Here is a 72,089-nt window from a genome sequence, read left to right on the forward strand (position 1 = left end):
GAGAAAAGTCATAAATATTTTATTTATGTGCTTGGCAATTTTTTTGTTGCTTTACTGTGGGTTTTGTTGTCACTGTTTTTACAGAGGTACAGGCATACACTTATACAGATATACTGATGTGCACTTATATCCCAAACAGAAATTGAAAAGGATTGGATGGTAGGGAAGAAAAGAATGGTAGGTAAAATTCTGAGAAGGTAGGCAAGATTCCTAGGACTGCTGGACACACTATATATATTCCCCTCGCCTTTTTTGTTGTAGTTGTTGTTGTTGTTAAATATATATTTTTATTGATTTCAGAGAGGAAGGGAGAGGGAGAGATAGAAGCAGCAATGATGAGAGAGAATGATCAACTGGCTGCCTCCTGAAAGCCTCCTACTGGGGATCAAGCCTGCAACCTGGGCATGTGTCCTATGTGGGAATCGAACAGTGACCCCCTGGTTCATAGGTCAATGCTCAATCACTGAGCCACACCAGGTGGGCCCCCTCTCCTTGAGTATGGGTAGGATCCATCAATAGGATGGGATGTCAATTCCATAATTACATTTTCTTATAGGGAAATGTGAAGCAATTTTTGCAGATGTAATAAAGGTCCCTAATTAGTTGACTTTGAATTCATCAAAAGAGAGATTATCCTGTATTGCTTGACCTAATAAGATGAGCCCTTAAGAGCCTGGGCCCTTCCTAGAGTCAGATATTTGAAACATAAGAGAGATTTTCCTACTGGCCTTGAAGAAGAGGGGGCCTGTGAGAGGGTCATGAAGGAGGAATGGCGGGAGGCCTCTAGTTGTAGAGAATGACCTCAGCTCAGGGAAGCCTCAGTCCTACAAGGAAATGAATTCTTCCAGCAACACAGGAGTCTTAGGGAAGGACCCTCGGACTCACATCAGACCAAACCCCCAGTGGCACCTTGATTTCAGCCTGGGAGAACCCAGTCAATCTGTTTATGGCCTCCGGACCCCTGGAACTGTGAGATAATAAATGTCTGTTGTTTGCAGCCTCACAGTTTATGGTATTTGCTATGCAGCCCTGAACAACGAATACAGGAAGTAAGAGAGGAGAAAAAGGTCCTGGAGGAGAAGGGAGGGAAATTCAATCACTTCCCTCTTCCACTTTGCTTTAAAATTGCCCACTGCATGGCAGATTTAACGCAGTCCTGGTCAGAGGAACGCACCTGGGGGGCTGGAAACGTGTTAGTGTCTCCCTCCTTTTGTCCCCATGGCATTTTTTACAATGATGAATGTTGCTGTGGCAACATCACAGGATTCCAAATGATTGCTTCTAATTCATTGAAGTAGTCAAATAAGCCATACAGTGAGCAGTGCTTCGACTCAGTGAGAGCTCCGGTCACTGGCTGTGATAAATCTGCTCCCATTACTCCACCTGCCACCAGAAAACATCCCAATAGAAACTTCAAAATAGACTGAATGGTTGTAACATGTACAAAAGAACTGTATCTTTCCCAAGAAAAAATACAACTGTCCATAGTACAGACAGCTAATTCTAATTATGGAAATCGTTCTTTATTTCGCTATCATAAAACTAAACTCCAGTGAAACTGTTTCATTTCTCTTTAGTTAACTATCAACACAGCAAAAGCAAAAGTCAAGTGTTTAACCTTTAGCTAATTATTTCCATTACGAAATGAGCACTTTCATTAGAAGACTTATTTTAAGCAAAACTAATAAAGTTTTACCACATCCGAAGGTTTAAAAAGCCAAATGGAGAGCTCAAACAAGGGAGGTGTCATTTTGACAGGCATCTTACCACAATTTAATAATGGTTCAATTCTCAAAATGCCTCCAACAATCAGATTGAGAAGGAATAATGAAGCAGGAAAATCTCTAAGAACCTTCTTGTAAGCAGGTACTGCTGTGTTGCATACCAAATAGAAAATTAAATAACGAAGCCACTGATGCAGGTTGCTTACCCATCAGCCCCTACCCGCTCCTTTTTGCATAAACTAAATCCTGATCTTGTTTGGCATTTTGTGACTGTGCACTTCTGGGAAAGCTGGACTTAGCAACCCTGGAGAGTGAATTGCAGCCTAAGCCTACGGTTGTCCATCTTCTCCCTCATCAGCTTCACCCAGAGAGAGAGAGCTCACCGTTTGCTGGGCCCATCTCCATATCTGACTCAGTAGGTCTGGGATGGGGCTCAAGAAGGTGCATAGCTAGCAAGTTCCCAGGTGATACCAATGCTACTGCCCCGGGGACTCCAGTGTGAGGACAACCCAACCATTCGTCTCCCCAGCAAGTGATTTGATTAGATGGGGGCCTATGATACCATTCTGAGCACTAAGGTGAGAGGGAAAATCAGCTGAGGGCTTTGGAGAGATTATTCATGATTAATGATAATAATAATAATAATAATAACTGAGACAGATTAGCAGATTTCCTCCCTTCCCTGCTTCTGAACTGTGTTGATTTTGTTTGATGCCTAGAACTTGGGTGTTTATCTTAAGGGGAGACAGCCTAAAAGAAGAAGCCTATGTGACAGGTTGGAAAGTTAGAATGATCCTGGATCATGAAGCAGTTGAGCTACTGAGCTCAACAGCCTAGAATGCTCTGCCTCTGAATTTGTTATCGCCTGTGGTTTCCAGCTTTAAGCCAATGCTGGTTGGGTTTCCTCTTACTCAGAATCTAATCTCCTTAACAGAACCATAAAAAAGTGGAGCATTTTATTTGTTATTATGAGTTCTAGGTTAAATAAATTTTTTAACGTTATTAATAAAGAGGACCACGAAATGAGCACTTTCATTAGAAGACTTATGTGGCCCACATTTTATTTGTGTTCTGGATCCTATTGCCTTAGATATTGAAATAATCAGTCTTCTGTTATGAAAACTGATCCGATTCCAAATATTATTTTAATGGATATGAGCATTGGAGGAGAAACTGGGACAAAAATATTAAAATGTAAAAGTTAAACTTAAGAAATATGTTTCAAAATATTAGTATCCCAGGCATTTATGGGAAAATGCATTGTTGTTAAAATGGGTTAGCTGATTAAAATTAAGGGGTTGAATTGTTGGCTTCTAAAAGGGTTTTTGTTGTTCTTTCACTTTTGTTTTCCAGGTAATTGTCTGTTTTGTTCAGATTTGGGTGAGTCTAGAGGCCTGGACAGTCTGTTTTGCAGAACCTGGAACAAAGGTCATTGGCCAGGACGAGTGGGGCCACTGCAAGTGCAGAAATCCTGAAGGTTTAAATGGTAAGGCTCCACTTAAAATCCCCCAGACAAAGGAATTCTCTCTCTGGTTCCTCTCTTGTTCCTCTGATTTTGCTCTTGCAACCTTGCATTCCTAGAAGCTGCATGGCCCATGGCCCTGCAGACCCCACACGGGATAGCCTGATGAACTACAGCTGGGAACACAAGCTAAGCTAGCCTGATGTTGGCTTGGACTGTGCAAATATGGGCTGGAAACACTGGGCAACGGCTTTACTAGTAAACCTAGCTCTGCTAAGGACATAGAGACACTTCTTCCATAGTGAGACAGAGGGAGAGGGGAGCTTGGAAACTCTGGGGTTTAATTCCATGCAAATAAATGCCACTCATTCTCCCATGAGAGTCTCAGAAAATTTCTTTACTCATGGCACTGCAAGAAGCCCATTTCCACTGGCAACCTGTGGGGATATGGAGGGCTCCCCCCCTGAAAACATTACTGTATGATACAGAAATTACACTCCTCGGTACTTACTTAAATGACTTGAATACTTATGTTCACACAAAAAACAGAACATAAATGTTTATGGCAGCTTCCTTCATAATCATCAAAAACTGGAATAAAGCAAGATGTGCTTTAATAGGTGACTGGATAAACAAACTCTGGTACATCCATGTAATGGAGTATAATTCAGTACAATAAAGTATTATTCAGTAACAAAAATAAATGATCTATGAAATCATGAAAGATAAATGAATCTTAACTGCATATTGCTAAGTCTGAAAAGTCTATGCACTACTCTATGATTCCAATTATATGAAATTACACAAAAGGCAAAATTATAGGATGGAAAAAGATCAGTGGTTTCCAGAAACTTGAGGGGATGGTGGCAAGGTTGAATGGGTGAAGCATGGGAGAATTTTTAAGGTGGTAAAATGAGTATGTATAATCCTATATAATAAAAGCATAATATGCAAAAAGACCGAACAGTGGAACAACAGGTTGCTAAGACATGTACTGACCACCAGGGGGCAGAAAACTCGATGCAGGAGCTGCCCCCTGGTGGTCAGTGCGCTCCCACAAGGGGAGCGTGGCTCAACCAGAACCTGGCTCACAGCTGGCGAGCACAGAGGCGGTGGCAGGAGCCTCTCCTGCCTCAGCTGCATGTGGGTGGTAAGGAGCAAGGGGTCCCGGACTGTGAGAGCCCAGGACTGCAAGAGGGATGTCTGACTGCTGGTTTAGGCCTGATCCCCCTAAGCCAGCAGGCAGACATCCCCCGAGGGATCCCAAACTATGAGAGGGCGCAGGCCGAGCTAAGGGACCACCAACGCCCCCCCCCCACTCCCCCTGTGCATAAATTTCGTGCACCAGGCCTCTAGTCTTATAATAAGGAATCCATGGCTCTATGCATTTGTCCAAACCCATAGACCATAGCAGCACAAAGAGTGAACCTTAATTATATGCAAATGTTTAAAACATTATTTAGGAGGTTTGGGATCCCAGGAAGGAATACAGAATGTGACAAAATAATTGAACTGTTACAAATGCATAAAACAACATTACTGACTAGAGTAGATACAAAAGGTGCTGACCTAAGTAACATGGAAAAGAGTGGGGTCTAAAAAATCAAAGACAAAGGAAACTGCACATAAACATTAGTTGATAAAGTTTCCCATGGGTAGGGTACAGATTTACAATTATGATACTGCTGTACATGTATGCTAGAAATGAAAAATTAAATAAATGGATGGCATATAGTGGCAGCCAGGTTTCTCACTGTTGGAGTGGCAGGTTATAAATAAACAAGGGTCTAGGTAGCCAAGAGGCTAGAATAACCCAGATGGTAATGAATTAGAGTCAGAGACATTAGTGTAAACTCATGTTTAGCTTAATATAAATACAGATTGTTACACAAAGTATGTCTAGAGATGTATACATACACAGTTTAGTATGCACACATATATTTCTTTGTTCTCTTCAGCTGAAAAGGCCTAGAAGCAATGATACTCTAGCAGTAATTAGCACACTTAATGCCCACATCTTGGTTTCTAATTCCATTCTCCAATAAAGGAAGCAGGGCTCCTTAGAAAAATGGCTGATTCTGGTATGGAGTAGAAATATAGATGGTGAACCTGAAGCATCTTATAGTACTAGAAAGTAGGGCAGTGACAAAAAACAAACAAACAAAAAACAAACAAACAACCCACATGTATATAGGAGCATAGGAGCATAGGAGCCTAAATAAAAGCTTCCAATGAACAAAGCCTGAGTAATTTGAGCAAAACAATAAATAAAAATAGTATTAATTTATAACCCCCCAAATAAAGTAACTATCTGAGTCCATACTAATTTAAATAAATCATTAAATAAATTAATTAATTAAATGGAGAAAATAGACAAATGTCCCATGCAGAAAAAATTTTAAAAATTTATGGAGACATTTTACCCTCAAGGAAGTGTAACATAACTCCCCAATCCTTTAGTGTGGTCTTCACATGGTGACTTCCCTCCAAGGAATATATTATGGAAATGGGAGGAAAAATAACTTGATAGAGGAGAAACAAAAAACAAAAACAAAACAAAAAAACAACCACTACCTCAGATGATTAAAGTAAACATTACCACTGATAAATGATGTTGAGAGTACACCCTGCTGGTATGACAGTTCACCTCTGCCATCTTCTCCAAAAAATATACACATAACCCCAGTCTAATCATAAATAAAATAGCAGACAAATCCCAATAATGAAACACTCTACAAAATGCCTGCCCAGTACTTCTCAAAACTGCCCAGATCAGCAAGATCAAGTGAAGTCTGAGAAACTGTCACAGCCAAGAGGACTCTGGAGTCATGACAAGTAAACGTAATATATTTTGGGTGGAATCCTGGAATGGAAAATGGATACTGGGGTAAAAACTAAGGAAATATAAATGGAATAAGGACCTTAACCTGATAATCATGGATCTATTTTGGTCACTAATTGTAACAAACATATCATTCTAATATAAGATGTTAATAACAGAGGAAATTGGGTGAGTATATGGGAACTCTCCATATTCTCTTCAAACGTTTCTCTAAACAAAACTGTATCAAAACAGAAATTTTATTTAAAAAATATCAGCATTAAAAGGGATTAAAATTATCTTTACCCTCCATCTTACCCTAATATTTTTCAATTGTTTCAACTCAAGAGTTGTAATCACACATCCCTGCCCCCAATGCCATCAAACACCAACACTCATCTCTACAGGAGAATGTATTTTCGTCTTTGGCACCCACGAATGAGGTGAAGGTGATGTGGCTAAGGGCTAGTTTCTGAGGTACTACCATACCAGTGATGCTTCATAAGACTCAAGAAAGTGGACATGACTTCCTGGCTGAAAATCAGCCACAAACATAATTAAACAATCATTTCTCCACAGCATTTATTATACTATTTACATTCTCAACCAATTGGCCCATTAGCTCAACCAGCTTAACCATCAGGTCAACAGTTTCTGGTCAGAATAAAATGGAATGCATCGAAGAATAATTCAGGTCAATATAGGACATAAAAATCTGATTTCCCTGAAACATTTCAGTTCATTTTTTATGCCTGCATTTCATTTTAAGGGACTGTATAAAAAGCTTAAATTTTAATCAACAGTCAGTTTTGATCCAACACAAATATTTATGAGATGATATCTTATTTACTAGTTATCCAAGGTTTATAAAGAAATGCTTCAACAGGGGAGAAACAAGATGGCGGCATAGGTTAACGCCGGAGTTTGCTGCTTTGAACAACTACTTCAAAAGTGAAACCAAAAAACGGAAGGGACATCACCCAGAACCACAGGAACGCTGGCTGAGTGGAGGTCCTACAACTAGGAGGAAAGAGAAACGCATACGGACACTCAGAGGAGGCGCAGTGCTGAAGTCAAATTCTGAGGTGCGGAGTGCGCGCGCGGAGCGGGCTGGCGGCGGAGGGCGAGGTTGGCGTTTTCAATCGGGAGGGAGTCGCAGACTCTGAGCTCCAGATCCGGACGAGTCTTTAGGGACCCAGACTCAAACGGGAGAAGTGGGACTGCCTGGCTTCGGTCAGAGCGAGTGCAGCTTTCTCTCCGAGCTTTGCAGCGGGTGCTGGGACTCAGAGAGGCAGAGCCCCTGGGGACAGGACTGAGAGCTGCCATAACTGCTCTCTCCGGCCCACCCTGTTGATCCTGTGCAACCAGCCCCGCCCAAGCCCTGCACAGAGGCATTTGCCGGATAGCCTCAGGCAAAGACTAGATTAGCACCTCCCTAGAGGACAGAAGTTCTCTCACTGCAGACACAGCTGATTCTCATAGCCACTTGGCCTGGAGGTCAAACCCTCCCTGGTATTAACTACAAGACTGCACACAAAGACCACTAGGGGGTGCACCAAGGAAGCATAACAAAATGCGGAGACAAAGAAACAGGACAAAATTGTCAATGGAAGATCTAGAGTTCAGAACCACACTTTTAAGGTCTCTCAAGAACTGTTTAGAAGCCGCTGATAAACTTAATGAGATCTACAAGAAAACTAATGAGACCCTCGATGTTATATTGGGGAACCAACTAGAAATTAAGCATACACTGACTGAAATAAAGAATATTATACAGACTCCCGACAGCAGAACAGAGGAGCGCAAGAATCAAGTCAATGATTTGAAATGCGAGGAAGCAAAAAACACCCAACCGGAAAAGAAAAATGAAAAAAGAATCCAAAAATGTGAGGATAGTGTAAGGAGCCTCTGGGACAGCTTCAGGCGTACCAACATCAGAATTATAGGGGTGCCAGAAGATGAGAGAGAGCAAGATATTGAAAACCTATTTGAAGAAATAATGACAGAAAACTTCCCTCACCTGGTGAAAGAAATGGACTTACAGGTCCAAGAAGCGCGGAGAACCCCAAACAAAAGGAATCTAAAGAGGACCACACCAAGACACATCATAATTAAAATGCCAAGAGCAAAAGATAAAGAGAGAATCTTAAAAGCAGCAAGAGAAAGAAACTCAGTTACCTACAAGGGAATACCCATACGACTGTCAGCTGATTTCTCAAGAGAAACTTTGCAGGCCAGAAGGGAGTGGCAAGAAATATTCGAAGTGATGAATACCAAGAACCTACAACCAAGATTACTTTATCCAGCAAAGCTATCATTCAGAATTGAAGGTCAGATAAAGAGCTTCACAGATAAGGAAAAGCTAAAGGAGTTCATCACCACCAAACCAGGATTATATGAAATGCTGAAAGGTATCCTTTAAGAAGAGGAAGAGGAAGAAAAAGGTAAAGATACAAATTATGAACAACAAATATGCATCTATCAACAAGTGAATCTAAGAATCAAGTGAATAAATAATCTGATGAACAGAATGAACTGTTGATTATAATAGAATCAGGGACATAGAAAGGGAATGGACTGACTATTCTTGGGGGGGAAGGGGTGTGGGAGATGCGGGAAGAGACTGGACAAAAATCGTGCACCTATGGATGAGGACAGTGGGTGGGGAGTGAGGGCGGAGGGTGGGGCGGGAACTGGGAGGAGGGGAGTTATGGGGGGAAAAAGAGGAACAAATGTAATAATCTGAACAATAAAGATTTAATTAAAAAAAAAAAAAGTTAACAACAATGTACCTACCTATATAGTTTAAGTTTAAAAAATTTGGCTCTCAAAAGAAATAAATTTCAATCATTGTACTGTGAAAAAAAAAAAAAAAAAGAAATGCTTCAACAGATTTCTATTACCTAGTTCGTGTTAATATCTGAGATTTCTTGTATTTCATTAAAGTTGATGCGGTTGTGGGACTACTTCGTGTTTATGAATAATAATACATGCACAGTTGCAAAAATGGTGGAAGTCACTTGATGCTGAGTTTGTGGTTGACGGTTTGAGACTCTCAGATAATTATACCTTATATGAAAGATATTCCTCAGCCTCAATGGAGAGCAAATTCTGTAAAATTCTCCTGGGTATTTTTAAATGATATTATTAGACTTATCCTTTTTTTTATTAGAGTTCTGTTGTTATATCTGCCATGTATCTTCCTTGATTTGCTTGGCCTCTTTTTCAAAAGAAAGAAAATGTATTAAAACCACATTTAGATAATCTATTTTAAAGTAAAAAACTACATCATTATCTCTTGGATCGAGAGAATAACAGTTTATTTCTTGCTTCAAAAGGCTCTCTCATTTCTATGGACAGCCATGTATGTGTCAGTTAAAGTATTTCTCAGGAATCACTGATAAGGAATCATCTACAGAGGGATTACAACCCACTGGTGACTATTCAGCCATTTAATTTAACACCTGAGCATTTATGTCTGTGCCATGCATCTATAGGGGAATAGGAGTCAGTAAACTTCTGTAAAGGGCCAGAGAGCAAAGATTTCAGACTTTGTGAGCCTTAAAAAATCTGTCACATTTACTCAACTCTATTGTTGTTGTGGGAACACAGCTATAGAAAATATATAAATGAATGGGTGTGCCTGTGTTTCAATAAAACTTTATTTACCTACATGTATCAAGTGCATTGAGTCAGACCTGGCCTCAGGGCTGTAGTTTGTCAACCATTGTTATAAACAGGGAGAGTAGGAGAAAGGATGGAGATAGCAGAGACTGGTCACTCGATGAGGTCTAATATGTTCTCTGCTTCCTTGTCTGGCTGGGAAATCTCCTCTCCCTTTACACACTGGCTCACACATCCTTCCCTGAGGTCGTCCTCAGCTTCACCGCAGAGGGTTCGTTTTCTCTTTTTTGCACTGTGCCATTATGACGGCTAATTTTCAAATCTACCATCTGCCTAAACAATGATCTCCTTGGGATAGGGCGACCCCTGTCGTCCAACTAAATGCATACGGTGCACAATCTAGCTGTAACTTGGAGCTGAGCAACACAGCAGCTCTTCTTATGGACAGGAAACTACCTCACCAGCTCTACAGAGCAGAGTGACATTATTTAAAAAATACATAAAAACAAAACAACAAAAACAAAAAAGAAAGTAATGAGAAAAACATAGGTAGGACAACAGCATGTGACATGAACTCAGAGAAAGAAAAGAGTTTATTCAGATGGAGGGATGAGAGAAAGGTCTACGAGAGGCTGAGTATTGACACAGGAAGTGGGGAAGGGTAGGTATGTGAAGGAGGAAACAGTGCTTATTCCAGACCGTGTGTGTGATTGGCAGCCTCTAGCATGACCCACATTGTCCCCCCATCCTGAGATGAATGCCCTGTGCAATGCCCTCCTCTGGCTTGTTGGTGGGACATAATGACTCACTCCTAATGAATAAGATACTACAACTGTGATGGCATGTCTCTCCCAAGTTTAAGTTACAAGAATAACGCGGCTTCCATGTCACTCACTGTCTCCTGTGATGGCTCTGAGAGAAGCTGGCTGACGCTTTCTGAGCTGCTCTAGGCAAGGGCATCATGAGAGAACTGATGGCTCCAGCCAACACCCAGCAAGGACCTGAGCCACAGGAGGGGCTCCGAAGTGGATCCTTGCCCAGCCTGGCCTGAGAGAGCTCACACTTTGGTCCGCCTTGTGAGGGACCGTCAGCCAGAGGCACTCGGCCAAGTTGCAGCTGGATTTCTGGCTCCTAGAAACTGTGAGATAGTAAATGTGTATTGTGTTAAGCTGCTAAATTTCAAGTTAATTTGTTACATAGCCATAGATAACTAATATATGTCAGGCATTTTAGATACATTTCTCATTTAATCCTCACCAAAGAACTATAGAGTATACCAATTTTACTGGTAAGGAAAAAGTCTCAGGAGATTATGTAATCTATCCAAAAATTCAGGGTTGCTGAGTAACAGAAGCGACATTCAAATCTTTGCTCTTTCAGTCACTACAAAGCAGAAAAGGCAGGAACTACGAGACAGTGTGCTGTGGAGGCCACCGGGCAACCCCTATTCTCTTCCGGTAGATGCTGGGACCCACAGGTGACCCTAGTCGTTCGCCACACAGGCAGGGATCATGGTGTCTCATCATAAAGGCAACTTTTTTTCTTTCTCAGAGGGGTCTCTCTCCATCTCTTTAAATCTGTGACAGGCTGTCCCTCTGCCCTTGAATGAAAACTCCGCTGAGTGCCGTAACATTTTTGGCCACTCTTAGGTAACAGAAACAGCTGTTTTGTCAAGACACAACCTTAACTTAGTGATTAAATGTCTGGTTTAATACACTGATCAACTCTTCAACCTCCATTCACATGTAATGCTCTGTCCTCCTCTCCAGTGGCAGAGGGGCTGCCTGGAGCCAGGGGCCAGGATGCACCTGACCTTCCGCTCTATCCCATGGGCCTCTGCTAGAAATACCAGCTGATCTTTCTGACCCTCTCAGGGTGGAAGGAAGTGGGGTGGGAAGAAAGGCTTGGTGGCTGGAAGAACCCATCCTTGTCTGGTACTGGGGGGAGACAGCTCAGAATTTCTGGACCTAATAGCTACTTAAGGTTGACTTCTTTTCACAGCACTTTCTTCAGAGCCTCCCTTGTGCCACTCTGCCTGCAACATCTTTGATAGAAGCTGCAGATCATCTTCTGCTAGCCTTCCCTTTCCCCTGTCAACCTCCATTCCCGGCAATATACCTCACACCATTCTACATGAAACCCTCACCCCCTCAACATTACTCCCTTGGGCAAGATCCCCTTTCAAACCATGCCAGACTGACACTCCCACTCAGAGGGGCAGTGACATCAGATGCAGCCCTCTCTTGAGCTATGACAGGCTTGTCCTGTTGTGTTCTCCAACTGCAGGGGACACAGAGTGAGAGACCTGAGTAGCCCCCATTGAAACATCTCTCTTTAGTCTTGAAGATCTCCATTTCCTTACATCTCCCATTGTAAGAAAGTGAGACTCACACCACAGCTCTCTTCAATAATATCATCCTCAGAAATCACCTCTCAACTTCCATCTCTTCGCTCATCAAGACTTCCCTTATGGGTGCAAAATTTCAGAGTTGTGAAGCTGATTCTCTGATTTTCCTTCCTGTGGTCTGGCGCCTTGCTGAAACTTCAATTTTAACGTCATTACAGCACAGAGTTTTGCTTTAGGGGTTTTCATCTAGTGTTATGTAGGCAAGAATGTTGAAGGCACTGAAGGAGAGAGATTTGAGAAGCAGCTATCGAATAATCTAAGTTATAAACAAGTGATATCTGAACTAGGGCTATTGTGGTGGAAATAAAAATATGAACATTGTCTCAAGAGTCATGATAGAGGTAGATCAATAAGAACTGAATGAATGTAAATAGAAAAAGGGACATGAGAACTGGAAGGAAGTTTGGTCAACAAAGAAATCAGAATTTAGAAGGAGTGCCTTCAAGAGGAAATGGGATGATCAATCACGTGGCCCCGTAGGCACTGTTGACATACCAGGCAGAGATGAGCATCAGGGAATTAGAAAATGGGCCTCAGAGTTCAGAATTAAAGCTCAGCATTATCTGCACAGAGCAGTCACGCCACTAGCATTAGAAAGCACACAACTATAGAAAATGACTGAGAAAAGGAAGAAAACCTCCCAATAGACATGGCAAGAACTTTCCGAAAAGCAGAAACCCAGGAAGATACATGGCTTTAATGAGGAGTAGTCATTGGGTTCAAAGCTGAAGACAGGATAAGAAAAGAACTATTGAAGCCGAAACCAGTTTGGCTCAGTGAATAGAGCATCGGCCTGCGGACTGAAAGGTCCCAGGTTCGATTCCGGTCAAGGGCATGTACCTGGGTTGCGGGCACATCCCCAGTAGGAGATGTGCAGGAGGCAGCTGATCGGTGTTTCTCTCTCATCGATGTTTCTGACTCTCTATCTCTCTCCTTTCCTCTCTGTAAAAAATCAATAAAAAAAATATAAAAAAGAAAAGAACTATTGAATATAGCCTCAGAAAGATGCCCATCACCAGTGAGGTCTCAGTGGAGTTGCTGAAACCAATTCCAAGGATCTGGATTAAATGAACTGATAAGTGAAGGCAACAACTATAACATAATCTTGGGGAATTTGTTAGTGAACAAGAAGAGATCTCTTGAGAAGACAGCAGGGACTAAGGGACATTTTAAGATAGGTGTATTTGGGCATGTTTGTAAGCAAAGGGGAGAGAGCCGATGAACAGAAAGTGATTCAGAGAATCAAATAAAAAGGGAAACAGGACAAAAGGATAGACACAGGAAAGTTGCCTTAAAATGACGGACAGTAACTTCTAAACTGAAGGAAAGAAAGGAAAACATGGGGAGAAGACCTGAGATAGAGAAGTTGAGAGAGACCAGATTAGAGTGTTTTAAGCTTTCAATAAAGTAGAAAGGTCATTTTAGGGTGTGAGAAGGATAAGGGCCACTTTACTGCCAAAAAAAGTAAAAAGTTTTGAAGCCATCCATATGTGGGATGGAATTTTTAAAACAGAGAATCAGGTACTAATAAAGGATTGCTGATCCAAACCAATGGTTTGATTAAAACTAGCCTCTTCTCACTCACCACTCACTCCATTATTAATATCAGTTTTTCAAGACTAACTAGTTGACATTGGGTTTTGACCTTTTTCAGAAGTGCTTGCCAATTTAGGGAGAGTGGAGAAAGCAGATAGAGCTTTACCTTGGGCAGTCACTTAGCAAAGTAGCTACTGCAGATTAAGTCAGGGTGGAGAGAGAGGCCATGGAAAAGAGACAGTAATCTTTAAGTGTTGACCACTGGCCATGAAATAAAACAATAAGAAGTATCACCTTCTTATGAGTTCTTCATGGATCTGTCAGTGTAATAGTCAAGGTCTTTTTATTCTGTGTCCTTGAGCGCAAACACACAAGAATGAAGAAAGAGGATATTTTTAAAACTTATATTTATTGTTGAAAGTGTTGCAGATGTCTCCCTCTTTTCTCCATTGACCTCCTCCATCACATTCCCACCCCTTCCCCAGGCCTTCACCTCACTATTGTCTCTGTCCATAGGTTACACATATATGCATGGGGAGGGGGGATTAATCAAAGAGGATATTTTTAAATGCCAAAACCAGCAGCAAAATGGTGTGATTTTTTTATTGCTGAATTGGGGAGAAAAAATTGAGAGTGCTTATATATAGGCTTCTAACTCAGTGCTAGGGATGATTAAGTGCACAGAGATGCCAGGTGGAGGGGGAGAGGTGACAGATAAGAACCAGAAAGTAGAGTCCTAAAGGAAGGTGCCGAAGTCCCTCTTGTTGGTGGAATAGAGAAATGCAAAACAGAGCTTCAAACAATCACAGACCAAGCAGGCTTGTTCAGGAGACTGCTTCTGTCCAACTTCTGATATAGTATTCCCTCCAGTGCTATTCACTCTGTTCTGCTGGTGGTGATGTCACTTTCCTGATTGCTGAATTGGGGAGAAAAACCGGAGAGTGCTCATACAGGCTTCCACCTGCTCCCTCTAGAGTGCTGGCTCTTTCTGATATGTAAAACACCATTTCGGTGGCTGTTCCATGGATGGGGCATGGCGGGAATCAAGCACTCTCTGCAACTAGGCAAATAACTGAACCCAGTCCTGGGGTTCTGGTCCATTTGATTCTCACACTGAACTACATCCTCCAACTTGGTCATTATCAATCATTTTACCCTCCATCTGCCATTCCAGAGGGAGGAAAAAGAAGGGGGGTTGTTTTTTGTTTGTTTGTTTGTTTGTTTGTTTGTTTGTTTTACTGAAGCTTCTGGGAGATCATACAGTTTCCTGAAATTTCCTCATGTCTGCAATGCCTCTGGTTTGTTTCAGTTATAATCTGAATCTATAAAAGGATCTCACTGGAAAATCCTTGTTATTTCTTTCCATGACTCCTTCATATATGTCATGAGCTTAATCTGGGAGTCATAACTGTTGAGTTCTCTAATGAATAGCCAGCCATTGCAGACCATACAGAATAAGTTGGATCCAATTCTAAGAGCTAACTAAAGTTTGTCAGTGATAGAAAATTCTAATTCCAGACTAGCTCTTGAGAGGAAAAAACAACAACACATGTGTGAAGGAGGATTAAACTTAGTCACATTTTTAGATCAGAAAAGAATATTGAAGTCTGGACCCAAGAAATTTAAATGTAGTGTGATGATTAAAGAAGAAATTTTCACAATTTAATGGCAAATTCCTTGTGTAGGTCCCAATTAGGCCCTTACTCTGAACACATGGATTTATAAATATGTTCTCACATGTCACACTGGCCATGCCCCAGTTCCACATAAGGGAGTGACTTCTATGTGATAGTCTTTATTCCTAACTAGAAAGGTATAAATTCCAATCCAATGTTAAATTAAATTTATATTATATGTGTGAGTCTTTGGAACTCTCAGCCAGTGAAATTGTTGCTATAGTAACTAATGCACTTCCAAAGAAAGAAAAATGTGCACCAATATTTTTCCCCTCAAATGGTAAAATTAAACTAAATAACAACAGATCATGGTCATTTCATTAAACAGTTGCTCTCTCCCAAATGGTATTACAAATCTCACACACTTCTTTGAAATTGAGAAATAAAATCCTCTTCCCTCATTCCTGAGTGCTGTCACTCCAGGACAAAGTATAAGAAGAACTTGAATAGTACACAGAGATTCATGAAGAACTCACTAAGCAAACTTAGGTGATATAATAGATTGCATTGTATGCTATGTCTTTAATGGTCTTTTGTTTTATGAGATATCAAATTGAATAATAATGATAATGGTAATAGTGGTAGTAATAGTCATCTCACGAATTAGGGAAACACCTACACAGAATATTTAGGCACTAAAATTATCTTAAATTCTATTTAAGCTCTAAATTTCAGGAACCTAAATGAAATCATGGACCACAAAAACATTTCTATTCAGCATATACCAGTGAACATCCATAAATTAATTCATTTGCCCTTAATTTGTTTTGCTGCTGTTTTTGGAGTTTAAAAAGTTTTAAGTATACATTTCTTAACTGAGCTTATTAAATCATTTTTTTCTCTTTAGTCATGTTGAATCAGTGTGGTATGAAAGGCTAAAGTAAATTTATAAATTTCCATGTAATAACTTTTTATACTGTAAAGATTGATGAATTATATATGATAAAAGGAGGGAGCCAGGCAAATGTTAGAATTAGATTGTGATTAATTAAATATGTCCTTCTCTAAGAGTCTACAATAAACAAGTTTATGTCTAACCCTGAGATTTAATGAAAGCATAAAGTCTTTCTAAAGCTCAATAGTAATTCATTTGATCTCCTCACTGTTAATCTAGTGTCATCTTTTTTTTGCCACTTAGAAATATCTTCCAAAAATATTGGAAGCATTATGCTTTATTTTTTCTGTAAGCCACCAACTTTGAAATCTGTGGAATAAAGCTATATATATACTTCTTAGTAATCATTTTTGTTGGCATTAGTAACAGGAAAATAAACAATGTGAAGTAAACAGAAATAGTGGGAAATAAAATTGCATATCAAAGGGTGTGAAAATATCATCTTTCTTTTATTAACAACTCCAGAGCAAGAGATGAAGTTCTTTGAACCAAATATTATAGGTATAACTTCAGACACTAAAGCAGTGATAAAATAATATAACACAAAGAGAAGTTAGCTTTAGATACCAAACAGATGGATGATACACAGATGTTCCTAGAACAGCTGCTATAACAATAACAGTTGAACGGTCTTTGGAAAAATTTAGGCAATTGCTTTCTATTTATCGAATGAACTGTATTTAAGACTTAGATCTAATTAATATTGATATTGCATTCCTGCGTGTGCCTATTAGTCAATCCAAAATGCAATGAATTGGACATTCATTTCAAAATGTCTATGGCTTATAACAATAAAGATGTTCAACCTCATGGTCACTGCTGTCATTATCAGCTTATGTCCTTCACTGATCACAGCTGGCCACAGCTTTTCTGGGAATGAGTCTACCGCAAATGCTGTTGATTACTACATCCAGCATTCATTTGGCATGATGGATGGTTTCCAGTGCCATGTGAAAACCGTGTACCTAGGCTCCACTTTGGGGCAATCCAATCCATCAGAAATCCAGCCAAGCCCAGAAGACATTTTGGGTTTTGCCACACAGCCTGGAGAACTGACAGCTGATGGAGGACCAAGACTCCACTTTAATGAGTCTCCCTGGTCTTGAATCCATCACTGCCAGACTGACAAACATCAAAACTCGGCACCCTCCGTTAGAGGCTGTTGAACCTGTAAGTCTGCATGGGGTAAAGAACTCCAGCCTGGATGTTTGTAATAATGGAAACTTCCTGAGCTGAGCTGAAAGATCAGGTGCTATATCTGCCTGGCCAATAAGAACCCTGAGGATTAAGGCATTAAATACCGCCTTTTCCATACTTCAAGCAGATACAAGTAATTATTAAAATTGTGGTTTTTAAGAGTTTATCAAGATTTAAATACCAGGTACATAAAAAAAGCATAAAAATTCATACATGTAAATTATCTGTGTGGAAATTGATATCTATAGAAATTATTGCAAACACAGCACAGGCCTACTCAGGATGATCTGGACCCTAAACCAAAATTGACCCTTTACAGTAGAAACAACAATTGTGGATAGTCTAGTGATGGAATGAGACCACCACCCCATGGTCTGCCGTGGAGACAGACAAGCACTGGTCACCAATATCCATGTGCTTCTCATCATGTCTCTGTCCCTTTGCCAGTAGCAGGAGCTGTGGACATTCTGGAAAATGCACTATGTGCAGGGATGCAGTGAGCCACTTCCAGGCTGAGGCATGGAAGAGTGGGTGTGGGTTTTCCACCCTCTTTTCTCCTGCTGTAGTGATCCCCATTTTGAGATAATGGTGTCACAAAATGGTGATGCTTCTGGAACCTAGGTTTCTGACTACTACCAACAACCTGCATTGGATGTTGTATGGGCAAGAAAAAAAGTGTATGTATTGCCAACTAAAATATTTAAATTAATTTGCTACTCCAGTATAACCTAACATTACCCTGACAGAGATGTTAAGAGTAAAAAGTGACCCTTAAGCAAATAATTGACATCAGGAATGTTCTATAAAATGATGGTAGGTGATATCTGACTACTAGAGTATGATGATGGGCAATCCCGGCACTAATTATATTAAGAGCAGGATGCTGAGAAGTAGATGTAGGGCCTCAGTCATGGAACCTTTTAGAAGCAGAACTTCATGGATGGGTATATAAGATGTCATGACTAGAACAGGGAATTGCAATGAGGCAATATGGTCATAGAAACAAGAGAGTTGATTGTTTATTGGAATAGGGATATAATGTAAGAATAGAACCATCTAAGCTACTGAAATAAGGCTCTGAAAACACTTTATGACTAAGAATAAGCTTTTTACCAAAGCCTGAATGGGGATAAAAACACCTGTAAAAATCAAGAAATCCCAGCTATGAACAAAGGAGTTTATTCTGAGGCAGAGTCCTGGAAATTAATTGAAATTTTTAAATAAATAAGTTTAAACAATGCTCATATGATGATTGATTCAATGTTTATCATTAAAATGATCACATAATAAAATGATGGTGAGTCAGTCTTCTCATGCTGGGTTGATTCTCATAGCTAATGAAAAAGAGTTCCAGGTAGCAGAAGTTTGTTCAAAGCCAGCTTTGTGCCTATTAGAGTTACTCAATGAAAATCAATTCATAAAATTTCTTTGTTTCTATATATTTTTAAATGTGTTTTCAAAAACATCTGATTGTCTTTTGAGATGTGGCAATGTGTAAAAAAAAAGTCTTTACCTATTGGCTTGGGCAGCGGCAAATAGCAGCTTTCATCCTCGTGCAAAATGCATGAATTTTGCTTTAGACAATAATTCTGAACATGCCAAAAAACAAAATCAGAAGTAACAGAGTGATTGAGATTTAGACCTTGCCCAGATACAAAATGGTTTTGCTCAATTTGGAATCATGAATGGAATTCAGCAAAATACCCACTTTGGTCTTTAAAATATTAAATCTGCAATTTGACAGATGTGTTTTCTTTATGAATTAGGTCTGTCATGTTATTGATAGGACCATATCTAGTTTTATGAGCCACACTTTAGATGATTGATGAAAGCAGGAAAGGACTGCTAGTGAGAAAGGCACTCAGAAATTTAGAAAGAGGAGGTACACATGAAAAGAAACTGGAATTTCATATGGAAATAAGTCTTCTGGTCAGAAGATCAATTCTCTGGACATCTACTTTGACCATTATCTTGACCAACTAACCACCAAATTTTTGACCCAAACTGATGATTGAAGCAAATGTAAGAGGCTATCAATCAGTTAGTTAAAACAATAATCAACTTGCAAAAAATAAAGTGTTTAGTGTATTACCACATATAGTTTCACTAGGTCTGTGCCAAAAAAAAATTTTGTTTGATTTAATTTAATCAGTTGACTAGATATACAAAATCATTTAGAGTTCTTTCTTGTAGTATGTGTTCTTTTACTGATTTAGTAAAAAAAAGAGAAAAAAAAGAAAAAAAGAAGTTATTTTATTCTTTGTGAATAGGGGCAATATTTAATGCATCTGTCTTTCAAGCATAAACATTAAACTGTCACTTTTGTTGTTCAATAACCTGATGGTAAATATATACACATGGTCATACACATCATATACACATGAAGCTTTAATATGCCATACCACTTAAATCAAGAGTGCAGAATTTATTGATTTAATTCCATCTTGAAGCAAAGAAAAAATGAGCAGTAATGCTTTCTTACAATTTATCACTGTTTATACAGTTTCCAATTTGTTTATGATTATAATAAAATCCATCTATTTCATGTCAAACTGGTAAACAAGTAAGCCAAGAAATTGTTAAGAAAACCAGATCATTTTCAAAAAGCCTGTAGATGAAAACAACAGAAAGTATTTTGTGGTTAAAGAATTCAAGAACATTAAGCTCTTTTAAAGCCATATAGATTATTTTTTCTAATTATCACAGTATTAGAATACTTGGGATTTTATTTAAAGTATGGGGAAAATATATGTGTGTGCATATATGCTATGTGTAAGACACACACACTCAATTATACACATTCTCCTGACACACTCTATTATCACAAGTTTCCTAAGCACAGTGAAATCAATTTAGCAGATATGTTTTAGGATATCATCAAACTTTTATAAAATAATAATAATACAAAAATACAATTAACTATCAAGTAAAATACTGAAATACCTCCTAGTTCACAGGTCAATGCTCTACTACTGAGCCACCGTAGCTGGCCAAAAGCATATTCTTACAGAATATATATTTTTATAGAATTTCAAAGGTGAGACAAGATTTTTACCATTTCTTAAAGAAGGGCATTTAACTAAGAGCAGTGACTATATAGAGGTTTGTAATTATTCCCAGGAAATAATACTTTAAGACTTAAAATCAGTTGACAGTTTTGGGCACCTGTGCCATGAGGGCTACATCCTATCTAATAAAAGAGAAACATGGTAATTAGCATATGACCGCTACCCTTCCCATTGGTTAATCAGGGTGGTATGCAAATTAACTGCCAGCCAAGATGGCGGCCGGCAGCCAGGCAGCTTGAAACTAACATGAGGCTTCCTTGCTTCAGTGACGGAGGAAACCAACGTTCCCCGCCTGCCTTGCCGGCCTCTGAGCCTGCAGTTTGAAACATAGTTACAAATATAGAAGCTAAACAAAACCCCAGAAACCTGCTTTCAGCGAGCCGGGATCTCAGAGCTGGAGTTATACATTGTTTCAATTATAGAACCGAAACAAACCAGATACCTGCTTTCAGGAGCAGAGGCCTAAGAGCTGGAGCCTCAGAGCTAAAGCTGGCCCAGAATAAAAAAGAAAAAAAAGAAAAAATGGAGCGGTTGGGAGCTTCCGTCACCCACCAGCCTGAAAACAGCCCTCAGCCCCTCACCCAGGCTGGCCAGGCACCCCAGTGGGGACCCCCACCCTGATCCAGGACACCCTTCAGGGCAAACCAGCCGGCCCCGACACATGCACCAGGCCTCTATCCTACATAGTAAAAGGATAATATACCTCCCGGCACCGGGATCAGCATGACAGGGGGCAGCGCCCTAACCCCCTGATTGCCCTGCGGCTCTGTGTGTGACAGGGGGTGGGGCCACAACCTCCCTATCGGCCCTGCTCTGTTCGTGACAGGGGAAGGTGCCCCAACCCCCTGATCAGCCCTGCTCTGTGCCTGATAGGAGGGAGCTCCCTAACCCCCTGATCTCCCTGCGGCTCTGTGTGTGACAGGGTGCGACTCCCCAACCCCCTGATAGGCCCTGCTCTGTGTGTGACAGTGTGTGGCGCCCCCAACCCCCCCCCCCCACACACACACACACAGGCCCTGCTCTGTGTGTGATGGGGTAGAGCCATAACCTCCCCATCAGCCCTGCCCTGAGTGTGACAGGGTACGGCACCCCAACCTCCTGATCCGCCCTGTTCTGTGTGTGACAGGGGGCGGTGCCCCAACTCCCCTATCGGCCCTACTCTGTGAGTGACGGGGGAAGCTCCCCAAACCCCTGATGGGCCCTGCTCTGTGAGTGACAGGGGGCAGCGCCCCAACCCCCTGATTGGCCCTGCTCTGTGCGTGACAGGGGGTGGTGCCCCAACCTCCCCATCGACCATGCCTAGGTGTGACAGGGGGCGGTGCCCCAACCCCCCAATCAGCCCTACCCTGAGCGTGACTGAGGGTGGCATCGCAACCTCCCGATCCGCCCTGCTCTGTGCATGACAGGGGTGGCGCCCCAACTCCCCAATCAGTCCTGCTCTGAGCCCGACCAGGGGCTGCACCTAGGAATTGGGACTGCCCTCTGCCACCTGGGAGCAGGCCTAAGCCAGCAGGTCGTTATTTCCTGAGGGGTCCCAGACTGCGAGAGGGCACAGGCCAGGCTGAGGGACCCCCCCCCCTTCCCCCCGAGTGCACAAATTTTTGTGCACCGGGCCTCTAGCTTGATATAAAAGAAATGTGAAAAACAGGGGGGGCATAGGAAGAGATAACTTCATTCCTTTACCTTTCACCCAATTTTCTGTGTCTACCTCTAGGTGCTCCTGAATCCCTGGTAATATAAATATGAGTCCATATTCTTTCATTCAGTCATTGATTCTTTGATTCATTCAAGTAACCAGTATTTATTGCATGCTATTTTATGCCAGATCTCATCTGGGATCGACTCATTCAGAAGGTTACCAAGAGTCCTGTCCTCTTTTTCTAGTATTCTAGTGATAGAGGCATAAATAAACATGTGGACTGATAAATAAAAAGATAACTATAATTTATGATAAGTTCTAGGAAGAAAATATCTGAAATGGACAGTAAGCTAGGGACCTAGTTAACCAAGGTGATCAAAAATGCGTGCTCTGAGACCAGAATATTGGACATGAACAAGCCATGCAAGGAGGCTGGCAGAGAACTTTCATCCCCAGGGGTTGACCTTAGCCTTTCTTACCTATTTGTCTTAGAAGATAAATGAGGAATAATTCAGCACACCATCTCTAAGGATAGATTTTCAGAGTTGGACTGTTCCCTGAAAAAATGTTTAAGTATTTTCCCAATGTCACTCAAATGACACCACAAGCCAATTTTGCAGAAATTTTAGTCATCCTATATAATAAAACCCTAATATGCAAATTGACCGAACAACAGAACCACTCGCTATGATGCACAATGACCACCAGGGGACACACATTCAATGCAGGAGCTGCCCCCTGCTGGTCAGTGTGCTCCCACAGGGGGAGCACCGCTCAACCAGAAGCCTGGCTCACAGCTGGCAAGCTCAGTGGTCGTGGCCGGAGCCTCTCTCGCCTCCACTGCAGGTGGGTGGTAAGGAGCTAGGGATCCTGGACTGCAAGAGCGATGTCTGACTGCCAGCAGGAGGACATTCCCCGAGGGGTCCCAGACTGCAAGAGGACATAGGCTGGGCTGAGGGCTCCCACACTCTCCCAGTGCACAAATTTTACCAGGCCTCTAGTATGCATATAAACGCATACAGAAAAGTAGATGCCTTGATAGATTCACCATTAAACAGAAGAAAAAAAAATCCCCCACAAATCTCAATGATCTCTGCAGGATAGCCCAATACTGTCTATTTTTCCACTGGATGTACCAAAATTTTGTCTAAAATCTTTCCTCCCTATTCTAGACAAAAAGCTTTCTTATACCACTAGTATTTATTCAATAAATTGTGGTGACTAGCATCCCAAGGTTACCCTTCTGAGCTATGTAACCTTAAATACTCCTGTTCTGTGTCCTAGCAGGAGCCCTAGATTCCATGCATCTACCTCATGACTGGGTGCATGACTGGGTACAGGTAGAAAGACACAGAGGCACTGAGTTGCTCAGGGGACCCTTGATGGAGCCTACTCCACATAGCCCATTGTCAGCTGCACTTAGCTAAGCCAACCAGCTTTTCTTTCTTGGAAATAAACTGGGAAGAATCAAATAACAACAAGAGCTGAAGTTGAAATTAGCTGGGCAAGCCAAAGTAATAAAGAGCCTGTGAAGCCCCATGGTATTGGGGGGAAAATAGAGACAATGTTGACACCAAGTAGTGTCAGTAGGAAGATGAATATGCACAAGGAAGGGAAGACCAATAAAGCACATTCATTATGGAATGTTGGGTTGGAGATCAGTAAAGTCTAGCTCAGTGGTTCTCAACCTTCTGGCCCTTTAAATATAGTTCCTCATGTGGTGACCCCAACCGTAAAATTATTTTCGTTGCTACTTCATAACTGTAATGTTGCTACTGTTATGAATCGTAATGTAAATATCTGATATGCAGGATGGTCTTAGGAGACCCCTGTGAAAGGGTCGTTCGACCGCCAAAGGGGTCGCGACCCACAGGTTGAGAACCTCTGGTCTAGCTGCTTGTGTCTCCAGATGTGCCTCAGAGTCAGATCCAGCCGCTAATAGGTGAAGACACAAGGTCTCTGTACTTAGGTATCTAGAGCATCCCAGCTTCCCTTATGCACATGTATCCTCACAGCAAGCACCGCTTGGTCCTCCCCAGTTACTTAAGCAGGATTGACTAAGACTATTCTTTGGCACAAAGAATGACTAATGGAAATGTGCCCCACTGGGTCAACCTCTCCCCTCAGGAACAATGGGACAATGGGCATGGTACATACATAGTATCACTGCTGAATCTCCAGAGCCTAAGGGAGTGGCTGATACATAGCAAGCACTCAGTGAAAGTTTGTTTAATACAGAAATACCAACCAAAATATTCATTATTTTTAAAAAAAGTTTCTCTATTTTCAAACCAATGTCTCCACTTAAAAATGTTTAAAAGAAACACAGAAATATTAGTTTATATCACAATTTCTCCTAATAATATACCTCCAGAGAACAGAGAAATCAGTTCAATATTTTTAAGTATAAGCAGAGATAAAAATAGTATAACTGAGTCCCAGAGCAAAGTCTAATCTAGTCCATTCCTGTCATTGAACATCCAAAAGATGCCCCCTGCTTTCTCCTCCAGTAACAGGTGGCCTAGTTCCAGAAAGGAGGAAGGAAGGACGCAAGCAAGGGAGGGAGAGAGAAAGATAAGGAAGGAGTGAGGGAGGATAAAGGCTCTAAGCCCCCTTCCACTCCACACAGCTTATATTTTCCTCAAATCCTTTCCCCGTTACCACTTGTCTCTCTTCACCTCTCTCCTCTGAGAGCTTTGATTGCACAGAACAGAGAGATTGCACCATTGCCTTTTAATGGCAGCCACTTACTTGCCTAGGAGCAGAGGTATGTGGCCACGTCCCCTCTGAGCTCTCAGACCACTTCAATCAATTCCCCACTCTCTGACAATTAAGTCAGGTTGTACACTAACATAAGTTAGAAACAAATGGAATATGTAGTGTTTAGATTGGAACGGACACTAGTGTTCTTTCTTCCTTCCCTACTTTGTTTCTTGAATATTTTTTTGCACAGTTGGGGGAAAATGAGAAGGAAAGCTCACCATCTCACACTGAAACAACCCTGCTTTTAGAAGCTACCCCTACATGGAGTTGATTACACTAGGAAAGCGAATATTCATAGCTTCAATTTTTATGCTTATGAATTCTATTCGTTAAAGAGATTTTGGATTAATTAATTAAGCCTAAGGGTAGTATTTGATGGATAGAATTAAATATAACCACAAGGTGTTAAGTAGACCTTAAATGATCCCTACATAACTTGCGAAAAAAATGAAGAATGGCCTTGAGTTCATCTAAGCAATTTCTGCTAGAAGTTAAAAGGTATAGAAACAAGTTGGTAAATTAACATAAACAAAGGTGAATGGGGATATGAGTTGTCATTTTCTTAGGCAAATTCAGTCCTAGAGAACAAGGTCTTCCTGATAATGGTTAGCATGGTGATTCACTGCAGGTATTAAATAACTGTTAGTTATCCCTTAAACTCTCTGTGCCTTGCTCTAATTATTTCATCATGATAAAATCAGTGCTATCTAGCTATATCCAAATAAAATAATTTAGCTATCAACTATGGAAAAATTTCCTCCAAAGTATTTTATTTCAGAAAAGACAAAGTTGTTTGTTAAAAGAATGTCTTGTTTTTGTTCCCTACATAGATGTATAAATTATACCATAAACAATGCCATTCTTTACCGTTGCAAAATAACAGCAATAAAAAAAAAAAGTCCTCCACATTTATTTTTCCCTCTCGCAGCTTAAAAAAAAATGGTCACACTAATTTTTTTCTAAAAAAAATTGCTACTGGGCTTAATAGCTTGTACAATAAATTACATTTCAACCTAGGAGGAAAATTTGACAGAGTTATAAGCCTTAGAAAAACAATGCTATAATGGAGAGTTTGGTAAATTGTGTTAAAAAAAAATCCAACAGAATAAATTTGAAAATCTAATTGGCTTTATTAAGCAATACATGAATTAGGCAGCATCCTATTTAGCAACTAGAAGGGCAGTCGGAGGGTTGGACAAATGGAAGGTTTTTATGGGCAGAAGAGTGTGGCAAGGAATTTATTAGCAAAAGAAAAGGATTATTTTTAGACCATGGCATCTTCTTTTGGGGAAAACAGGTAAAAGGTGGCAATATTTTTATCAAGTAGCTTAACTCTTCTTCCATTGTGGGATAAGGGCCCATGTGACAGATGACCTTCCTGGAGCTTGACCAGAAAATCCCAAACTGGTTAATTAAGATTATATTTCTGGGAGAGGTGGAAAGTGAAATTAAATCAGTATTACGTCTAGGTTTGTTACATGGTCTTTAGCATAAGTGACACCATTTGGGTGGGGCCTGTCCTTTTCTCTTTAACAGCTGTTAGCTACAACTGTGCCATTGCATACAATTATGAGAACGAGGAATAAAAAAATGATGTGTGCATTTTCTCAGTTTATCTGGAAAAGTATGTACAAATTATAAATCTTCACAGAGCTCCTTTGGTTCTATGCGTGAATATATAATGCTATCCATGAGTCTAGCTCCTTAAATATATACCACAGGGAAGAATAGGAGAGTAGTAAAGCATGATACAGTATTTAATGTTTTCCAAATAATGACCTGTTGCTTTTGAATTGGATAAAGCAATGGTAAGACAGTAGATTAATGTAAAAACAAAAAACAAAATAATGACAACAAAACAAATCTCCTTTGGAAGGGCAAGTAGCTGGGATTAGTACTGATACTTCTCATTGGCAAACTAAATTTATATTTCTTGCTTAACCAAGAAGAATTTATCATACTGATTCCAAAGTCTTGTACAAAGTAAGCCACACACTACCCCACGATGGCCGACTGTAATAGACAAAGGAGGTTGGCCACAGGCAACCCAAGGCAGGGGTGGGTGCCATGAGTAAGAAACATTTCTGGCACTCCCTAAAAATTCCTAAATTAACTTTGAATCACAAATAGAGGTGTTTTCTCAGTAGTCCACAGGGCTGAGTAGAACAGTTTGTCCTGATCTTACCCTAGAGGCAAATTGCATAGGGTCCCCTGTGGCTACTCCATTCACTAACCCTATCACTTTGGGCACTATGCTTGAATAAGTCTTTTCATCTGGTTGCAATATGGCTATGATACAGCTTATTTTCCTGTGTATGTTACTTGCTGTTGAGTGGGCCCCAGTCCCTGGCGACTATGAATGAGTGATGTCCACAATATTCTGTCCTCAACAGCCCTACTCAGCTCTTACAGACTCATGCCTAGGCTTCCTTTATGGAGTCAATCCATCTCATATTTGGTCTTTCTCAGCTCCTGCTGAGTGGTAGGAGTCATGGGGAGGGAAAGAGAGGTCAGAGAGGCAGTGGACTTTTCACATGGGGAAGAGAAGTGAGCTTCTTATAGGAGAAAGGAAACAATGCAAACAAAGAAGTTCCTAGAGAGATAAAAATGATTTTGGTAACTAGCTAATATTGAAGTGCTTCAGGAAAGCCTGGAGGAGTAGGAGGAGAGGGGACAAAAAATTAGAAACATTACCCAATGTCAGGAGAGAATTGGGTAGATAAAGGATTGCAAGAAATTCCAGAATTTTGTTCTATTCTATGGTTACTGAATACTAAGAATGCATCCTCCTTTACCTCATCTTACCTACTCTTGGGTTTTGTTTGTGTATTTTTCCTCCCAATGACTATGGTGAAAAAATAAATTAATTATTTTGTATGCTGAGTTTCATGTTTCTTTAAGCCACACACCAATTCTCACTAAGCCTCCAAGTTATCTTCATTTTACATAAATCACATACCAAAACACACACACGTAAAAATGAATTTTTTATTTGTTGCATAAACAGGATCACCCTATACATATATCTATTTTTTTAACTTGATAATGTATCATGGATATCTTTCCATACCAGGATTAATAGACTTACCCCATTAAATGTATTTTTCCTCACTGCATAATATTACATAATGTATGTGGACCAGAATATATTTACATTGTTCCTTAATTTCTCTTATTACAGATAATACCAAAGTGCATGTCCTAGTAAATGTATCTTTGAGCTTATGTGAAAGTATAATGAAAAGTCTGACCCCCCCCCCCTTCTGATTGCTGAGAGCTTTCAGGCCTCATAAGCCCCTCTTCCCTCTGGTCTAATCTTAATCTTTTAACTTTTTAATTTTAATATTTTAACTTTTCCTGTAGGTCCATATTTTAATTTTATATAATTAAATTATTTAGCTCTTTCATTTCTTTTTTTCAATATTTAGTCATGTTTAGGAAGGAGATCCGCATCCTAAGATTATAAATTTATCCTCCTATATTTTCTTTTCAAATGTTTATAGTTTCATTTTTTACATTTATATATTCAATTTATTTGAGAGCAACACTTAAATATACTGTGATATAGTAATTTATTTTTCCTAATGAATGCCTAGTTATCTTAATACCTCTTACTAAATAATCTGAATTTTCTGTGCTAACTTGAAACATCAATATACAAAATTCCCTTATTCCAAACATAGAGACACACTGCATACCCATACTTATACAAACTCATGTTACTGTACTTTGTGTTTTTTTATTAATATATGTTACTTCTGCTTTTTTGAAAATTAAAATAAATCTACCTTTATAATATAATTATAATATGTTAGGGCATCTTATCTCACCAGGATTTTTTCCACATTTTCATATTTTCTTGACTTGTTTGCAATCAATTTTAGCATTCATTTTTCAAATCTATGCAAATTTCTTGTCTTTATTTCTATATCGTTGCTTTCTTAAGTTAACATTGAAAACTTTATATTATCATCATACTTAATCTTTTAATCCAGGATGTACAATAGTCCTGCACTTTTTTAGGTTTTCTACAATTTCTGCAATTAATTTACATGTCCTAGATTCTAATAAGTGCATATTTATACACTTTCCTGTTTCTGAATGCAGAATACATATCATAATGAATATGTTTATGGTCATATTTATATGTGTTTTTCCAAAGTAGCCTAATTGAATTGTATATAGAATTTTAGAGTCAGGAAAGTGTTGTGTGTCTGTGATAAAACAAAATAGGATTTCTTTACATAGTTTCAAAATATTATTACATATTTTATATATTTTGTTATTGTTTTTAGTCTATCTGTGGCTGCCTCCACAAGAGTGCAAGGTTAACTTATTGTTATAAATTATTTAAATTATATTTCTAATCTATTTGGTAATCATTATTTAAAATATCATTGATAATCTTATTATCATTTAGCAGTCACCTGTTTTATGAACTTGATGTGAATAGAAGAGATTTTCTTAAATAAAAATACCTCTTGTACTCTTCTGTTAATTGCACACAGGATTCACACAAATTGCACAGAAATCAATCTGTGTGAATCAATTGACTAATTTCAATGTTATTAACTCAATATTGCAATTAGTGGTATTTGTGTTACAGAACAACAAGTGTTTAAAGAAAGCAGATGCTATGACAAGAACATCAGGGATTTAATGATAAGAACCATCCTCATTAACAAGGCTACTTGTCCCAAGGTCAATGAAGTCAAGTAAATCAGAAGCCAGGATTCTATAATTAGAAGCAGATAAATCCAGTCATTATCAATAATGTGTTAATAATATTAATCTCTTCATAAGGCAGGTTTAACCTGCTGTTTAAGAGAAATGCCTTATATACCCTTTGAAAGTTTATCTTAATTGATGCCATACAGAGGTCTAGCACTTAGGAAGCAATTATGAAGTATCAAGACGTTTCCCCATATCTCACAGTCCATGAGTACAAAGGAATTGGGTTAATAGCAACAACCCAGATATCTGAGCCCCCTTAGAAGTTCACTCACCTCTAACAATTTCAGGAGCAGTTTTCCCACATAGAGACATGAGTAAACCCCCTCAGTTACATGTGACTTTCAATGTCTCTGCTATCTGCTTTTGTGGGACTTTGTCTATTGTCTCTCTCCAGGACTACCCTAGGTGCCTGAGAGTCCCTGCAAACAACACATATATATGCCTGAGGCTAAGCAGGGAGATTCTGTTACTCTTGGGTGTGGGGTTTGGAGGAGGAAGAAATTTTGTTCTATCCTCCTAGGGTCTCTGGCTTGTCTAATAATTAAATTCACATAAGACATTAATAAGAGAAAATAACTAACTTTAATTACATACATATATATGGAACTCCACCTACATGAAAGAGTCAGAGACCCCGCATACAGTTCCGAATCAGAACGGTAAAGTGAAGTATACGTGGCATTCTAATCTAAGGATGAGGTAAGGCATCTTGGAGCTTCAGGGGGGGAAAAGGTCATAGTAGGACAATAAGAACAGCCATTCAGTAATTAGAAGTTGCCGCTGCCCTGTAGATAACGCATAAAAAATTATCTCTGATAATAACTCATATTTTCGGCAAGAATCATTTTAGATACTTGTAGGTAGTTAAGGGAGGAGCAGAAGTTTCTCCTGAGTCCACAGCATCTCAACTGACTTCAGCTCAAAAGAATCCACATGCCAAAGTAGCACATTTTGGGGAGACCTATTCTTAACCCCCTCAAGAGGGTGAAATTATCTGTTCAGGGGATTGAGGTCTTATGTATGAACAAGGACACATTTTATGTCACTCAGTTCCATCTCCAGACTTCCTTTTCTATAGGATCGGGCATAAGTTCTATCTAATAACTATATTAAGTATACCCATACACCAGGGATTGTGCTAAAAACTACAGATGCAAAGAGATTAAGACCTAGTCCTAGGCTCTGACTTTCGAAAGCTTATTGTCTAGTAAAGTTTATGCTTATTAAAGAAAATAAATACAATACAGAAATAGACCAAAATTGCCTGATTGCTTCTTGACTATTTGAAGAAGTCACGTCATTTTTAATGATCACTGTCTCATATTGTCCTGAATGTGACATTGTTATTTCATCAATATCTGTCCTTAGGCCCCTTAGGAGGCATTACCAGTGATGGTACAATTCAACCTTCAGACTCAAACCTAGACTTGGGCTCTGATATGCAGAAAAGGAAAAGCAAGCTCATCCCATTTATAGGCTAACCATGAAATCAGGAGTTGCCCAGAGGGGGGAAAATTATAGTTTGATATTTCCAATATTTCTATATTTTGAAGTATGTTTCCATTCTAAAATAACCCCTTGATGTTCACACACATTATTTACCTGGGGTATAATGTTATTAAATAAAAAAAGTAATAATATCATGCACAAAATGTAAAGAACATAGTTTTTTGTAATCACTTATTTTCTCTCTTTTATGGATATTGTTAATAATGTAGTAGAGAAAAATCTCAGGGATAATCTGCTAGTATCCATTTCCACAGGTAAGGAGATAAGTAGCATGGCCTAGGACTCAATTTTTACCACTCCTCAAACCACTTGTAAGTACTGACTCCAAATCTGTAACATAAAAAAAACCTGGTCTTTGAGGTTTAGATTCTTGGCACAATGGCCTCATCCACATTCCCTAGACTCTAATTCCTAATCTACAATGCAATTTCTGAAGAACAATTTTCAAAGCTTCATACACATTGGAAGAAAGATTTTCTATTCACTGCCAAATGAAAAGTTAAATACCTTATTGAAATGCAGAGCAAAATCCTTTATCACCAGAGGGCAAGCGTTACTTTCAATACTTTACTTAAACGTATATGTGTTATTACTGTCTGGCACATAAAGTAGCTCAAATGCTCTCTAGATGTTTTCCTCCCTTTATAGGAAAAAAAAATGGTCTGTTAATTTTCTTTCTTTGTTCCACAACAGCACCAAACTCTAAGCATGCCAAATCTCATGCTATAACTAGGCAAAAGATTGGGGGTATTTACATATTTAAATGAAATTCATAATTCCCTCAAATTCTGACACAATTTTTTAAATGCTTCTTTACCTCATATTTCAAAGTCTCCCATGACATATGCTACCTATGAATAATATTTCTCAACCCACATGCGCCAAATATGCTGTTACTGTTCTTGCACTATTAGTCAAGTTCTTCACTAATTTGCATAACAAAATGTTCCCAACTTGAAGACACTTGCAAAATTTCACAATTTTTGAACTATTTTTTCCCTGAAAGCTTACAAAATTAATTCTTAGTTTTCTTGAGGAAACCAGGAAGCCAAAAGCTGATTTAAGTAGGAAAGTTTAATAAGGCCTTTCAACCTTAGCCAGAATTGACTGTTTTCACTCAACCTTTTGGTTGAATTCGACATTCAACTTCTAGTACAAGAAATGTTTTGCCTCTTCGTTGGGCCTTTTTTTCTTCTGGCCCCATATGGATAACACTCAACAGCTTTTATTCCAATTCATGTGGCTTTGGATTTGGATTTTAATGTTCAATTCAAACTCTAAATCATGGCCAGCCTAAGGCAAAATACAGAAAAAGGAAATGCCTTTGAATTACCTCCTTTTTCCGCCATCTTCTCTTCTAAAATGCCACTTCTACCACCCCTCTTTGCCATATTTGAATACTTCTCTCTGACAATCTCTCCTCCTTCTGTCACCCATCTTTCATCTCTTCACTCAATTCTTCTCTTCCTTTTTCTTGAAATGGACACGGACACACACACACACACACACACACACACACACACACACACAGGAGTTCAGATATAGGGTGTTTTTGGGGATGAGGGAAAGATAAGCTTGGGAAGGAAAATATGGGCCAGGTAATGAAAGGCCTTTCATGTCAAACTGAAGGATCTACTTTTTTTCTCAAAGACAATGGGGAATTACTGAATAATTTACAACAGAAAAATAGCAGGATCCTGTGTTAAAAAGTGTAACGGTCAGTGTTAGGTAGACTATAAAAACACTGTCTTTGAAGACATAGAGACCTAGGTGTGCATTCCAGCTCCCCTCTCTTACCTGTGTGACTTTGGACACATTTAAGGGGTCTGATCTCTACTTCCTCCACTATAAATGACAATAGAGACTGCCAGGTTGTAGTGGGGAATAAATGACAGAGGGAACCTAGTTAAAACATCTAATACATCACCCCATTGTTGCTTATTCTATACTGTCCTCCTCCTCCCACTCCTCTACCTCCCATCCACTCTCTACACTTTGCTCCCTGCCCTGTGCCCTAGAAGTTTCATCCTTAAAGACTGAATTGTCCTGAACCCCTTGCTCTCTGCTTCTTAGCCAATAGAAAGCACCAGCAAGAGATGGAGATGGAAAGAGAGAGGTGCTGGCGCCTTTCTTCTTCACTCTCTCCCTGCCCTGATGCTGTGGTTCATGCTGTGGTCCTGATGGTGGCTGCAACTTTTCAATACCAAGACTTTTCACAGCTCTCATTCTTACAGAGCTCCAGGAGCTTTCTCTCCTCCTGCTGCCCTTCGCATTCCCTGCTCTGCTAGTCCCTGGCTGCCTCAACATCCTCTTCCAGTTTCCTTAACCTTGCCACAACTCTGTAGTTTCTCATTCAATTTCTTCAGTTGATCCATCTGCATAGAATTCTGTTTCCTGACAGAATTCCATTTGGTGCATCTGGTTTATAAAGGGGCAGAGACAACAATGTTATAGAGAAACTGAAGCAGCAAAACGTGAGGAGGGAATGGCATTCTTCCTTGAGAGCATGCTCTAAAACATGCCATCCAAATCCAAAGCCACATGATTGCTTTTAGCAGTAGTTTTATATGGAGTGTTCATTCTTTTTCCTTAGCATTATAAGGAATGGTGAGTTGTTGCTAAGCAGGTGGCATGAGGTTTATTCTTCACAACCCATTACTTCCTTCAACCAGAATTCTAGAATTTTTTTCATGAGATAAGTAGAACGACTCTACATGTATGTGGGAGAGGAGAGAGTGCATCTGCCATCATAGTTCTTTTGGTGCCAAAGTCCCTTCAGTGGGAAGACAGAAATCTGGTGTTGCTATTAATATTACAAAAGGAAAAATGACAGAAGAAATTTGCAAACTCCCTAACATCAGAACATAATACAGTTATGAATTCTTCAGCCACAGTGGTGTTCTCATTCTTTGAGAGGGTCTAGGTTAAATATTAGCCTAGATTTTGATTATTTTCACCAGATTTTTATAACATACTATTTTGTGTGTGTGTGGGGGGGGGGGGTATGGTGGAGGCAAAACAATTCTAAGCCATGTAAGAACTTATAATTCATTAAAGATAAATTCTCTTCAAAATATTCTAGCCAAATATTAGAGTAATAGAACATTTCACAAACTCAAGTATTGTCACTAAAAAGGTGAAAAGATGAAGAGCAAGGCTTTCTTCTTTTACATGAAAAAGGTGGACAATATAAACTTGCACTGATATTTTTGAGGAAGTGTAGTGAAAAGAATTCTTAACAATATTGGAGGTTGTAAAAACCTCCAATTGGGCAACTGGATAATTGCTGGAGGTTAATTCCAGCAACTTAACCTGTAAAAGTAGAAAAGAACAGCTATAGGCCAAGAAGGAGATTCTTTTATCTGTATGTCTAGTTTTTATCTTATAAGTAGGAAACATTGTCTTAGTATCAAACAAATGGAACTTGTTTTAAAAACAAGCAAATAAACAAACAAGAAAGGGAGAAAAAGATAATTCCAGTTGATCAAAAGATTTATAAAACTATTAAACCAAGGGCTTGTTCTTCACAATGCAAAAGGATGTGCCACTTTCTAGAATGTGCTCCATTAGGGTACAAAAATGTTTTCTAGATCACTAATCACTTGACAGTTGAATTTGGGCCTTGAGATGAATGTTGACAAGACAGAAACTGAAAACTAAACTTTGGGGATTTGCAGCCAATAATAAGAAATTAGAATTAAGTGTAAACCTTTCTGGAATTTAAAATAAAAAGTTTGGTGAAAGTAGTGGTTCAAACAACACATAAGGAGAGAGTCTGCACAATGTTTGGCATCACCAGACACTGAAGGGAGTATTTGATTCAGGTGTGCATACCTCTGAATCCTAGGAACCCTGACTTAAGACACAGTGGTAAGCTTTGGAGGAAGGAGCATGGAGACGCATGCCCATGGCAAGGTGGGACATCACCTAATTAAAGAGCTGTCAAGAGGCTGTTAGCCAGAGGAGTAATGAAAGGTGATGAGCGGTTGGACCCTGGAAGGTGGTAAAGAAGAGAATAGGGATAAATTCTATTTGCTTCCCTTTCCTGAGCACTGTGATCTCAAAGGAGAGCCATGTTGCACAAAATGACAGGGACAGCCCAAGAAGTTGTGGAGCCAGATAAGGTGGCAGCCTTTGCAAACGCTGTCAGGAACAGCAGTCAGTGATGTACAGCCTGGGCCATGCCAGGGAATGTGCTTTGTCATTTCAGTTCCAAGCACGGTACATCTTGCTTCTATAGCATACCAAGGCTTTCTCCCCAGCTCATAATTCCATCTCCCAGAGAAATTGCGTGTGGCCCTCACCTCCCTAACAAACTCTTTTCTTTTTTGATGGATTGGCCCCTCTGGGAGCATAGTTACTGCTCAGAGAGTAGATTTGCTTTGCTTGCCATTCAAATCTGTACTTCCTATAAGTCTGAATCTCTTTTGCTCTCTCCTGTCCTCGCTAGAGAAATGGACCAGCTGGAGGACATGTCCCTGAAGCAGATCAATGATAGCATACCCGGTGGCTTTCTACTTCTCTGTCCCTGTCTTTGCTTTATCATGTTGGGAAGGCCAAGGGACAAGAGAAATTGAAAACTTGAACAAAACCCAAGAGCAATATATAGCTAGTAGAAGAGGTCTCTGAGTTGGACCCTTTCCTTTCAGAGTTTGAGCAGGGAAATTGTTTGACAAGGAAAACAAATGATTACTACGAAGGTTATTTAAAGTGGAATAACAATAATTTAAATGTGATCATCCCAAGGAACCATTCCTAGATTTTTCCTCAGAATTCCTTTCAAACACCTTGCATATAGTTTATTAACCTAGATACATCCATCTTTAAGAAAAAGAGACAGAGGGAGAGAGAAAGAAATGTGTTTTAGTTATGTGAGTGATCAAACTTTCTTTTAGCACTGGAAAATTGTTCCTGAATTAACTAAATCAAGAGGGCGATACTTCTGAAGTGGAAATAGACACGCCACTTTATAACTTATATAGGTCTATTTTCATCTATTATCTTGTTTTGTTTGTTCGGGTAATAAACACTTGAGTCCATAAGGCAGTCGGAGTTGAGACATTCCAACTTGGCTCATGTTTACTCTACTTTCTTGGTTTTACCACCCCCAATCCAGCCACATGTTGTTCTTCATTAAAAACATCGTTCTGTGGCTCTTCAACTTAAAAACCTTTTGGTGGCTTCCCACTGGTCACAGAACTGGGCTGGAGAGCACACAGGCACCTCCATAATCTTGCTTCCCCTCTTAATTCCTGCTTCAAGCTTCTCCTTTTCCCACCTCATTCCCCAAACACCTGGAAAACCCAAGATCATCAACTGTCCAGTCTCCCCTCAAACATCTCCCTTCCATACCTTTCCTAACCACTCCATCCTTCACACCAGGGCTGCTGTTATTCCAACTTATAGCACTGAAAATGCCTGCTCGTATACTCCAGCCCCTTCTAGACCTTAAGCTCCTTGAAAGGTGAATGAGTTTCTAAAATTGAATCCTTAGCACTTAATCACAGTGTCTGGTATTAGCGAGGTGTACAATAATCATTTGTGAAGTTAATGAATTTCATATTAAATTGCAAAATATCTCTGCTTCAGGGCATCAGCACCAATACAGGATTAAATTCTACTTAAGAGCAAAATTCAGAACGGCCAATTTTCTGCCACATAACCTTTCCATGTTAAAGCCAGAAGACCCAAATCTCTACCACAAAAGAAAAAAGTGAAAACTTGACATTCTGGAATGACCCCTTGTTTGATGTTCAATATCTTGCAGGGGAAAAGAAATCAATGCTGTTACATCAAAGCTTTAGCTCCTTAATTTCTAACAAATCACTGTGTTTTCATTACTTTGTCTTCATGGCAGTGTTGATCTAACGTAAATTGTATACTGTAGCTTTAAAGGCCAATTCTCATGTAGTTCAACCTAAAAGGAAAGTTAAAGAGAGTTCACTTTTAATACCAGGAAACAGCAGAGTTTGCTTGTGGTGTTTCCATCCTGTTTTAGGTCCTATCACTCTTTGCTGTTGGAACTGAGGTGGATTTTGCCCTGTGGTTTGGACTCAATAAATAATTGCTTTGGAAAGAATTTCATTGCATGCCTATATGCCCAATACAATATATTCTGACAAAAATGGGACCCAAGGAAAAAGAAAGCTGGACAATATGTTAAATATATTTTCAAGGATTACAATTCATTTCCATAGATACCATGAAATTCAGCTAATTCTGAGTTTTAAGCATTGCTTTTGAAGAGACTGAGGAGTCACATGCCAGTAGGCCTGCTTTGGAAGATTCAGGATGCTGAGAGGCTCAGATTCTAGCTGGGGGACCTTAGACTGAAGCATGTGAGTATGTTCCTCCATAAGCTAATTTCAGGCCTTTGATGAGCATGTGGGAATATAAAAACACACTTTGCACCAATACAATCAGTAACTATGACCGTATGGAGATAAGGGTTCCATGAATAACATTAGAACGATAGAAGCTTACAGCCACTGTACTGAGCATTTTGCATATTTATTCCACCAAATCCCCTCAAAAATTCCATACAGTAGATACTTTTAAATCCATACTGCACCAATGAGGAAACCACATTGGTAAATGAGAACTCTTACATTTTGAAAAGCTATGTATTTGAGGAAAGATGAAAGTAGCAGACAGAAGAGAAGGTAAAAATAGAAGGAGAGCAAATACAGAATTATGGATTCCCAATGTTTCCTTCGGACTGACCCCTGAAAGCTGTCAGCCTTTATCCCACTGAATTCCAGGTGCAGACAATCTGACATGCGGTCTGGTGAAGAAGCTTCCGGTTCCTGGGAGACACTCAATGCTACCCACACAAAATGCCTAGAAACCTTCTGCATTTGTGTACTGAGAATCTGCTGTGAACATGTGTTCTACCAGCACCAGCAATACATTAGTACCTAAATAAGGCAAGCAAAGTCCCTACTCCCAATTTACCTCTGGAAGGGTTAGGCCAGCAATTGGCCCAGGTTTTGTGATCCTCTAGCTTATCCAACTCGGGGGTGGGGGGGGGGGAGTAGGACCTCTTTAAAGTAAAAATAGCAAAAGTTATTAATATAAAATTATTACAAAAGTGAATATTAATTTGGAATGAAAAACTGCAACAAATAAAACCTGGCAAATACCACAATATCAAAAAACAAAAACAAAACCTCACAACTCATTAAGTAGGGAAATTTAGAGAGGAAGGAGACTACAATCTTAACTAATTATGGTTAAAGTATTGTACTTTTGAGATTTACTCTCTCTCTCTCTCTCTCTCTCTCTCTCTCTCTCTCTCTCACACACACACACACACACACACACACACACACACACACACACACACTATGTAGGATCCCATCCCGGGCTTTACTATAAATCTAGTTTATCCATGCTTTAGATGATGGTTCTCAAAAGAAGGGGAGGGTAGAATGTTGCCCACAGAGGACATCTGACAAATGATTGAAGACATTTCTTTTTGGTTGTCATACCTGGAATGGGAGAGTGAAAAGCCTGCTGATGGCATCCAGTGGGCCATCATCTGTCCCACAATGTTAACAGTGCTGGGATTGAGAAACCCTGAGTTGGACAAAACAAACACAAGTACGGAAATCAATGAACACAATCATTCAAATAGAGACCAAGGCTGCAGAGGCATCAGGTCACAAAGTGCACCTGGAAAGGGCCTGCTCCTCTGGATGGGAGGGCGGGGTGAGGAAGGTGTCACCTAGGCTGCAGAAAAAGCTTTTGAGCGGAGATCTGAACAACACAGAAGAGCCGGGATGAAAAGATTTGGGGAGGAAGCACTCCAGGCAGAATGCAGGGTGAGTGCAAAGGCCTAACCTGCTGAGGAGCTTGATGTGTTGAGAAACAGCTCAGAGCAGTGCCAGTGGGTCCTTGTGAGCAAATGATGGAATCTCAAGGTGCAGGGCCCTGTAGACCAGGGTGAAGAGCATGATGGGAAAGTGAAGTCATCTGACTTAAATAGTAGAAGGTTGTGCTGATGCTGTGTGGGAAATGGAGGGTAGAAGAACAACAAAGAATTCATGGAAACAGATTAGCAGGCTACTGCCGTGGTCCAGGCGAGTGATAATGGTAGCCAGGCCCAAGCGATGCTGATGGAGATGAAAGTAGCAAACAGAAAGGGATTTATTTGGGAAATAGGGTTTGCTGAGGGATTAATATTCATTGTGAGAATGAATAAAGAGAAACTTAAAGAATAAAGAGCCCTTGCCCTAGCTGGTTTGGCTCAGTTAGGTAGAGTATTGGCCTGTTGACTGAAGGGTACCAGGATCGATTCCGGTCATGGGCACATGTCTAGGTTGTGTGCTACATTTCCTATAGGGGGCGTGCAGGAGGCAGCCGATCAATGATTCTCTTTCATCATTGCTGTTTCTATCTCTCTCTCCCTCTCTGAAATCAATAAAAATATATATAAGAAAAATAAAGAGAGGCCATAGGTTTTGTGGTTGAGCAACTGAGTAGATGTTCTTGCAATTTTTGGAGATTAAGAATAGAAATTTTGGGCCGAAACCGGTTTGGCTCGGTGGATAGAGCGTCGGCCTGTGGACTGAGAGGTCCCGGGTTCGATTCCGGTCAAGGGCATGTACCTGGGTTGCAGGCATATCCCCAGTGGGAGATGTGCAGGAGGCAGCTGATCGATGTTTCTCTCTCATCGATGTTTCTAACTCTCTATCTCTCTCCCTTCCTCTCTGTAAAAAATCAATAAAATATATTAAAAAAAAAAAAAAAAAAGAATAGAAATTTTGGGAGAAACTAAGATGGCGGCATAGATAAACACCGGGAAATAGTCGCTTCCCACAACATTTGAAAAATATCCCAAAGGACGGAGCAAACATCGTCCAGAACAACCAGAAGGCTGGCTGAGTGTAATTTCTACAACTAGAAGAAAAGAAAAGCACGCTGAGAGCCAGAGGAGCTGCGGAGGCTGAGTGCAGAGGTACGGCGGCGGCTCGCGCGCGCGCGCGCGGAAAGGGGGTGGCACCTGAGGACACGGCTGTCTTTTTGAATCACAAGCTCCCGACTGCTCTGAACTCTGGTTCTGGGAAGTCTCTGGGGACCCAGGACTCATACGGGGAGAGGCTGCTCCGTCAGGCGGCAGCGGGCGAACTTGACGGCGGATTTCCCTCAGAGGTGCTTGCAGCCGTTCCCGGGACACTGAGACGCGCGAATCCGGGCGCTGAGAATCACCATAGCTGCTTTCTCCGCCTTTTGACTCCCTGAGACCCCGCCCCACCCAGGCTGCAGCAGAGGCTTTTGCATGTGAATGTACCTAACTACAGCCCAGCCAAGCAGACCCGGAACTTCCAAGAGAAGGCCCAAGGCCCCGCAGCGGCTTGCATTGCTTCACAGCTGAGCCTCTTCGTGGCTCCTCCCGCTGTGTGGCCTCAGGCAGGGGCTGAATTAGCACCTCCTTAGATCCAGGAGCCACTGTACCCAGTGCTCAGAGGGGGACCATTCTCCCACTTCAGACACAGCTGCTTCCCACAGCCAATTGGCCTGGAGGTCAATTCCTCCCAGTGATCCTACAACAACCAAGGCACCAAGAGTGCACCAAGAGTGTCCACCCCAGGTAACTGGGGAGGCTGAGCCACTGGGCCCTACAGGACACCTGGCGCGCAGGGCCACTCTATCAACACAGGGAAGCAGCCAAAATGCGGAGACAAAGAAACAGGTCACAATTGGCAGAAACGGAGGAGGGCAGATGACTGGACATAGAGTTCAAGGCCACGTTTATAAGGTTTGTCAAGAATTTTATGGAAACCGCCGATAAATTTAATGAATCCCTCAAGGAGTATAGTGAGACCATGGAGGACATGAAAAAGGACCAACTAGAAATTAAGCATACACTGACTGAAATAAAGAATAATTTACAGAGATCCAACAGCAGACAAGAGGATCCCAAGAATCAAGTCAAAGATTTGAAATACAAAGAAACAAAAAATACCCAACCGAAAAAGAAAAAAGAAAAGAGATTCAAAAAATATGAAGATAGTGTAAGGAACCTCTGGGACAACTTCAAGCGTACCAACATCAGAATTATAGGGGTACCAGAAGGAGAGAGAGGGCAAGATATTGAAAACCTTTTTGAAGAAATAATGACAGAAAACTTCCCCCACCTGGTGAAAGAAGTGGACTTACAAGTCCAGGAAGCGCAGAGAACCCCAAACAAAAGGAATCCAAAGAGGACCACACCAAGACACATCATAATTAAAATGCCAAGAGCAAAAGATAGAGAATCTTAAAAGCAGCAAGAGAAAGACAGTCAGTTACCTACAAGGGAGTACCCATCCGACTGTCAGCTGATTTCTCAACAGAAACCATGCAGGCTAGAAGAGAGTGGCAAGAAATATTCAAAGAGATGAATAGCAAGAACCTGCAACCAAGATTACTTTACCCAGCAAAGCTATCATTCAGAATGGAAGGTCAGATAAAGAGCTTCACGGATAAGAAAAAGCTAAAGGAGTTCATCACCACCAAACCAGCATTATATGAAATGCTGAAAGGTATTCTTTAAGAAGAGGAAGAAAAAAGGGAACTCTTACCATTTGCCACAGCATCGATGGAACTGGAGAGCGGATAAATACCACAAGATCTCACTTATTTGTGGAATATAATGAACAACATAAACTGATGAACAAGGACTGATCCAGAGACGGAGAGGCTTTGATTGGACTGTCGGGCCTTGGAGGGAAGGTAGGGGAGGGTGGGGGCAAGGGGGAAGGATCAACCAAAGGACTTATATGCAAGCATATAGGCCTAACCAATGGACACGGACAACGGGGGGGTGAGGGGATGAGCGGGGGGGGTGGGGGGTGGGGGGGGGGTAGAAGGTACACATATGTAATATCTTAATCAATAAAAAAAAAAAAGAATAGAAATTTTGGAGTATGGCAAAACCTAAATTTTCTGTTTGGCTATTCTACATTTAAAATGCCTTTTAGACATTCCAATGGAAATGCTAAGGAGGTAGACAATTGGGTGGAGGACTCTGAATTTAATTTCCCAATTGAAAGAGCATGGCAAGTGCCAATCCAATGAAAGAGAAATGACCCACACCAAGATTCATTACTATGAAGGCCCAGAAAACCAAGGATAAGAATCCTACAGGTTGCTGAAGGTAGAGCAATGAAAAAAGAAAATTAGAAATCAAATGGAAACCAGAGAAAAATTTCAAATAAAAATTGTTTCTGACCCCAGAAACATATAAATCCTGAAAAAACATAAAGGAAGAGTGAAATCATTTTTTAAAAAAGACGTTATAATATGTATGGTCTCAGAAAATAATGTACCTCCTGAATTTTTATCTTCTATGATAGGAACAATAGATAATATCTAAAATGGGTAAAGAAAGGAACAGCAAGCATGTGCATTTTATGTAGAAACAGAAATAAATTCCAGGGGGAATAAAACACTATTCATTTAGAAATGATTTGCTCTTTGGGCTAAAACTCAGGTGAGGAAAGTGGGACAAGGGACAGCTACTTATCATTAAATCTCCCCAGTACTACTTAGTCATTTTTATGCTCCTATTACACCAACAAATGTTTAAAATTTTTAAAAAAAGAAAGACTGACATGAATTTGTTATGTTTGTTATCACCCAACATGTGCCTTTCAATAATTTCACTGAATTTTGGACAAAATTAAGTTTTTAGTATTGGACTAAAACCATCCGGAAACAGGTGACACATACAGACTTGACTTCTCTGCCCGAGTTCCTGGGCATTTGTGCTACAGAAATTAGTCCCTGCTGAGGACTAAATGAGGGGCTTTTCTGAGACTCTAAATGTCACTCCCAGGCCTGTCATTCCAAGTTCTGTTAGAGATGGGCCTGTGTCACCTTTATTGGGACCCACGCTCTGCCTAGAATAGCATGACAACAGCAGAAACATTAGCTCTGTTCCCTAAATCATCCTCTGTTGAATTTCCATTCATAACCACTGAAGACTCACCGAGGTCTCCGTTATCTAGTGAGTGGACCACTGTTCTACAATGCCTGAAAATTCTGATGTGGGGACTACTCATGTTTCTGCACCCACCACAGATGCAATCTCAAAAGAGAATGACACACATACTACTTTCTCACAGAAAGGGCACATCAGTTAACAAATGGTAAGAAGCCAACAGGAGCTATGCTCCAAAATGGACAGTTTGCTTTGAGTCACTGGGGTTTTGTGCCAGGTGAGGAGGTCGGGGGAGAAGGTCTGGACACAGGAATCTATTTCGTATCTAATCATAGATGGCATGTTCTTGTGTCACTTTCCTGTCACCCGATAGCCAGCAGAGGAGGAGGTGACAGTTTGCAAGATCCTGCCGGGGCAGAATTTCTCTTTCCCTTGCTCTTAAGAATCCTCTGAGAAAACTCACAGCTCCCATAGTATTAAAAACAGGCACTGTTTTGTCAGGTGCTCTCACAGGAGATGAGCTTTGGTCCAGGTTCCTATGTCTTCCGGGAATAGATGGAAACCCTGTGGCTGCCATTGTCGGCTGTCAAAACAGAAGGGGAAATGAGCACAGGACTGGCTTGCCATTGCTGAAGGCTAAAAAGAGGCTGTGAAGATGGGGAAGAAACCCTTTGATCAGAGTAAAATTGAGAATTTTCACCATGCTTTGTACTCTCAATTTCTCCCCCTTCCTAGAAGGTTGTAATCAAATCAAAACGATTATTTTATGAGATAACTTAAAACTAAGTAAGAGGGTTTAAAAAAAGACTAAAACAACTTACCATCATTATCGCTCTTATACTGCACAAAGACAGTATTATTATCACTAATTTATGGATAAGGAAACAGAACCAAGAGGTTAACTACACTGCCTAGATGACATCTTCTAAGGGTAACTGGGGCATGGAACAGTCTCACTTGTGATGAATTCAGAATGCAACTTTATTTTTGTCTCCTTCCGTCCCTTTAAAATGTGTTCAGTTGGATGAAAAGTCAGGCAGGCTCAAGACTTTGCTGGTCACTCTGAAGAAAATAAAGTATCATAATCAATTCACAGCCACAATTTGGTAATCACATCTATTTATTTCCTCTGGCAAGAAACACAGAAAGAGGTCCTTAGTTTATTCCTTTCCTAGTTCTTCTTTCACCTTCTCCCTAACCTATCTTCCCACACCATGGCTGCTTCTAAGCCTCCTCTTGATCAAGGAAAGCAAGGGGCCATATACGTCCTGCAAAAGAATTTGCCCTGCCAAGGCATTAAGGGTGAGTTAATTAAATGTTTGAGCAAATATAGCAGGCTAATTCAACGAATAGAAACAAATGGGTAAACAATGACTAAAATATAAAATCTGCAATAAAGTACTGTTTGGTAGCTAAGCATGATGCAATATTGGTGTGCCATGCTGAGCATAAATGATACTTTAGATCATTCAGCTTCATTTTTCAGTAACCTAAGGGAATTATCTTTACAGCAAAATGCATAGTTTGGGATGTGTTTGCATAAAGATGGGAGAGATGATATCTAAATCCAGGTGGAAATGGATAGCCAGAACCAGATGACACGAAGAAAAAAAGAAAGCATGAGAAAAATGAGGGGTTTTTTTTGTTTGTTTATTTTAAAAAAATAATATGGAACGCTTCACAAATTTGCATGTCATCCTTGCGCAGGGGCCATGTTAATCTCTGTATCATTCCCATTTTAGTATATGTGCTGCCGAAGAGAGCACAAGGAGTTTATTTTTAAATGCCAAGAAGATCATGGGAACCAAAAGGACAGGAGAAATGGGACAAGGAGAGAAAGATGAAAAAGTAATAGAGGAGGGATACCCTGACACTCCTTGCAAGTCAACTTGCCATGACCCACAGGGCATTCACTCAAGGAGCAACGTGAAGGATTATTCTGAGCCATCAAATAGATTTTGTGTGATATACACAACATAATAGTAAGGTTTGATTTCTACTAGCAGATTGCTTATCAATTCAATAAACATTTACAGGTGTTTATTTAATAATAATTATTATTATTCATTAATTGTCTGTTAATATTAATTGCCAGAGATTGAAAGATGAATAGGACAGAGTCCAGAGCTGACTTTAAAATATTCTCAGTTTGGTGGGGAAGACAAAACAAGACTATGTGCCTTGAGGGGTAAGGGCTAACAGAGAGCTATCATCCAGCATGGGTGGCATCAGAGCCAAGTAAATTCAGACGCTGGTATTTGATCAGTTTCAGGGTTAGTTTTCCAAAAGGAAAAATGAGGACCCATGTCTTCTAGGCAGAGGCATCTGCCAGGTTAGGAAGACCTGGGATGAAACTGTAGTGTGTCCAAAAGGCAGAAGTCTGGACGTGTGGTAGGTACAGGTAGGGGCGATGGGGGGAAGTGAGAAATGTTAGGATAGATATGAAGGTATGTAGGGACTAGACCAGGGGTGGGCAAACTTTTTGACTCGAGGGCCACAATGGGTTCTTAAACTGGACCGGAGGGCCGGAACAAAAGCATGGATGGAGTGTTTGTGTGAACTAATATAAATTCAAAGTAAACATCATTACATAAAAGGGTACGGTCTTTTTTTTTTTTTAGTTTTATTCATTTCAAATGGGCCGGATCCGGCCCGCGGGCCGTAGTTTTCCCACGGCTGGACTAGAACATGATGGAGCCAAAGACTTGGTTTTATCCTGAAGTTTCTTGGGATTCCTGAAAGATGTCTGAGGAATCAAGCCAATGGTATAATGAGATTTCCTCTTAGAAAAGAAAAAATGACCTGGCAAGAAAATGAAGTGAACTAGAGGAAACAGATAAAAGTGGGGTGGGGAATAATCAGGAGGCCTTGTCAATAGTTAATTACAAGAGATGAGATAAAAATCCAGTTGTGATAGAAATAATCTAAATATGTGCGCACATACACAAAAAAAGACATGTTTATTCAAGCCAGGGTTTATGGTCATTTCCTAACAGTTAAGTGTCAGGCTTTCCATTGGGATGATAACCCTTTATTTCCCCATTGTTTCTATGGACACACTTGATTCAACTTGCATCATTTTTACCTTTAGAGTTAGTATCAGGAATGAACTGCTTGGAACATAAGGACAACCTAAACCAATGATCTGTCTCATGGAAACCAGGAAGCCTCAATTACATCTTGAGCTCCTCCAGCTATAAGAGTACAAGAGCTTACCATCCCAGGTACTCACTGAAATAATTACACACTCATGGATTTACTTCAAGGAAAAGAGAAGTGAAGCCAGAAGGTTCACAATGACTGTTAAATATTTAGGTATATGTATTAACTATTGATTGTTTTCATAAAAAGTAAGTTTGCATTTTTATAAGGTGGGACCACTCAAAATTGACAAACAGAAAAGTTTATAATAAATATATATAAATAATTAAAGTAAATTCAAAATTTTTAACTCATTCATTAAATCAGAGTCATTTAGGAACACTACAAGGCATTAAAAATGACAGAATTAGGTCTCCACATGTTAACATAGACCGCTCTTAAAAATATAAATGTGGCCGAAACCGGTTTGGCTCAGTGGATAGAGCGTCGGCCTGCGGACTGAAAGGTCCCAGGTTCGATTCCGGTCAAGAGCATGTACCTGGGTTGCGGGCATATCCCCAGTAGGAGATGTGCAGGAGGCAGCTGATCAATGTTTCTCTCTCATCGATGTTTCTAACTCTCTATCTCTCTCCCTTCCTCTCTGTAAAAAAAATCAATAAAATATATTAAAAAATATATATATATATAAATGTAAATATATATCTATATATAAAAGCCTAATATGCAAATTGTCCCCTCAGGAGTTTGACTGGGAGGCCAGGAGTTCGATTGCTCGCTATGACGTGCACTGACCACCAGGAGGTGGTGTGGAAGAAGGAAGGCCCTGGCCAGCAGCCAGAAGGCCCTGATCAGCCCTGATCATGGGCCAGGCCTAGTGACCCTACCCATGCAAGAATTTTATGGTGCACCAGGCCTCTAGTATATATACAAATGTAGTCTGGAAAACACAAATTTCAGACAATATGATGACATTTATGTAAAGGTTAAAAGCATACAAAATAGTTGTATACATTGTCCATGAAAAAAAATATGTATATAGTAAAAATAACACAACATAGCTAGAAAAGATACACACAACTTTAAAGGGAGTAATTCTTGCTGCAGATAGGGGGTTGTGAAAGAATACAGAGCAGTCTTTTAACTGTATTTTAAGGTTTTATTTCTTTAAAATAAATCTGAAACAAAAAAATAAGTACAATACTACAAATTCAATTGTTTGCAGGTTATTTCAGAATTAAACAAATCAGAGCAAACCTGACCTATATTAATTAACCTATATTAACCTCATCACTCCAGTATTTATCTCATTATATTATGTGAACTATGAAGCTATGAAGTTTTTAACTTATATGACACAAAAGTCTATCAACCATTAACACATGATTAAGTAAAATTAAAGCCACATATTATCTTTTTAATATAAAATTTAATTAACTAATGACTTGGTCAAATAAGACAAAACTTTACAATGAGTCTCTTAGGGAATAGTCTCTGTTACAGGGATGAAATTGAGAATAAAGTTAAATTGTTAAGAGCTTCCTTAAAGATATAACTGAATCTTTTCACTCATTCCCAGGAAAAGTCTAATATTTGTACCTGTGTCTCTTTTCATTTTGTTTTAAGTCCAGCTCTGTTTTATTTTATTTTATTTTATTTTTATTGTTTAAAGTATTACATATAGTCATACATATGTCTCCTTTATTTTTCCCCATTGACCTTCTCCCAGCCTCCCCTACCCCCCGACACATGCCCTCACCCCACCCCCCAGTGTCTTGTGTCCATTGGTTATGCTTATATGCATACATACAACTCCTTCAGTTGATCTCTTTCTTACCTACCCCCCCCCCCCCAATACTCCCCAGCCTTCCCACTGTAAAGGTCCAGCTCTATTTTAAAAACGGAGGGGTTGGGAGAGATGAAGGCTGAGAAAGGGAGGGGCAAGGAGGAGAGACAAGAGAAGGAAAGAGGAGAAGAGGGGAGGGGAAGGCAAGGAAGGTCAGGACAAGGGACAGCAGAAAGAGAAGGAAGGGAAGGAAGTAGGAAGTGGAGCCTGGACTGGAGATTTCCTTACCAGATAAAGGGTGACACAGTGCACCAGATCCTTGATTAAAAGACATGCACAGGGCCCCACTGGCATGGCTAAGTGGTTGAGCATCACCCTATGAACGAGGAGGTCACAGTTCGATTCCTGGTCGGTGCATATGCCCAGGTTGCAGGCTCGATCCCCCAGTGCAGGGCATGCAGGAGGCAGCTGATCAATGATTCTCTCTCATTATTGATCTCTCCCTCTCCCTTCCTCTCTGAAATCAATAAAAATATATATATTTTAAAAAGACATGCACATGGGTTAATAAACCTAGGTCATTATATGATGTGATGAAGGTGTTGGCTAAGGCTATGACAGTCATCATTCCACAATCTGTATATAAGTGTATCAAATCAACACATTGTACACTGTAAACTTATACAATGTGATATGTTACTTATATCTCAATAAATCTGGATGAAAATAAATTAATAAATAAATTAAGGCAATGCATTGTCCATTAGTGATTGCTAGATTGCTATGCAGTACAAGCCTGATCAAAGAATGGTGCAAATCATCTTTATATCATCCATATTTCTCTCATTTCCCCCACAATACTTAGTCAAGCACATTCCAAATGGTAGACTAATATTAGCGGAATCTCCAATTAAACAAAACTACTTACTCTTTTATACACACTACTAGTATGACACAATTTTCAGCTACTCACTGTAGGATAACTGAAATCTCCATGATAAAACTATGAACTACCCTAGATTGAAGTATCCTAATGAATTTTAAAGCATTCTACTTTTATTTTTCTTTCAAGACAGAACTCTCAAAGCACTTGCAGAATTGAATAGGCTTTTATTTATTTGCTTTGTCATGTGGCTGGGTGAAATGTGAATTTTGAGTGGGAGATTTCATTGATTTCTGTCAAGCTGGACAACAATTTGTAGACTAGTCTATCCTTTCAGGAAGGTAAAAAAAAAACCTCCTTTTTCAGGATGATATAGGATAAATATTACCCTACATTGACTTTTAAATATGATAAGATGTATATCTCAGAATTCAAGCCATATGGCTTAGACCACTAGTGATACAGCTAGTACAAACCAAGGAAATAAAAGGAACTCTCGCTTATTGGCTATTTCAAACTTGGGAGCCATAGGATGCCATCAACCAACTTCAAGCAATAGCTTTTGTTCACAAATGATCACCTGGAATTCCAGGTGGCACATTTCCAAAGACAATTGCTGGGAGGCAGGACCTGACAAGGAGCAGCCAACTGAGGAATGGAAGGCGCCCAGCAGAATGGAGGAGTCATAGGCCCGTTTTAGACTCAGGTTTAGAAACCAGTTCTTTCAATCAAAGAATACAAGAAGTACAATTCAGAGAGGCAAATTCAAAGATAATCTACTATTAGAAGATGCTTATTACAATGTTTTAGGATTGAATTAATTAAGTAAAGAGGGATAGGATTCCTGGGCACTGTGGAAAGATTCTCAAAAATAGATTCAGGTTGTCCAATATTACATTAACCTCAGCAGAAGGGCCTTATCAGGAGTGCCAACCCCTTGACTCAGGCTAAGTCAGGCCTGGGCTCAGTGTCCAAAGCCCAAGCTGGACAAGTGGTTCTAGCCAAAGCTTTGAGTGCTTATTTCTGAAGGCGTCACTTGAACCAGGTGACAACGTATAGTCATGTGGAGAGCTATGCACAGTGTGGCTGTTCCTAATGTGTCCATTAAAAACAAAACATCCTGTTCTCTTTCTCAGCCAAAGAAAAATAGAAAATCTGAAATGCAATTGGGGTCGGGACATACACTTTGCTGGAAATAATGCTTCAAGCTCAGCAAAGCAGCAGTAAAAAAGTTTTCAGAATAATGTTCCTCCCTATATAACTCATCACTGGAAAACTGCAGATTGCTCATTTTTCTAGTTTTCTATATTTATTATAGAAGAAGCCAGTGGCAAGATACCTAGAGTCTCTTAAAACCCTTGAAAAAGGAAAGCAGACAGAAAGGTTCATCAGAAGAGTCACAGAGGGTGTTTCAGGGGGTTGACCCCCCACCAAAGGATAGCCCAGACTTCTCTAAGAATACACAGAGTTCAAAAAAAGAACAAAAAAGAAAAGGATTCTGAAAAATTTTTAGCTTCCAATGTTTTTTTCTAGGTCAAAGTATCTATGAAGATGCTGACTATAGTTAATAATACTGTACTGTGTATTTGAAAGTTGCTAAGAAAGTAGATTTTAAAAGTTCTCATCACAAGAAAAAAATTTGTAGCTATGTTTGGTGACAGATGTCAATTAGATTTATTGTGATTGTCATTTCACAATACATATGTGTATCAAATCTTTATGCTGTACACCTGAAACTAATATAATGTTTATGTCAATTATATCTCAAATATATATATATATATATATATATATATATATATATATATATCCTATCTAATAATAGACAAACATGGTAATTAACCATACCTCCACTATGCTTCCCATTGGCTAATCAGGGTGATATGCAAATTCACTGCCAACCAAGATGCCGGCCAGTAGCCAGGTAGCTGAAGCGAACATGAGGCTTGCTTGCTCCAGTGATGGAGGAAGCCAAGGTTCCCTGCCTGCTGCGGCCCAGCTCTGAGCTCCAGATGCCACAATGTTGCAATTATAGAAGCTAAACAAACCCAGATACCTGCTTTCAGCCAGCCTAAGCCTCAAGCTGGAGCCGGCTCTCAGCCGGCTCTCAGCTCCAGTGATAGCTATAGAAGGTAAATAAATCCCAGAATAAAAAAAAAACAAACGAAAAAAAACAAAACAGGCTGGGAGCTTCAGTTGCCTGCCAGCCTGAAAATGGCCCTCAGCCCCTCGCCCAGACTGGCAAGTCACCCCAGTGGGGACCCCCACCCTGAAGGGGGTGTGACCATCTGCAAACAGCCATCAGCCCCTCACCCAGGCTGGCCAGGCACCCAAGCAGAACCCACACCCTGATCTGGATCACCCTTCAGGGCAAACCAGCTGGCCCCCACCTGTGCACCAGGCCTCTATCCTATATAGTAAAAGGGTAATATGAAAACTGACCCTAACAGCAGAAGGACTGGGAATGACTGGTCACTATGACACACACTGACCACCAGGGGGCAGACACTCAATGCAGGAGCTGCCCTCTGGTGGTCAGTGCGCTCTCACAGGGGGGAGCTCTGCTCAGCCACAAGCCAGGCTGATGGCTGCCAGTACAGCGGTGGTGGTGGGAGCCTCTCCTGCCTCCTCAGCAGCGCTAAGGATGTCCGACTGCAGCTTAGGTCTGCTCCCTGCTGGCATGTGGGAATCCCCAGAGGGCTGCCGGGCTGCCAGAGGGATGTCTGATTGCCAGCTTAGGCCCAATCCCCTGGGGAGCAGGCTTAAGCCAGCAGATGGTCATCCCCCAAGGGGTCCCAGACTGCAAGAGGGCACAGGCCGGGCTGAGGGACCCTCCCTCCCCCCCCCCCCCCGCCCGAGTGCACAAATTTTTGTGCACCAGGCCTCTAGTATATATATATAATCTGTGATGACGTATTCATGGCAACTTGTTTATGACTGATACATTTTCTGTGCAGAAGCATTCTTTTCTCTTATCCTCTCTGTAAACTTGCAAGGAGAGAGTCTTGAGTCATCATCTTTATTAGACACTAATTTTATGTGCATTTCCTGGCTCCTGGACCCTCCTTAGAGCTGAGCTGTCTTTTGTTCTTAGTTACCACCAATAGCCTGGCCATCAGTCTTAGTTGAGGTGTGTGGCTCCTTCCTATACTTCTGGAATTCAAACTTCATGGCTCAGGTTAGGCCAACTGGTGATATACTGCTTGTACAAACAAGGAAATGACTAGAACACCACCCTACAGAATTTGATATCTTTAATGACCACAAGCAAAGCTGAATGACATAACCTAAAAATACAAAGAATTTATCTCTCTGTGGAATGAACTTTGAGCAACAGTGAACAGGAAACAGGAGGGACCCGAACAGGAAGCACTCCACCATGGATGGCTCTGTCCATATAGGTTTCTTTGTCCTCCCTGTGCTGAGGGGACAGCTGCACCCATGGTCCTAGCTGTGTCTTTTCACAGCTCTGTGATGCAACCGCTGGTTTGGTAAGACAAAAAAACCCACACCTGTACTTACCTTTTACCTCACTCGCACCACCTTGGGGTTGCATCTCCCCAGTAATGCAGTAGTGCTTTACCTTAGATTCTATTTCTAAGAAACCAAGGAGTAAGAATAAATTTAGGACATTTCATCTAAACTTGACTGTTAAGTTAGATCATTCATCCAAATTTTAGACTTAAAATATAACTAAGAGTAAAGTAAAATTAAATGTGGCAGGTCTTTGGGGAAATACGGTGATACATGCAAGCTCACTAATTTTAAATTAAGAAAATATCCTTGAAAATTTTTATAATTCAATATCCTCCTTCAAGCACTCCAAATAGTGTTAATAAAAATGTTACTCTAAATAAAGCAGACATGGCTAAAATCAAAGATCTATGAAACTCTGGGGTGAACAACCAAAAAATTGTCAAAGATTATCACTTATCTCTTCATCCACCTTATGAAAATAAATATAGTGTACATGACAAGTAAATTCCCACCACAGTGAACTTCATGGACTAGACAAATTTATTTCTTGTGGCTCAGAACTTACACATTTCCCAAGTGGCTGAAATTCATATCCTCAGGAAGCTGGAAATGAAATCACTATGTCCAAACTCTCTAAAATGAAATTAGCAAATGTAAACAACTGCTCTAAAGACATTTTAAAAAATATGAAAGACCACATGAATTCTCCAAACAAGTAACTCTTTGCATAATTTTCTTTTGGAAGGTGATCAGGATATTTGAGAAAGAAGGGGATGGTGAGAATCAGGTGTGCAGTCAGTTGGGCCCAGGGGTTCAGAGATGACTAAGATGTAGTCCCTGCTTCTGGTAAAAGAAGAGACATGGCCAAAAGTCGTGGGAGAGTCATAAATTTCATGTCACAGAAGCACAGGTGACAGTTGCTGATTCCACCTAGAGGAGGTCAGAGATACTAGTAGATGAACTCGTTAACATGCTACTGTTAACTGATATATGAATTGGTTTAAAGAGAGGAGGTCATAGGTTTCATTTGGGACATGCTGAATTTGAGGGAAAATATCCAGGATGGGATGGTCTGCAGACTAAGGGAAAAGCAGGCCTGAGTTCAGGAACCCTTCTAGTCTACAGAAGATATGAGCTTCAGGTTGTAGTTTAATGCACAGAATGACAGGGTCCACAGAGCTCGTGCTGGGAAAAGAGAGAGGTGGATTGAGAGAAGATAAGTCCAATTTTGGAATCCCTGGGCACACAGATATTGAGGGTGAAAAGGGAATCAGAGAAAGAAAACATGAAAGAAGAGTAAAAAATCAAATGCATGCCTTGAATGAGAGTTGGAAAGTTTCCAAGAGGAAGACGGTGCCCAGCAGTTTTCAATGCTACTAAACCGCCAACAGAAATTACCGAGAAAAGTCAGCACTGTGTTGGGCAGCCAGCAGGTCCTGGGGAGAGGTCTTCCTTAGAGAAGGATTGGCAGGGCCCCACCAAAGCGTCTGAAGATAGGAAGCCAGATAAGGAGTAGAAATGGTGGGGAGACACTGGCACCCAACACTGACACCACATCATCAATTGGGTCAAAAATAGCAAATTGTATAAAACACCATTGTGGTTTTGGGGTACAGCTTGTCACAGCTCATTCTGGGGTCAACATTATCAATATGTACCTGGTCCCATCTGCTGTGTGATGCTTGTTGGTGCCATTTGTTGGTTCCGACATGAACATCTCAAGGGAACCATTGAGGACTCTGGGGTTAGCTGGGATTTACACACATAGTTAGCTCTTATTTCATAAGCTGGACTCACTTTCTGCCTCTAGTTTCCCAGGAGAGTTGTCTGCTATTCTCTGTTTTGCCTTGAATTTCCTCCTGATGCCCCATCCAGAAGTTAAAAACTTTAACTACACCACACTGTCCCTCCCCACAGCCCAAAGCCCACTCATCTTACTGCATGATGATGAGATGGTCACTGACTACATGCATGGCAGCTAGAGGAGGGGCACGGGTGTTTTTCTGGGCAGAACAAAGAAGGAGTAACAACTTAAACACAGGTCTTTGTTCTTTGTTTTCATCTCAGTTACTTTTCAGTTTTATTATTCTCATGTCTCTCACTTATCATATAATAGCCTATAATCAGGTGCCTTGATATAGAGAGTAACTACTGCTTGGATAGAAAAGAGAGACTTCATACATTACGAGATTATTTTTGTACAGAAACTGTGCCCGTCATGTGTCTTTTGCTTTCAAATCCATTTCCCCCTCTTCCTCTACGGCAGTGATTTTCAACCTTTTTCATCTCCTGGCACACATAGACTAATTACTAAAATTCTGCAGCACACCAAAAAATATATTTGTTGCTATCTGACAGAAAAAAAAAGTATAATTTTGATTCATTCTCAATGAGTGGCTATTGCTGTGTTGGCTGTTGTGGTTTTTTATTTGACATCCTCACATCGTCTCTCCAGCCTTGTGTGTGAGCACAGTTGCCTATGGGGCTTCTCAGATCTTCCATTACCCAGGGACACATTCCCTGAATTCAATTCTGTCTGCTGAAAGATCTATAGTGGTTTCTGTCTTCCAAGTGACTGGACCATAAGAGAAACCATCTTAACCAGATCTTGGAATCACAGTTCTATGGAGATTGCTAGTAAAGACAGTCAAAGGTTTTTCTATATCAGCCTTCATTATCACACTTCCCTACCCAACCCTCATCCAAAAGTGACAGTTAATAATGTTCTTCCAAACCATATAATTACAACATATTTAAAAGCAGGAAAATATGGACACAAGGAAAAGTGATGCCTTGAAGAATGAAAATGCTGTGGTCAGGGCTCTGGAACAATGAGGGCTGATGGTCCAAGATGGCAAATTAGTTGAAGAAAAGGGGGGCATATTGGAGGTAAGAGCTGTCAGAAAAGGCAGGGATGTCAAAATGAGATGCTTAGAAAGGTGTGCTGAACAAAATCAAAGCCAGGGGGGTCGGTCTGCTTACTAACGTTAAAGTTTGGGTTAGGGAAGTACGGGCTCCAGAGACAGAGAAGAGGAAAGAAAAGAACTGTACTAGGAAATGAAGGGGAAGGGGAAGTTTTTAATTCAAGAGAATCAACAAGTATACCAAACAGTTTCAATCTCTGCTGACACAATCGGGCAAATAAAGCCTACACATCACAACTTCTCTTATGGGTTAAGGATTACAGTGCTGCGTTTTCCATAGTAGGTTCACCTGGAGTGAACCAACTGAAACACCAATGAAGCCTTAATAAAATAATAAAATAAAATAAAATAAAAGCAAATTCCTGGACCTAGAATTATTGAAACAGACTGCCTAGGGATGACTCTTTCATATCTGATCTTTAAAGTGCTCCCACTCCAAGTATGAGAGCCTCAGTTGAGGAGGTACCTGACAGCCCTTGTAGGTAGGACAAATGCTGGCATAGTTGAATGATCTGGTCCAAGAGTAGAGGAATACTTCTTTAAGAAACGTAAGGAAATTTGCCTTGTATCAGAGATCCCAAGATTTAGAAGAAACATTTCCAGCTTTTGGATACTCTGGACAGTGAAAATGGAGAGTGGTTTCCAACAGACCCCAATAAGCCTTCTGTGTGCATTTCCCTTGGGAAGACCCTGTCTCATCTTAGACCAGAAGGAGACTTTTCTATGTATGCACATTTTACCATTTAGGATGTAAATGTCCATCTGGACCTCCCCACCCTCTTTTCTTTTTCCTGCATTTATTGTTTGGTCCTGAAGTAATTTTAACCAACTTTACTCACTATAGCAATTTCTTTTTAATTCACATTGGGAAGGTTCTGGGACATTAAACAAAACACAACAAAACTGACTCTTTTAAAAATATTGTTTTATAGAGCTATTTGCTGCATTTATTTTACTCACAGCATGATGATTACTTCTCCAGGCTTCTTTTTTCCTTCTTGTTTAGAGACAACTAGATAAGTAATTTTTTAGGAGACAGTCACAGGCACCCATTAACTAGTGCCTAGCCCATTTCAGGAAGCTTCAAGACTATTTGTAATACCACTGAAAAGATTTTCAATAACTGGCGCATTTCGAAATGGAAATTGGTCTGCATGTTAAATGTTAAAAGCAATTTTGTTTGGAAATATTAGTGTAGTCTACAAAGAAACATCAAATCATACAGCACTATATATGTCTGACAAAATTGTGAGCACAACAGTCATTTTCTCTGCCCTCATAAGCTGTAATCCAATGAGACAATCAAATGTTAAGCAAATAGTTACACAAAAGAATAAAATTTTAAAGTAGATATAAATAAGAGAGCATCTGTCAGGGGATTTGACTTAGTGGGGGGTGGGGGATCAAAGGAGGGGCTTCAGTGTCTTTCAGACATCCAAGGAGAAAGTTAGGGTTAGATGGTTAAAATAAAATATTGATTGTGGTTAATAAACTGATTATAGGCTAAATCTATCTGATTAACAGTGGTTTCCTTCATACCATCTTTTGAGATAGCCTATATGAAATTTACTCTTTTAAGTAATAATTATTAAGCAGGGGGGGAAATCATAGTATGCATGTGGTTTTCACTGGCCTGGGCTTCAGGCTAATTGAAGGGGTAGGGTGGAAATGCTTGGAGAATTAAATAAAAACCCCATGTAATTTAACGTCAAAATGAGGACTGATGCAGGATGGATGTAGGAGTCAGGAAGAAAAGGTCAGGGCCTCCACACATGGAGTTAGGAAAGAAGGAAGAGGAGGAGGAAAGGAAGAGAAAAAGCCTTCTGGTAGGGTACAACTATACCAAAGCAAATGTCAGCAAAGGAAGAAGGATGATCCTGGCGAGTACAGGGCTGCTATGAACAGAGTAGTAAGGAAGTCATTCAGGTTAGAGAGTCAATAAAGATATTTATTGGAGCCCGCATGATAGGGTGGGGTCAGTCTATGCACACAGATGGACCCTGACTGATGATTATTAACTTTACAATGGTGCAAAAGCAATACCTATTCAGTAAAACCATACTTCAAATTTTAAATTTTGATTTTACCCAGGCTAGCCATATCAGTACAAGACTCTCATAATGCTGGGCAGGGGCAACAAGATGATTTTGCCCAACTGTAGGCTAATATGAGTGAGCTGAGGATATTTTCACGTGGTAGAAGGGGCCAGGTCTTTTCTATAAGGGCACTAATCCCATTCATGAGGGCTCCATGACCCAATCATCATGACCTAGTCATCAATCAACGTCCCAACCTTCTAATACCATCTCAGTGAGGGTTAGGATTTCAGCATGTACATTTGGGGGGCGGGGGGGGGGGGGAGGACAGGGGAGGAGGCAAAAACATGTAGTTCAGCCTGACCAGTTTGGCTCAGTGGATAGAGCGTCGGCCTTTGAACTGAGGGGTCCCCGGTTCCATTCCGGTCAAGGGCATGTACCTTGGTTGCGGGCACATCCCCAGTGGGGAGTGTGCAGGAGGCAGTTGATCGATGCTTCTCTCTCATCAATGTTTCTGACTCTCTATCCCTCTCCCTTCCTCTCTGTAAAAAATCAATAAAATATATTTTTTTAAAAAAACATGTAGTTCATTACACTCAGTATATACCTAAATTAAAATTTTAAAAAATGTGTGTGGGTAATTTATATGATCAATAGTAGCTACCACATAAGAATAAAATTAAATGCCCTTTATTTAACTGTATTAAATGCCCTTGTCATTGCAGAAATAATCCACTGTGCAGGAACGTCTTTTGATGTCATAGATAGAAAATGAAAATGTACTTTCCTTTTGCTACTGCATTTAAATATTAGTCCTTTTGTAATCACATGCCCCTTGAAGCTATAACAATCCAAATTATTCCAGAAGTAAGCAAAGAAGGCTTTCTTAAACAAATGATTCTTAAAAATGACTTACATTTCAGCACAATTCTTGAATTTTTTATTGTTCTTTGCTGCATTCATCAGCCCCTTTCTCTTCGTTTCACAATAAAGAGCTAACTTTCCAAAAAGGAAAATACACACACACACACACACACACACACACACACACACACACACACTGAAAAAGCACATGAGCTGTCTGAGCAGGGTCTCCTCGTGTGCAAAACAAGGGCAGCAGCTGATGCTGGCTGCACAGTGCCTGCTGTGGTCACAGGGGACTCCAACCAACTCATACCTATCAACTCACTCCATCCTTACCACTACCAGGTGAGGACACTGCAGGGGGACTACCTGCCCACAGTCATATAAGGCAAAGCAAAGGTCTAAGCTCAGGGACTTTGGCACCAGCATCTATGCAATTGGCCAGCATGCTGTGCTGTCTCATAAACATGCCAAGACTGCCTCCTGAGATGCTTCACAGATCAACCAGACAAGTTAGATGAAGCACTTAATGCTTTCTTAGTTATATGAACATAAGCTAACATTTTATTTAAATGAGCAGTGCCAGGGTGAAACAAAATATCCTAGGCCCGTGGTCAGCAAACTGCGGCTCGCGAGCCACATGCGGCTCTTTGGCCCCTTGAGTGTGGCTCTTCCTAAGCCTTAGGAGTACCCTAATTAAGTTAATAACAATATACCTACCTATATAGTTTAAGTTTAAAAAATCTGACTCTCAAAAGAAATTTCAATCGTTGTACTGTTGATATTTGGCTCTGTTGACTAATGAGTTTGCCGACCACTATCCTAGGCTATTACGGATGACATTATCCCAAGATCCTTCACTCAAAAGGTACCTAATCTGAGATGTCAAATAAATTGGAGGAGGAGGGGAAAAAAGACTTAGTATGTTTTGTAATTCTATAAAATATTATTACTGGTGTGTCTCACCACAAATAAAATGAAGTCTTGATAGTATTTAGTACCTTATAGCTTTGGTGTTCTGATTAAATCACATGTGAAAACTATAACTTTGTGAGTGCAGTCAAATTTTTATTTAAACCCACTTTATTTTTCAGGTATAAAATTTTTATTTAAACCCACTTTATTTTTCAGGTTGGATACAAGTTACATTCATTATTTGTCGTTTCCTGGGAAATTTTGAAGTCATTTTCCTTTAGTTTCTCTGAAAAACTATAATGCTGTAATAATCAAAACTAAATTTTCAATCTTGCATCTGGGTTTACTGTATCAGTAAAGAGACATAGCAATTCAAAATTTTACTTTTATCACTATTCCTTTCAACTTCAATACTTCAAAAGGTATTTTCCATTGTTTTTCATCATTTATTTATAAATTTGGCTGAGATGAGCTACAACCACAGAAAATACCATTGGCTAACATTCATAAAAATAGAAATGTATGATTTATCTTTAAATAGTTATGAGGAAAGAGTGATGAAAGAGAATATATAAAATGGACTCACTTTAGACAAGCTGCTAAAATTATTAACACTATGAGGATGAGGCATTAGGCAAGACTCCACTCTTATTCTAATTAACCTGGGAACTTAAACTTTTTTGAACTTTCCACTGCTGCATCAATGCCTGGATATACATGTGGACCTCCAGATAACCCTCTGCTCATCCCCTGAAGGACTCACGTGTCCAGGTCCCCTGATTACCCTCTGAAAGACTCACATATACATCCACCTGACATCCATAATCCAGTCCACCAGACATGGCCAGACCTCCTGACGCCCATTTTTTAAACCACCTGGCATCCATCATCCGGACTACCTGACATCTGACTGATAACCATCCTGAACCAATCCTAGGTTTAAGAATTTAGAACTAATAATTCTCAAAGATGCATTTTTTACTCTAAGAGCTTTAAACTTTTCCTTCTTCTTTGGAATACTTCTGGTTTTTGCCTAGATGTGTTTCCAGTTTGCAAACTCTAATTCCCCTGATTAATCTTTACCATTTATTTCTTACAATGCTTTCAGACTCCTTTTGACTTCATTCCAATGTTACAAAGATATAAAGAGAATCACAAAACAAATGTTAAAAATTGTTCTATATTCATGCAAAACACTATAATTTTCATATGTTTAAGTGTTTGATATCCATGAAACAGTCATTCATGATTTCAGGACCTTTTTATTTATTTTGACCAGTGTCATATTTTAGAGAAATACTCTTTTTTCTTCTCTAGTTGTAACCTACTTAAAGTCATCAAAAGAACTTGCACTTTGCTGATGATAGTTTAACGAGCAAGAACTTTGTGTGGTAAGTTATGAAATGGCTAATGTCGTACAATCACAAGAGCAACCAGTGCACTGTGGCAACAATGAAGAGACTCTTAAAGGTACATAATCCTAAATCTTCTCAAAGGAGAAGTTCCTGCCTAGATGATTTCATTCTAGCTGTGGGTATCCCTCAGGTAACTAGGAACATCTGAGAGACTGGATAGCCTAAACTCTAACACATTGATTATTTGATAGGAGATGGTAGATGATAATAGTTTCAAGAGCTAAATGATACTCTAATATTTATTATTTTTAAGGATGAAGTAATATTTATAAAAAATTGACTAAGTGTTCATTATGCTTCAGGTACTGTGCTAAGGGCTTTATGCACATTACAGTTGAAAAGAAAGAGAATATATTTAGCTATATCTACAAGGGACTTCTGTGGAGTCAGGAAATGAGATGGGTCATTAGGAACCTAGTTTCAATTTGGCAGTATGTGATGATGTTTTATTCCAGGAAGCTAAGAATGCTCCTGTTAGGTTTTCCAGGTGAGGCTAATGATGATTAATAGGAAAAGTGGAAATGAAAAGCACTTTATTAATAGTGGGCCACTGTCCAATGCACTCACAAAGCAAAATTACCAGTGAAGCTGGACAGGAGCCCACCTCTCAGTCTGGAAGCCTAACAAAGCCTCAATTTCCCTCCATTCATACCTGGATGGCTGCGGAGGTCACAATGATGGGTACAGTGAAGCACGGGTTTGGGAAGAGTAGAGAGAAGAAACACATATAACAGGTCACAGGGCACCATAGCTCACTTGTTTATATTACAGAATAGCAGCCAAAGAAGCAGAGGTGAGCCACACCCACATAAAACACCACAGGATAACATTCATAACAATAGATGTGATATATAGTTTTTAAGAGGCACAATTTTCATAGTGAATCTGAACATTTCTCTCAATATATGAAGATAAAGTAGCCAGAAAGCATTTCACAAAGAGGTCTACCTCAGTTGGGGGAGTGTGATGTCTAAGTCATGGTGCCCAGGTGTTTGGTCAAGCACTAGTCTAGATGTTGCTGTGAAGGTATCTTGTAGCTGTGACTTACATTTATATTTGGTTGACTTTAAGTAAAGCAGGGAGCCTCATCCAATCAATTGAAGGCCATAAGTGCAAGAACTGAAGAAGGAGGATTCCCAAGAAGAAGGAATTCTGACTCAAAAACAGTAACATAGAAATCCTGCTTGAATTCCCATCCTCCTAGGCTGCCCTTAGATTTTGTACTAAGGAATGCACCACAACTCCTACCTGAACTTCCAGCCTGCCTTCCCTATAGATTTCAGCCTTGCCACCTCTGCAATCACATAAGCCAATATCTTAACTAAATATCGACAAGTAACTAAATAATTAAATAAAATATCTCTCTTTCCCTCTCAAGAGAAGAAAGAGAAAGAAAGATCTGAATTCTAAATTATGTGGAATGATTCCTTTGGTAAGACAGAGATAGGGGCATTCGAGAAATATTACTTAAATACTTCAAATATATAACAATATATTTTATAACCTATTGACATTTGTTTTCATCTGGTTCAAAACTATTTACTAAAAATAATTGTGTTTATGGTTATAAAGAAAGTCATAAAACATTCCCACCAGTGGGACTTTTTCTAACTCGTAATGCATTAATATCATTAATTTAAAAGCAAATATATATATATATATATATATATATATGAAAACTCAAAAGGCAAAAATAATAAAGAAATATAATACAACTAAAAGTCTCCTAAACTACTCCTATATCAAAGAGGGAATTTAATTTTCTACTTACAGAGATCTTTGAGAATGAGATATATGCCAAATGAATATATTTGGCTTCCTCACTAAATGTGTCTCCCCCAGATTCATCCCCAAGGTAGTAATGTTTGAATGGTGGGTCTTTGGGAAATAATTGGGTTTGAATGAGGTCATGAGAGTGGGGTCCCCAGAAGGACACTGGTATCCATCTAAGGACCTCTCTCTCAGACATGTGAGGTTACTGAGAAAAGGCAGCCATCCACAAGCCAGGAATAGGGCCTCACCAGAATCTGACCATGCTGCACCCTGACGTCAGCTTCCAAAACTGAGAAATAAATATCTGTTGTTTAAGTCCCTCTGTTTATGGTATTTTGTTATGACAGCCTAAGCTAAGACATTTACCCTACTAATTTTCTACTGAATAAGACAAACAAAAGAAAGTGGTTGAGAAAATTGTATACCACTATGGGAAACTGAAGAAGCACTTTAACTGTACATTCCAAATGTCAAAGAGCTGTAACTTTTGAATGATGTAGTTAAAGATGAAATAATGAGAAAGGGTGAGGTCTGCCTCTGCTACCGCCGCCAAAGCAGGAAGAGACACACAGATGACAAGCACCTGTGTGGGAGAAAATTAACCTGGTCAAAAGATAACTTTTTAATAGAAAATGATAAAATTGTGACTCTCCTACAGATATGAAAATAAACATGTGTTAGAGATTTCATTTAACACATTAGAGGAAACTGTCGAGGTCTAACAATCAGTTCAAGTAGTTAATATTAGAAAAGTACAGAATTAATTTGCATGTGTATAGACAAAAATTACCTTGCATGCTACCAATTACCTACAACTTACACAGTTGTAGCATAGCTTCAAAGAATCAGAATCATGTAATGTCTTTCAGACAGAAAACTAGACCAATGGCTCAGCAAATCATTTGTAGTTGCAGAATTTAACAGCTCTGGTTATGGTGACTTCTATGTGATATGAATAATCTACTTCAGTAGTTTCCCTCGTCTCCATTCATTTAAAAGGTTATGGTATCTATCCATTCAAGTTGAATGGTTGATATTAATATTACAGGCTGAAGAGAAGACTAGAACCTGCTCCAGCCAGGTTCTTTATAGTTCCTCCACTTAAACACTAAGTTAGTTCCCAACCATCATAAAAAATATGCACTAAACCATCAAATTATACATGAAAACTGAGCAATATTAAGATGTACAAAGGACAAAAGGGTGATAAAGAAGATTTAAGTGTGGACTGAGCATCTTTTTCCTGCTAATTCTATATTCAACATTCCTTAGGAATTCTTCTTCTGATGTATTTTTTATTTCACGTTCGAATTCTTAATGGGTATGATCAATCTCCCTAGTTATCCTGGTCTGGATTCCTAGGCATTTTAATATTTGCAACGAACTCTTTTAAATTGGAAGAGATATATGCACATACATTGAAAAGAACTCAGAAGGGTCAAGATATCCTTAGTTATTTTGCAGCTATTCATAATTACATGCGCATAATGGGATTATGGGTTTTTATTTTAATATTTTTGCTTTGTTTCCTATTTTTTCAACAATGAAACTGTAGTAATTTGAATTGAGAATCAATATGTTTTATATGAATTTTTTAAAAGCCATTGAACAATTTATATGTATCATGAAAGCTTATGTTTTGTTCTACCTGAATGTACTATATGGAAAACCTTAGGCCAGATATTTACTGATATACTAGTCATGAAAGAATTAGACAGTTCATAATTAGAACCATTAATTGTATCCTGCTTGTGTTCAGGGACCCAAGTCCCACACTCTACCTCAAGAAAATGATGGGTGTATTCCTTTTGCAGTTTCATTGACTACTTATCATCATCATCATCATCATCATCATCATCATCATAATAGCTCATGAAGTGTGTTTTATATGCTAGACTCCATTCTAGGTGAGATGTTAAATGTATCTCATCCATCTCCTAACAACCTTATGTGGTGTGCACTGGCATCAACCCTACTTCCCAGACAGAACATTGAACTGGAGAGAGGTTAAGAGCCTTGCTCTTCTAGGTCCCATGATTAGATAGTGTTGGACCAGGATTCGATCCAGGACACTGACTCCAGAGGCCCAATTCCCAACTCCCAACATCTCTGTTCTGCTATTGTCTAAACCGTGTGAACAAAAGTGAGAACAACAAGAACTAATGTGAAGATCACACACTTAGAACCCAGCAGACATGGGCAACATGTCTCTCCAGCCTGCACTAGCAATCACAGCGACCCGCTGTCCCTCTTTCCCGGAATGAGTAGCTGAGAGTGTGCGCCATAAACCTTGCCTAGAGGTTTTCTGCTGGAACATATTTGTACATCAGGGCAAATAGCACATGGGTTAAAGAATGCTTTGAGTCCTTGAACATAATCTTTGTGTATGATATAGGCCAGTGATGGCGAACCTTTTGAGCTCGGCGTGTCAGCATTTTGAAAAACCCTAACTTAACTCTGGTGCCATGTCACATATAGAAATTTTTTGATATTTGCAACCATAGTAAAACAAAGACATATTTTTGATATTTATTTTATATATTTAAATGCCATTTAACAAAGAAAAATCAACCAAAAAAATGAGTTCGTGTGTCACCTCTGACACGCGTGTCATAGGTTCGCCATCACTGATATAGGTGGAAGTGGAATGAAAAGTCTAACTCTACTTTCAGTTGAGCATGAAGGTGAAGTCCACAGTCAGGGAACACACAGGACTTATAGGGCACATCTATAAGGAGAATAACCCAAGTATTATTCTCCTCCTTCTAGCTCCACTGACCTTCCCTGACTTAGATGCCATCTTTAGTCATTTCTACAACCTTCTCAACCATGACCACCTCGTCTTTCTGCCATGTCCCCCCCTTACCATTTACCAGCCCTGGGAAAATCCGACCATCATGATCATTTCCCACTCCCACTTCTGAGCTGCTAGTAATTATCCAGAAAAGAAATAAAGCCATGGCAGTTGGCCTAACTATAAATTCTCATTATCTGCTTCAATTCATGCTTTCAGTAATATTCAGGAGCAATTTTCATGTAGTTCATTATTTTCCTTTCCTGCAATGTCTGATGTTCCCAAACTTTCCCCCTCATTCTTTCCTTCTATCCCGACTCCTTCCCTCACACTCATCAGATTGCCTACCTTCTATTGAAGCCTTTGTTGTTCCATTTCCAAGGTTATTTTATAAAATCATTCCGGATCCTGTAAGTTGGATTGTCAGCAAGAAGACTGTGCAAACTCCCAATGCAAGGGAAGTTTCTTCTCTGTCTTCAGGAAGCAGTAACCAAGAGTCATTCTCTGTGGGCGTTAAATGAACATTAATTAATGATGAATGGAGGATACTTTACCATCTGTTCACCACTGATTCAAAGTATACTGTTGTCACTTAATTGGATTATTTTTAGTCTTGTAGTTTCAGCTGGTTGAACACTAATGGCTGGAACTGTGAGATGCCGTAGCAAATCATAACTCCCATTTTGAAATCCTTGTCTGGAGGGGTGGCTAATTATTGAATGATAAGAGCATCCAAACAGCATTGAAAGAAGGTCTTTTCTAACATTTAGTTTTTTTAAAGTCATAAGACATTCCTTCTTTAGTAAAACAATTCAAGTCATGTATAACAAGTGACAGCCTGGAGGACTGAGAGCTAATGGGAGAAGCACAAGGGATGTATTTTTTTAAGGAAAAGAAAACAAATGGTATTTACATATATGGTAAACAGTCCAACACTGTCTTGTCATTAATCCCCCAGCACCTCCTAGCACATATTAGGGTTAACATACAGTGCTGCCCTCTGGAGGTATGCACTATGATATCCAGTGGAATCAGCAAATACATTTCAATTCAGTCATTTCAAATTACTAATATGATAGCCATTTCTTCATGAAGGAGAAATTGAGCTGTTTTTAAAATTACTTAAGACAAGATGTTCTTGGGAGGTTACATTACATTTTTTTCAAACTTTCAAATTAGAATTAAGAAGTAAAAATATATATACCTAGGCAGAAACCAACCTGTGGGACCTGCCTGGGTGAATTAACCATACTTCAGGTCCCTTGACTTTCATCTTGATAGTCCTGAAATGTGATTGGGTCAATATTCCCCTGATGAGCAGGCTGGCTCTGCTCACTCATCAGAGACTAAATTACTGGCAAGTTCACATTAATTCACTGCAGCAAATATCACTGTAGAGCAGACTGGGTATTTATATAAATACGGTAAGCACTTTCCTGCACAGTCTAGAGTGGTCACTGCTAATCTTTGACCTAATGACTGATTTTTCTATGAGTCCATAACTGACCACCTCCCCTACCAGTGGACACATTCTTTCCTTAACTCAGAAATGTTCACCCCCGCTGGCACATAATACCATGCAAGTCTGCAGTGTGTCCTGAGTGGGACTTCTGCCTCTTGAAAATTCATTGGATGCTGCTCTGAAATATTATATATTAATTTCCTAACTCTCTGGGAGCAATTTTATCACCTTATTTCCCAATTCCTTGAGGCTCACCTACTAGTAATTGTAACTACATACTTAATAAGGCATACATAATTTCTGATTTTACAGGTGAAAACTGAAGCTCCAGTTAAAATGCACATTCTAATTTATATCCTGGGATATGTATAACTTCACATAATAAAGAATAATAGCTCTTATTTATGAAGAATATGCATACTATTTGCCAAATACTGTGTTTTTCCCTTTATCAGTTTTAATCCTGATAAAAGTATGAAGAAAATGATATTTAGACTATCCTGCAAAAGTCACAACTTCAGCAAGTTACACAGCCAGAATTTAAATCTAGCCTGTTTGCTTCTAAAGTTCATGCTCTTCACACCACTTCATAATATTAAAAAGTTGCTAAATAAATCAAAGTCTGTGCCAATTCAATGTGAAAGGAAAAATAAAACAGATCCAAAAGTATATAGCTTTGCTTCAGTCTCTATGACCATGTTTTCAGTGCTTCGAGGTGACTGTACCTTTAACAGCTTTTTATTGGGAGACATTTAGAGTGACGCTTTGATCACTGCAGAATCTCAGCTTGGCACTGGTTCCAGTTTGTCTGATGAAGCTGTTTCAGCTGAGATTTCTTTGCATTTAATGTGCATTTGTGTTTTACACTGTGTCCAACCATTCTGGTAGTAGCATATGGTTAGTTTTGTTAATTGGGCTTTTTGTTATGCTGTGTCTGCAAAGCTTCTTTTAATTTATATTCAAATGTTTGTCATCCTCCGGCAGTCTGTTTTATGATGTCTGTGTTTGTTTTGTGACCCATGACTATACCATGCTTTTCAAGCTGTGTTCTGGAACATTATTTGAAGATGCCCACCATGTGCTGGCTTTATGCTACAACATAATTCCTGCTCTCTTTCCTTAACAAGCCAGCAGAGTGGGCCTTGGGAGAGGGTAGGGAAGGGAAGGTCATTTTTTTTCAGCCCATTCTATTCAACTACATTGTTAGGAATGATATAGAGAGGGTGAAAGTTAGCTTGTTTATCAAGGACAGAATGCTAGATGATTCATGTAGCATCAAACATTCATAAAAGCCTATTCATTGCCAGGTACTGTGCATGAGCCAAGTTCAGGAGATTTGTAAAAGAGGGTAAAATAGGGAAGCCACCAAGAATGGTATTGATTCCAGATACTTGGATCTAACTACCTGCATTCAAATTCCAGTTCCACTCATCAGTTGTGTGACCTTGGGCAAAATACTTAACCTCTCTGTCCCTTAGTTTTTGTCTACATATATGGGTGACAAAATATCTATTTCATACGATTGGTGGAAATATTAATGAACTAATACCTATAAAGCACTTAGAATAATACCTGGGACACAGTACAGTCAGTAAATGTTAGCTATGATTGCCATTATTATTTATATAATGTCTAGTAAATATAGGGATCTGGCTAGTACATGGGGTGCTATAAAGTAGAAATACAAAGCCCAAATGAGTCTAATCAATATTTTCCAAACTGCATTCTTCAGCAAATGAATAAATTTAGAGAAAAGAACCATCTGTGGTTTAATATGTACAAGGAATGCCAAGTTAAACAGATGACTGTGCATTTCATAGAGTCCACAGGAGGCTGATGTGTACTGTGACTCTCCAAGAGGAAGGAACACGCAGCATCAAAGATTATTAATACAGGGCCTTCATCCATGTGCAGGGTCAGGATAAAGGGACTTATCTAGTCTAGAGAACATTTTTATTGACTTCAGAGAAGAAGGGAGAGGGGAAAAAAGAAACATCAATAATGAGAGAGAACCATTGATTGGCTGCCTCCTGCACACCCCCTACTGGGGATCAAGCCCGCAATCTAGGTATGTGCCTTTGATCAGAATTAAACCCGGGACCCTTCTGTCCACAGGCCCACGCTCTATCCACTGAGCCAAACTGGCTAGGGCTAGCGATCTAATCTTAAGAGACCAGTTTTCATCAACAAGTCTTTGAGAAATTCTGATCTGGGCAAAAGTTGTGGACAATCACAACTAGCAATTAGAAGGAAGTTAAAGTTAAGGCTTTTAACCTTGTTCCTACCTGTTTGTTATTGAATTCTTGGAGATTTAAGTAAACTTTATATTATTATTATGAGACATCAAAGAGGGGAGAGAGAGAAAGAGGGAGAGAGGGAGAGAGGGAGAGAGGGAGAGAGGGAGAGAGGGAGAGAGGGAGAGAGGGAGAGAAGGAGAGAGAGAGAGAGAGAGAGAGAGAGAGAGAGAGAGAGAGAGAACAACTTATCACAAAGCAATTCCTTGGTGTCACCATCCTCGACCAGATCCTGTGACACTTTGGGTGTCTCATCCTTTCGGTAATGACATTTCTCATAGGAGAAGCCCAAGAACTCCCAAATCCTGAAAATGTAAGAAATATAAAATGTAGCTGGGACTTTATTGTTACTCACATGGAAACAGAGAACATTGTCTCCAACTTTGCTTCTGGCAGAGAACGTAAAAATATTTGGATATCTGTCCTATCATTTGTGTCCTATCTTACTGTTTATCTCATGCTTCTCTAATTATGGGAGAGTTTGGGAGGAAGGCAGGGGGTAAAGAAAGGACCTAAAGGAATGTAATGACAGAAACCAGAAAATCATAATGTCTGGCAGACATCCTTATCTAGAAAATATTTCCTCTCAGCTAAGGAACTCTTCCATTTGGCTTTGTTAAAGTTGATATGGAAATATTGAATCAGTTTCAATGTAAATATGATTCTTAAACATTCTTCCTACACTGTGCTAGATGCTAGGGGGGAAATGGTAAATCTGACACAACAGTCTCATATGGACCTCACAGGTAAATCACACAATTTCAACTCTTAGTTCTGAGCAAGGTAGTTTTGAAGCTGTGAAAACACAGGGATGAGTCACTAAATTCAAGATGGCTGGGAAGAAGAAAGGGATGAAGTAGGTGCTACCCTGAGAATTGGGGAGTGAATGGGAGATGGCAGTGATGGAGTGTGGGAGGAAGAGATGAGTGGTACAAAAAAAAACCCCTGCAGACAAGAGAAAGAAAAGCAGAGCTAAGAAGCAGAAATAAGTCTCCTATGATTACGATGCAGCATGCAAAGGAGTAGAAGGATGAGAGTTGAGAGGCAGGGGTAAGTCAGGAGTAGGTAATAAATGATTTCACAAAGAAATAATAAATGATTTTGTAAGTCAGGTGAAAGGGCTTGCAATTTCTCCTGAGGATTATGGGAGCTATTGAAGTGCTCTAAACAGAGCAGAGATATGATCACTTTGCCCTTTAAAAAGGTAACACCAACTACTGGGAGAAAATCAGTTTGTTTGGGGACAATATAGGTGGCCAGAAGACCATTTAGGACACTGTGCCTGTAAAGAAGTCAAGAAAGGATAGTGGATGAAGAGATGTGAGAAATTCAGGCAGTAAACTTGTGATTGGTTTAATGTGGGAGATGAAGAGAAGAATTTAAGGAGGGCTCACAATTTCATAGATATGGGCACCACGCATTAATTTTTGGAGACAGTACAAAGGATGAGGATGGTTCACTCACCTTGGAATATGTGGAGTCACGCATCTACGTGGAAATGACCAATGGGCAGTTGGACATGGGTCTGGGTCTCAGCTGTGAGTCGTCAATGCTGAAGACACACTTGGGTGGTGTCATCTTGGAGTGAGATGATGCCTAGAGATTGCATACTGAGAGAATAATTTTTAGGGCAGTTCGCTGAGAGACAAAGAGAAGACAAAGAACCTCCAGGGAGACTGGGAAGTCGTGGGAAGAACTAGTCAAGGGAAACCAACAAACAGAAGAAAGGCATGTCCAACCACGTGGTGAGATAATAAGAAATGAGAAAGGTTAAGCCTGAGAAACATCTTTCAAATGCAGCACCAATACCACTGTTTCAATGAACCAGTAGCAACAGCAGACTGAGTGCACTGAAAACAGGGTAGACAAGGAAACAGAGAGAAGTGATTTAATGGGGAGCGCTAGGAGATTGTCAGGCCATGGAAGGAGGTTTTTTTCTTGGCATCATTTTCATTTAAAGAGGGGAAGAAATGCCCAGCCTATGTGCCTCAGTTGTTGCGTGTAGATCCATGAACCAGGAGGTAGTGGTTCAATTCCTGGTCAGGGCATATGCTAAGGGGTTGTGGGCTCGATCCCTAGGAGGGGCATGCAGGAGGCAGCCAATCAATGATTTTCTCTCATCTTCAGTGTTTCTCTCTCTCTCTCTCCCTCTCCCCCTCCCTTCTTCTCTGAAATCAATAAAAATGTATTTTAAAAATAACAATAAAAAAGAGAGGAAGGACTTAGATGTTTAAATGCGGATGCGAAGACAATAGAAAAAGCTGTAATAGTAGATTGAATAAGTTCTCAAGAGACCAGAGGGATAGGCTCCTGAGCTCAATAGTATTCATGCCAAAACAAAACAAAACAAACAAACAAACAAATCACATCTATTCTATCACCTCTCTATGAGAATTTTAACCTCCTTTGTAATAATTTTTTATAGTGAGTTTCATACAAATAGGAACTAGAACTATATCTTACTCATCACTGTATCCATCATGCCCACAGTAGATGCTCAGTAAACATGTAGTTAGATTTAGCAGTTGATTTTAATATATCCATAATGCAAGTTTTCAGAAAGATGACTTGGCATAAGGACTAGAGGCTGTAGCCTAAATGTTATTACAAGGCCTAAATGTGCCTGAAATTGAGCAGTAGCTCAACAATATCCTTTTCTAACTCAAACATCAAGACTCTCAAGTGACAGCATGATTTAGTGCACGTGCAATCTGCTGCCTTTGGACATAGCAGGCCTGGGTTTGAGTTCCATACACAACCACTTATTAGGAGGTGTGGACCACAGACAAATTGCCTAGCATCTCTTAACATCAGTTTCTTGATCAGCAGAAGCTAGAAGAAAGACAGGCCTGGAAGAGGAGGGATAGGAGCTAGAGAAACCCCATAAGGCAATGGAACGCTTCAAGGGTTGTCAGGGGTAGAAGTATTCAGAACCAAGGGCTGTATATATTATCATTCAAAGTTTTTTCAGGAGTCAGGAAACAAAAAACTAACAGTGTCCTGGCCAATAAATATTTGTAGGAACTTGCCTTATTCATAACAAAACATGATTTTTATTAGCATTAAAATTGTACATAAGACTGTTTAAAACATTTGTTCTCTTAAGGTCCTCTCCAGTAGATTGATATCCCAGCTTAATATCACACAGCTTGTAAATAAAAAAACCATTTCTAAAATAGAAACTAGATCTCAGATCCCTCCTACAAATCAATTACGAAAAGATAGACAACCCATAGAAAGATGGGCACCAGACTAAAGAGGCACCTTGCAAAAAAAAAAAAAAAAAAAAGGTACCCAATAGCTAATGAATATATGTGATGGGCTCCACATCATTGATTACCAAGGAAATGCAAAGGAGTTCACAAACAGATATCACCACACCCTGA

Source organism: Myotis nattereri (genome assembly GCF_964212035.1).
Source record: "Myotis nattereri genome assembly, chromosome: 4".
NCBI lineage: Eukaryota > Metazoa > Chordata > Mammalia > Chiroptera > Vespertilionidae > Myotis > Myotis nattereri.